Below are 72089 nucleotides of genomic sequence, written 5' to 3' on the forward strand. Positions count from 1 at the left end.
CTATTTTTGATATTTTAAACTCAATACATGCATTAGTTTCACATAGAGAACACTAAAAATATTACTTGTGGTTTTGATCCAAGTTTGATATTGTATATTGTTCTTGGACATGGTATCGAATAAGGTTTGACCAGAACATAACTCCTTCAATATAAATGAGCTAGATTTAAGCAATCTTGGATTTGTTAGAAAGCTTTGTTTTGATAGCTTCCAACAAGTCCAAGATTGCTTATATCTTATTTATATTGAAGGAGTTATGTACCGGTCAAACTAAATTTGGTGTGCGCGAATGCTGTCAAAATCACTCTGAATGAAAATATTTTTTTGGCATCAAAACAAATGAATATTTTACCACACTTTTGGTTTTTAGGGACAATGTTTTACCATATTAAGATTTATGAAATTTTTATATTTGACAAAAACCCTAGAATTAGAAAGTTGAAAATTGCACCTACCGTCGAAAATCCAGTTTTTGTTCTTGAACTGGGGGGTTGACTTTTTTTCCTTTTGAAATTTGATTTTTTAACTATTTTTATTGGATTCAAATAGGGGGTATTTGCTTATTTATGAATAATATCTTAAGTAAATGAAAAACAAATTCATTTACTTAAATGATATTAGACATAACTAAGTGTCTGTCCTGGTTTCTGGCATAAATACCTGTCTATCCTAGTTTCGAGCCAAGTTTCTCTAGTTTCGATGGGTATATGTGTCAAAACCACTAAAATATGGTCAAAATCACCGAAATATGGTCGAAACCAGCCAAAACCATCGAAACTCGGTTGAATCCCAGGAATTTATAAAATCCCCCTTCAACTCGTCTCGGAAACTTGGGAAACCAATTTAACTCGGTGGATTCGACAGGTTTCGCTCAAGTTTTTCTGCCATGCATGCATCTCAAATTTTCTGGTTGTAGTGTTTTGAAAGGGATTTTCGATCTTCAAATGGGCCTTCATTTCTCCAACCTCCACTGCAAGCCTGTAACCCCTCTTATAGATCAACATGGCAAGAGCTAGGATAGATTCATTGATTTTAGGGTTCATCTTCCCCAAATGGTTTAGGGTTTGATTTTCAATTTCAAACCCTAAACGATTTGGGAAAGATGAGGGCAATTTGGTCACTTTACTCTTTAATTTTTATGAGTTTTTGTCACAAGGGCATTTTGGTCATTAGATTCCCTGAAACTAACGTCTAACTTCCCAGACCAACGGACTGAACTAAAGTGTTACAACATTTTGAAAGTAGGGGGGCACGTGTAAATTAAAAAGTTGTATGGGTGTATTTGGACAACTGGACATTTTGAGGGGGGCATTTGATAAAAACCCTATATAAATAGTTCTAAACTCCTCGCGCCAAAATTATATTTTCAATGTTCTGCACCAAAAAAAATATTTTCAATGTTGAAATTATGGTTACGTGTTAGAGAATTGTTGGAGGAGACAACTGCACCTAAAAATGGGTTTAAAGCATGGAGCAAAAACTTGATCGAAACCTATGGTTTCAGTCGAGACAACTTGGTTTCGTGGCTACCCGAGATGAAACCTAAGGGGAATTTTAAAAATCCTTGGTTTTGCCCTTACTCGACAATTTTGACCATGTTTTGGCCAGGTTTCGATCGAAAACTGGTCGAACCTTATCTTCTTTAGGTTCTAAAATCACCTAACTAGACTGCATGCTGGCCTTCATTTGAATAAAAATTTAGAAAATAGTTACCTTGCAGAGTTAACTCTGGCTTCCACCACCGCGGTTTATCCAATAATCAAGCATTGCCGAAAGTATTTATTAGTTCATGATATTAAAAATTGAAAATCGGATTGGGGAATAGGGCAATTTGGATTGGAATCGTCTGACACTGATTCCGATTTCCACCAATCCTAATTGTTATTACCTGAATTGGAATCAAATAGTCCAAATTGGATCTGAATTGGTTGATTCATAGTCATTTTCTTTTTCTAATTCATCTTGAATCAAACCGATTCATTGGTCGATTCCTGATTCTTGTACCGATTCAATTCTCACCATTTTGGACTTCATAGCTATGCATCTCAGTTTAGCAGTTTGAACTTAAAAAATGTGAGTGAAAGGTCAGACTTAGACCTCGACTTTAGACGCTCGTGTAAGTGTATACGTCTGCAGATCTTTAGGATACCCATTGAAAGGATGATGATAGACAATGTTTACATTCTTAAAAGGCAAAAGAGGGGCATCTTAATGTTTTATTTTGATTCAATGTGTTATTCAGGGTTCAAGTACTTTATAATTATGTGAACTAATTATAATACCACTTTAGTGTATGTATCGTATCAGCGCGTACGTTAGTAAACTTGGATCAATAACCACAAGTACCATTTTCAGTGATTTTTTGGTGAATGTAATTCATGGATTGTGTTTAAAATGTGAAAAATAGGCAACCTGCAAAAAATCAGACCTAAAAAACCTTGTTTTGGAGTCGAAACCTTGGTTTCCCCATCAATGGGAAAAAATCCCTGGTTTCAACCAGGTTTCGACCGAAACCTACCAAAACTCGGTTTTGGCCGAGTCGAAACTCGAGTTTTTAAACTTTGGTTTAAAGTAAAGGTCACGCTGTATCACGGTATCGTCTGATGACTCTGATATGATATTTTTAAGGAGAACAATACGTCTGATCTACATATATATCGGGTCGTATCGGTTTCCCTCCAATCCAGAAGGATACGGTACACTTAAACCATGGCTCCCCAGCCCTAGATAGCTTCCACGTCATTAAATGCTGTCCCTCCCTACCTTTTCTACTTCCTTAAAAAAAAGCTCCCCATCGTTAGCAAGGGTAAAAAAAAAAAAAAATTTTAAATTGTTCCACTCCCTAATAAATAGGAACTCTCCACCGTCGACAAGGCTCAAATGTTTTTTTTTTTTTTTTTCTTTTGGGTAAATGGCAGATATGGTTCTTAACATTTTGATAAATTGTAGTTTAGGTACCTAATATTTAGGGGTGTCAATTTTGGACCAAAACTGGCCCGCTAGGAATCGGAACCGACCCACCCAATAGCTTATTGGTCCGGTTCTAGATTTACTGATAAGTTATTGGTCTGATTCCGAATCTACCAATTAGGAACCTGTAGAACCGGAATAAATTTACATCCTAACCTTAATTCTCTTAAGACTGAAGGTCATGAGAGCTAAGGTCGAGCCCTTTTATTTTTTTAGTTTTTCAATTTTGGCTAGTACCACTTGTCTCATTTACTATTTTACCAAAGATTTGGTCGTAAATTTTTAAGGTCTATTTAGGAATGCTAACTTAAGAATATACCTTAAAATAATCCTTACTTATGAGGGGTGGTGGTGTTCTTACTTAATTTTTTTTTTTGGTAGAAAACAAGGCTATTCATTCATACACGCCCAACGCCAAACAAAGGAAAAAAGAAATACATAAAACAGATAGAGAGCATGATGAGCACAAGGTATGGATACACAGTATCAAAAACCAAGGAGTGAAATTGACCCTGTCACACATGCTATTGACTGGGTCATCCAAGCTAGGTGGTGTTCCTACTTATTAATCAATACCAAACAAGAGGTAATATAGACTAGTTATATGTGATTTGAGACCAAAAAAAAAATAAAAAAGAATCATATCTCAAGTGAATGAAAAATAAATTATCTTGTTGGAAATCTAATTGTTTATCTTACGCAGGTCGTTGGGTTCTAAGTCAATCTATTCTTGCTTCTACTCCTGCATATTTGATGAACTATTTCCAGTTTCCTCAAAAAACCTGTCGTAATATTGATTTGATTTGTCTTATATTCTGGTTAGGAAACACAGGCAATAAGAAAATATCTACTCTCATTTCTTGAGATAGAATGTGTGTTCCTCAATCTAGTGGAGGATTGGGTTTTAGAAAGGCTGAAGTTCATTACAAGGCCTTACTAATGAAATTAGGATGGAGACTCTTGTCGGACCCTGATTCTCTTTGGGCTCGCATTCTCAGGGCCAAATATTTCCCCAAGTCTTCCTTTTTTGATCCTAAGGTTAGATTTAAAAGAGGATCCCGGATTTGGAACAGTATTTCTCATACTATTCTAAGACTGCAAGATATTGTGATCAAGAAGATCGGCAATGGAAATTCAACTTTTTTCTAGATGGACCCGTGGATTTCTACATCTCGAGGTTGTCTCTTTCCTTTTTTAAGTGATTTATCTAGGAGAGATGAAAAGGTTGGCAAGTTTGTTACTAGCTCTGGGTGGAATTACTCCTTGATTAATGAAGTACTTTCTTTACATCTGTCTTCTCATATTTACAGGATCAATTTGACTTCGACAAATGATAGCTGGTGGTGTACTTTGGCCAAAAATGGCAAATTTAGTACTAAACTAGCTGCAAAATCTTTAATTTCCTTTGATTCCAATCATAACTTTTTTCGATCCTCTTGGTGAAATTTTTTTTGGAAATTAAAGATTCATCCCAAGTTCAAAATTTTTTTCTGGCGAATGTTAAATGCAGGTCTTCCAATTAAGGCACTCATTTCCAAATGGCTTCAAATCGATTGTACTTGTGCTTTTTGTGGAAGTTGTGCTGAATCTTACTTGCACTTATTCTTTTCATGTGATTGGTCTGAACACATATGGGCAGCTGGACCATTGAGGATAAGAATAGAATGCTTGTCATATCAACTCATATCCATGTTCGGAAAATTTCTGCATTGAGACTTAACGTAATCATTACTTAGATAAGCTCTCTTTATGTTGGTTTTTTAAGGTGTTTATTATTAAGTGTTATTTTATTCAGGCTGCTAGAAACAAAGTGGTGATTGGGCTAGAAAAACCGGAGCCTATATGGGTTTTAAAACAAACTGAATCATGGATCAAGGATTTGGATATATTCCCACCCTCTATTGCATCCCAAGTTGTAAACTTAAGAACAGAAGATGAGATTTCTCTGTCTAACTTTATTTATCTGTCAAAATTCAATTATCCTATTTTAATTTGTGTTGGAATACAGGAACCAGGTGTAACATCTGCTGGATGGTCAGTTATCTTTTTGCTAGATGGTAGATTCACTTTGTCTACTGCAGGCTATATTAACACCTCAAGTGGCCTCGATTCGGTTTTGATAGACTCTAGAACAGGACTTGTTATATCAAGGAGTTTAGGATTGCAGAGTAAAAAAGTGTGGTGCTCCGACAGTCGGATTTCTAACCTTCTTCCATCTCCAATTTTGAATCCTTGGCTGTGGAATCTATTAAAAGACTTATTGTGCATAAACAATATAGGACCTATTATTTCCTATACCTTTAGAGGGGACCGTTTTTGTATGGCAATAGCTACTAACCTAGCTAAATCTGCCTTATCTTCCAAATCTCTATACATTCAATCAAAGGTTTAGTTTTAATATAATTTGCTTTTATCATCAAAAAAAATATTAGTGTCTAATTATAATATTACTAAATATATGTAGCATGTGTTAGAGAATTTTTTTAAAAATTTTGATTGGATTGCTTGGAATCGTTTAGGAACCGGAACTGGCCCACCCATTAGTTAATGATCCTAGATTCAAGTTTGGAACCGATTAGCATATTGGTCCGGTTCTGGTCCTGACCCCTTAGGACTAGAACTATTAAGGAACCAAACCGATAGCCCAGAACCGGACCAATTGACACCCCTACTAATATTTCACATATTGTGTTTGAGCAGGACATTGTGTTCGAAATATAGTATAAAATAAAAGGGTAAGAGATTGCTACCTAGTTGCCTAGCCATTGCACCTGGGTGGGGAATGAGAGCATACAAAGGGGCATTAACATGGATGGGAGTTTTTATTTCATAGGGGCGGGGTGATAATTTTGCACACTCTTGTGTTTCAATGCAAGATCCACACCACCAGGCAGCGCTGTTTTTCCCTAAAATAAAGTTTTAAAATGCTGTTGTTTATTTTTTTAAATTGGGCTTTGAATGTTTTCCTTCCCATAAGGTTTGAACTTTTGAAGGTTGTTTTTTAACAAGACACTTTTATTTGGGAACTTTATTAGAGTAGGGTTCCTTAAAGAGAGGTTCTCCTCTCTTTAGTCGGAGTCCGTCCGAGGTTGGTTTGGGATGCTTTTCCCATATTGGTCAGGTCAAGTCTTTAGAATATAAAATATGTACAAGAGATCGCTGTTTGATAGTGTAGCCTCTACATTAGTGTGAGGGCCAAGGAGAGTGCACGCAAGAGCAACAACACGATGGATTTTCTTATTTTATGAGGAGCTGGTCAATAATTACACATGCTCATGTGTCTAGACATAGGAGCCACTAGACCAAACAGTGTTCTTTTTCCCATAAAATATATTTTTGCTCTGGACACCAACAAAATTTATTTATGTTGGGGTCTGTCAGGGAATTTTAGCTTCTTTTATTCTCTATCCAGCATAGAGGATGGTCCAGCCGGTGTTGCCATTTAAAGTTCTTAACTACTATGAATTCCCATGTACCTCATACTTTCTAAGTCCAATACATAAATTCCTCAACATACTCTTCAAAGAAAAATCAAACTTTTAAGTTATTTTCTCTTTCCTCCCCCAACCTATGTGCAAATGGTACAAGGGGACCGTAACAAGAAATGTTGTAGGAATTGGGAGTAATGCTAGAGCATGGTTGAGTAGTGTTGGTGTGTGGTGTAGTGGCTGCAATGCAAACTTGCAAATCTTTGTTAATTATGATTAGTGAAAATTTGAACTTAGTAGGAATAAAAAGGTAAACAGCCATGTGATCTTAAATAATAATTTTTTTTAAAAAGAAAACTGAATTAGATATTTGCAAAGAAGGATAATAAGGTCTGATAGGTGTTTTCCTCTTTAGATTAAGGAACAGGGTTTTGGGAATCAGAATTGGCTATGGGATCAATCTCTGTCGATACTAATCTGGATAGGCTAGTATCAAATGGATTTATGCTTTTCATGGGGGTGGGCCGTCATTTCACCTCCCTCTATGTTTGGGGCATGGGCAATACTCCCCCATCGAGAACTTTCTTCCATAATATAATTATCCTTAAAAAAGAGCATAATAATGAAATAAGCAAAATTTATCTGAATCTGTGGGAGGCCAAAATGTTCAAAAAAGACGCACCTCATAATTATTAAATTTCTATATTTTTCATAGGTACCAATTACTAAAAATTCATAGTGAAGGGCATATTTTTTAAGAAAATATAAATGTCACAACTACTCAATGATGGTTGAATTTGTAGCAAGGTTACGCTGTCTTGCCCTGTGGCAAACTTAGATGAACATGAGTGAGCCCATGTAATGAGGACAAACTGTTACAAAGTTTGATCATAAACAGATCCCCACATAGATTCATGGAAATCAATTAACAAGAAATATAAATGACATACTTGTCAATGACGGCTGCAGTCGATCCACGTAGCTTTCTCCTTCCCAAAAGCCTTCCACAGCCTTTCACTTTTGCTCTCCTGTGAGTAGGAATAATAGAATAATCAAGTGACGGCTGTGGGGACCTTAGGGTTGAATATATAATATTCTCCCTGACCCTAATCGCACTCCCATAATGTGTAAGGTCAGTTATTACTCCTCACTTAACCTGGAGTGATATAAAACACCTTATGGGCCCAATAAAGCAAACCCACATTAATTAAGCCCAATAAACCCAACAATCTCCCACTTGGGCAAAATTAATACAGGTGTCTTTATTGGAATTGGCCAAAATCCCACTTTCACTCAAAATTACTTTGGTCTTATTAATGCCCACTTGTGTTGAACAACAGCAGAAGATATGCCTCAACATACGGCATACAACTTTCTGTCATCACGGCCACAGATGATCCATTAACTCGAACTGCCTTGAGTATATGTAACAACAAGGAAATCAAGAGCATAACAAGTGATCAGCACGTAAATGCTCATTTCCTTGTAGGTCCTCTACCTTGAAAATCCTCACAGGTAGTATACTTTGATATTAACTCATACTTGGGCTAAACCGCCATGAACTGGAGTTAACACCATACTTTGGCTTACCGCCCATGGCTTATCCGCCAATCTCAAAGCTTTGGCTAAATACCGCCTATGGCTAATTGCCATTTTGAAAACTTTGGCTAATACCGCCTATGGCTAACCGCCATTTTGTAAGACATGTCATATAAGAATAAGTAATCAACCATAACCAGTTGATGTATTAAGATGGCAAAAGAATACAAAAATCACTGGTTAAATAAAAGAGCTCAAATAATAACCAGGGAAAACAGACTCCCACTGAACAAGCATAAGAAAAACCAGACTCTTACTAAACAAGCATATCAAAAGACTCTGCTAGTCCCATACGAGTAACATGACCCCTGAACACTCCCACGGAAAGAGCTTTGGTGAGAGGATCAGCCACCATCTTCTCAGTAGGAATGTGAGCAACATCAACTTCTCCCTCAATCACTTTCTCCCTGACCAGAAGATACATTATTTCAATATGCTTTGAGCTGTTGGACTTCTTGTTGTTCTTTGAGAAAATGACTGCAAAGTTGTTGTCACACCAAAGCTGCAAAGGTTTGGAGATGGTGTCAACAACCCTCAGTTCTGTAATAAAATTTCTCAGCCATACTGCCTGCTTAGTCACCTCAAACAATGCCACAAACTCTGCCTGCATGGTGGATGAAGCAATAATAGTCTGTTTGACACTTTTCCATTAAATTGCACCTCCACCTATCAAGAAGACATATCCAGAGGTTGACATCATGTCATCAGTACAACCACTGAAATCTGAATCTGAGTAGCCGACCACCTCAAGTCTCTCATCTCTTCTGTAGACAAGCTTGAAATCTTTGGTCCTTAGTACGTACCGCATCACCTTCTTAGCAGCAGTCTAATGAGCCAAACCAGCATCAGACTAGAACCTACCAAGCACGCTAACAGCAAAGGCAATGTCAGGTCGAGTACACACATGTGCATACATCAAGCTTCCAACAGCTGAAGCATAAGGCTTGTCCTTCATAGAATCTCTCTCAAGGTTATTCTTCGGGCACTACTGCTTGTTCAACTTATCCCCTTTGCTGATGGGTGCATCATTCCCTGAACATTGGGACATGTTGAATCTCTTCAAAATTCTATCAATGTAAGCCCTTTGTGACAAACTAAGAAGACCTTGCTTTCTATCCCAACTTATCTCGATGCCAAGTACATAGGTGCTCTCACCCCATGTCCTTCATCTCAAAGTTACTGGACAGAAACAGCTTGGTTTCCTAAAATAAACCAAGATCATTGCTAGCAAGTAGGATGTCATCAACATAAAGTACCAAGAAAATGAACTTGCCCCTGGTAGCCTTCATGTAAATGCAATTGTCAATTGCATTCTCAACAAAACCGAAAGAGGTCACTATCTGATCGAACTTCAAGTACCACTGTCTTGAAGCCTGTTTCAGTCCATACAGTGATTTCTTCAGTTTGTAAACTTGATGCTCCTTCCCTTTCTCTTCGAAGCCTTCGGACTGATGCATATAAACCTGCTCAACCAGATCCCCATTCAGAAAACCCATCTTCACATCCATTTGATGTAGCTCAAGGTCAAAGTGTGCTACTATGACCATGATGATTCTGAATGAGTCTTTTGAAGATACAGGGGAAAAGGTCTCCTTGAAGTCAATCCCCTCTCTTTGGGTGAAGCCCTTTGCCACAAGTCTGGCCTTGTAGCGCTCTATGTTTCCCTGAGAATCAATCTTGGTCTTGAACACCCATTTTGAAGCAATGGCTTTGTAGCCCTATGGAATCTCCACCAATTCCTTAACACCATTATTATGCATAGATTTTAACTCTTCCTTCATAGCTTCCACCCATTTATTAGACTCCCTGTTATTCATTACCTGCAGAAAAGTAACAGGATCCTCCTCCTTATTGATATCGAACTCACACTCATTCAGATATGTGACATAATCTGAGTGAATGGTAGACTTATGAGTCCTGGTGGATCTCCTCAAAGGCTCAGGGTCCGCAGTAGTAACCGTGTCAGCTGGTATCGGGTCATCAATCTTAGGGAGTGGCACATCCACTACTGCAGTGGCAGGGACAACAGGATCTGTAGGCACATCCACATCAACATCCATGTGAGAATCATCGTCTTTAATCAATAACGGCCTGCTCGACTCCGGTGCCACACTGGATGTTCCAATCTGTCCTTCATCAAACCTTAAGTTTTGGGGTACAGAAAGATCTCCTTCTTACTCAAGAAACTTGGCATGGGTGGTTTCCACTATTCTATTCCCTGCACCTAGGCAATAGAATCTGTAGCCCTTAGACCTTTCTGGGTACCCAACAAAATAACAGCTCACAGTTTTTGGGTCCCAGACTTTCTGCTGCGGATTGAAGAGTCTGGCTTCAGCAGGGCAACCCCAGACTCGAAGATGTCTAAGGCTAGGCTTCTTACCTGTCCAGAGTTCATAGGGAGTCTTGCTTACTGACTTACTCGGCACTCTGTTGAGAATGTAGGCAGCAGTTTTGAGTGCTTCTCCCCATAAAAACTCTGGAAGGCTGGTGTTACTGACCATGGTTCACACCATGTCTTTCAGAGTACGATTCCTCCTCTCTGCTACACCATTTTTTTGTGGTGTGCCAGGCATGGAGTACTGTGGAGCTATCCCCTGTTCCTGTAGATACTTGGCGAAAGGTCCAAGTAGCTGTCCTATATCACCGGCTCTTCCATAATATTCACCACCCCTATCAGACCTGACCGATTTTATCTTTCTACTATGGAAGAGTTTCACTTCAGCCTTAAAGATCATGAAGGCGTTCAACGCATTTGCTTTCTCAGCTAGCAAGAAAATATAACTGTATTGAGGCCAGTCATCTATGAAAGTAATAAAGTAACGTCGGCCTCCAAGTGCTGGAGTGGGAAAAGGCCCGCATACATCTATGTGGATGAGATCTAGGGCCTCACTGTGATGAAATGCATCCTTCTTGGAAGAAGAAGTCATCTTCCCCTTTATACAGTCAGCACATATTTCCATGTCCTGGAAATCCTTCTCATCTAGTACCTTCTCCTTGATTAACCTATCCATTCTCTTTCTAGAGATATGGCCCAACCTTCAGTGCCAGAGTACAGGATATTTCTCATCCAGAAGTTGACGTTTAGTGCCAACGTTCATAACCCAAGAGGAGATATAGTTCAATCTATACAAACCATCAAAATAATAGCCAGAACCAACAACCACAAAATTCGAAAGTAGAGTGAAGGCAACTTTATTGAAAACAACAGAATATCCATCTGAAACTAGTCTAGAAACAGAAATCAAATTCTTCCTCATGGAGGGAATAAAAACTACATCCTTCAAATCAATAAAATGGTCTGTACTGTCTGAATTTAAACATAATCTAACAGTCCCTATGGCTTTCACTTCCCCTTCCGCTCCATTCCCGACGAACACTATCACCTCACTCTTGCTTGGTACCCTCCTGCTTGTGAACCCCTGCAAGGAATGAGTGACATGAATGGAGGATCCAGAATCTAACCACCAAGAATCTACCGATGCATCTATGAGGGAAGATTCATAACAGACTAAGGATGTATCCTTACCAGTGTTCTTTTTCTTTTCAAAATAGGTCTTCCTCTTGAAGCAGTCCTTCTTCATGTGCCCCTTCTTTTTGTACCAAAAATATTCAACACTGTTTGAATCTTTCTGCCCTGTGTTGTCTATGTTGGCCTGTTGCCCTTTATAACCCTGTCCAGTCTGGTAGGGTGCAATTCTACCTCTCTTGGAGAATCTCCTGTGATTCCTGTGAGGTCCCCCAGATGAGGACCCCTTGCCTTGTGTCAGATTGGCACTTTCAATCTTGTCCCTTTTCATTCTAGCCTCTTCCTGCCCAAGTATGGTGATCAACTCATCCATACCCCATTTATCCTTCAAGGCATTGTAGGTGCCATGAAGGTGCTTGTACTGCTCTGGGAGCGAATTGAGTGCAATGGTGACAAGGAAGTCATCATCAAAGTTTATTTCCAGCTCCCTAATCTTGTTTCCTAAAGCAACAAGTCCAAAAAGATATTCCCTGGTACTGCCATTTCTATCAAATTTGGTAGTGGTCAGCTTGCTCATCAAGTCGCCTGATTGAGCTTTCTTGGATGATTCAAATTTGACCCTAATAGCCTCCAAGTACTCAGTAGCAGTTGCCTTCATAGTGATGCTATCTTTCATTGTTTCTGGGATAGCATGGTTTATAACTTTTAGGCACTTCTTATTTGCAGTTTCCCACTTCTCAAGTTCAGTCTTCTCAGCCTGAGTACTGGCTGGGGTGAGATCTGTAGGCTTAGGCTCTCTCAGACAAAGATCTAGGTCGCTAAGGCAAAGATAGACCTCCAAATCTTTATTCCAACTCCTATAATTTTCACCAGAAAGCTTGGGAATGTCCAATAAACCTTGACCTAGAGACATCTGCCATAGGGATATCATACAATCAATTATCTATCATAGAAGAATAGAATATAAAATACCAAATATTTAAATACCACTAACTCATGTTGGTTATATTAATTAATGTACCAGCACATAACCGAGAGTGTCAACCGAATCTACATTTTCTAACCTTTGGGTTTTGAAATGTACTGATCCACTCGATACTTTGCATTACTGCGGGACAACACCAACCTATGAAAGAACTGTCACGTTTGAGTAAACAATTATTCCTAGGCTAGTCTCTCCCTATGTGTTTGTGTCTATTATTTTGGTCTTGGATGATGCTACCTTTGGGTGAGCGTCATCATTCTTTGTTGCTGTTAGAAAAACCTTAAGTTATCGGGCATTCTAATAAAATCAGATTTTACCACTTTGGTGGATTCCACCTGACCTTATTAGAGTACCCAATAACTCATGATGTGGCGATGGGATCTTGTTTATTAATTAAGACAATTCAATATATAAACTTTATGACACACATCAATTCTATAAAATTACAGTTGTTTATGCATCACATCATGACATAACATTGCATATGTTCATTTATGATCGACAGAGAATCAAGAATGCAGGAACACATGCTTTCAAGAATTGCATAACACATTAAAAGCTCACTGTGGGTCCCAGAAGTCACAGTTGAAGCAAGTGGGGCATACCAATGTGCAGCCCTCGAAAAAATAGATGTAGCGGAAAAAACCCCGACGTCAAAAGCCCTCCCACGCGCCCTCACGTGTGGTTTGAATCAGGAGTGTGATATCACACGCGGCCAGTCAAACCCTGTTCGAACCGGACCGGTCCAACCAATCGGGTCTCTTTTCGGGTCTGAACTTCGGGTCAATTGACCCGCCTAAAATGGGTATGTATCCGGGTTCGGATCATTCCATTTTGCCCGGGTCGGGCTTGCCCCATTCGAGTTGGACCCAGGTCTGCTCCACTTGGATCGGGTCTGACCTGACCCATCCGGAATAGTCTCGATGGGCCGGAAACCGTTCAAAAAAAAAAAAAAACATTTTAGTTTTCTTTGAAGAGACGGAGAAACGGTTTATAGATCCAGAATCGCCTCGACCTCCTCTTCCATTCCATGCAAATTTTTTTTGATTTCGGCGGCCGGACACCACTGACAGTGGCCGTACATGAACGATCCAAAACCCAAAATTTTCAAAAAAAAAACCTTGTTTCAATCATAACCTGAATTCCAGATCTATGTAGGTTGGCTCTGATGCCACTTGTTACAAAGTTTGATCATAAACAGATCCCCACATAGATTCATGGAAATCAATTAACAAGAAACATAAATGACCTGACCCATCCGGAATAGTCTCGATGGGCCGGAAACCATTCAAAAAAAAAAAAAAAAACATTTTATTTTTCTTTGAAGAGACGGCGAAACGGTTTACAGATCCAGAATCGCCTCGACCTCCTCTTCCATTCCATGCAAAAAATTTTTGATTTCGGTGGCCGGACACCACCGACAATGGCCGTACATGAACGATCCAAAACCCAAAATTTTAAAAAAAAAAACCTTGTTTCAATCATAACCTGAATTCCAGATCTATGTAGGTTGGTTCTGATGCCACTTGTTACAAAGTTTGATCATAAACAGATCTCCACATAGATTCATGGAAATCAATTAACAAGAAACATAAATGACATACCTATCAATGACGGCTGCAGTAGATCCACGTAGCTTTCTCCTTCCATAGCCTTTCACTTTTGCTCTCCCGTGAGTAGGAATAATAGAGTAATCAAGTGACGGCTGTGGGGACCTTAGGATTGAATATATAATATTCTCCCTGACCCTAATCACACTCCCATAATGTGTAAGGTTAGTTATACCCCTCACTTAACCTGGAGTGATATAAAACACCTTATGGGCCCAATAAAGCAAACCCACATTAATTAAGCCCAATAAACCCAACACAAACACCCATTTGACTGTATATCTAGATCGAGTAAATAAAATTACAAGAAAGCCTTCTAGTGTAACAAAACCCTAATGGCATTTCTCCATTTTCTATGACTAAACTCAATTTTGTTTTCCCATACCTCTTTAGGGAAAGAACCTGACTAGAGAGATAGGTGTGGGATTCCCATGCCCATTTTGCTAACGTGTGTGTCATGTGGTGAAGATTAACAAACTAGTCTTCATGATATATCAAGAGATACTATAATCCTATGGGAGAGGGTTGGGCATACCACTAGCATGCACCAACTACAATGCTGGACACAGGAAGACAAAAGGGTCTTTTCCAAAGGGGGAGGAGAGAGGATGACACATGATGGATAGCCTGCCCACATGCCTAGCCTTTTGAATTAAAATCCTCTGCAACTTCATCTTGTGCTGCCTTACAGTTCAGGCCTAAGAGCTTGACACGTGGAAGATGCTTCATCCAACGATGCAAGCATGAGTGACCCAAATTTTTTTTTCTTCTCGAGCTCAGAACCGTTGGATGTCACATCTTCCACGTGTCGAGCTCTCAAGCCTAAACTGCAAGGCACCGCAAGATTAAAGCACTGCAGAGGGTATTTTTCCCCAGCTTTTTCCCTAATCCTATTTTCTGAAGTTACAAAAAAAATATTAGTAATTTATACTTGGTCATAGTGTTTTTGCAAACTTCTATGGTAACTTCCAAGTTATACAATGTAGAAGTATCATTAACTTATGTGTGACATCTATAAAAATAGAGCAAGAAACCACTGCATGGTCATGTAGCACCTGTGCCAATGCGCCTTCACCAACGCAGGGGCAAATAAGAATGTGCGCAAGAGCATCAACATAGATGCTATTTTTTATTTCATGGGGGCAAGGCAGTAAAAATATAGGAAAAAGAAAGGTTGCGTAGCTTTTGTACCAGCATGGGGGTGGAGGGCAATGAGGGGATTCACAAGGGCATCGACCAGGGAGGGATTTTTTCATTTTATAGGGGTGAGGTGGTCATTTCAGGGGGTTATGTCTCGACAGTGACCAATTGGGGTAAAAGGCCCATGGAAATACCATAAACACCCCTTGTATTTGACGAGTCACCTGGTCATCGAAGGCGATCTTGCACACAGTCAACCCCTTTTTTTCAAGTATCACAAAGTTTTTTTTTTTTTTTTTGATGGTACAAAGTATATATTTTGTCACGTAGACAGATCACAGAATATGTCTATTCCTACCATTGGATAGAAAAGACATGGTCTAGATTAAAACACTGCCTTAAGTAGTATTTGAACTATATGATATCTATTCTTCCGAAAAAAAAAAACAAAAACGATATGATTATCTGTTGCACGAACTTTGGTTCTCCATTCCACTCTATTCAAAGCATGGTTTTAGTGCATGGTATCAGATCGGGCATCGGTCACCTTCAAAATCGATACGATACTAAAATGATATCGTTACGGATCGACCGTATCGGACAAGTTTATCATTGATTTTTTTTTTTTAACTATTTTACTCATTTTCCGTATTGTTTCACCAATATGGTATTGGCCAGGTTATTGTATCGCTAACCTTCAAAACCATGCAATATCAACCGTATCGGGCATTCTGATACTAGTAACTCAAACCATGATCCAAAGCAGTGTCAGCTGTTAATTCATAAGCAATCACTAGGAAAAATAATGCAGATAAGTCTAATAACATATGTAACCTCAAATTAATATAATGGAATAGAGATAGGGTATCTATATCGGTACCCACAAGTTGGTAATGAATGGCACTGCCAAGATAACATATAATCCTTGTGCTATTACATGTATTGCTAATGGTTGGGATCTAAAAGAGAAGGAAGAAAATTTCTGCAAATTTATGAAATAAGCAAAGTTATTGAGGGTAATAGAAAATATATATTAAATTGAACTGCTGCAGTTAAAATATATTTTTTTTTTGGTAGAACTGGTGCAACTAACATCATAATTATGTAAAGGGTAAGGAGTAAAGTTCTAAAAACAATTCAAAATAAGAAAAATGTAATTGGCATCCAAAAGACATGGAATGAAGTATTAAACAGAGCTTATTAGAGCAACAATCTAGAGAAAGAGGGCGGAACCTCTGTTATTTTATTAATAAAAGAAATATTTAATTACAACCTAAGAAGGGGGACATAAAAGCCTTACCTTCATCAGAAAATCTATACATACTGGAACAAAAAAAAAAACAAAAATGAAAAAAAATGAGCTAGGAATTAAACATTAATTATCGAATCAAAACTCATTGTTTTTGTTCATTTGAGTATTCGAGCCCATATGTTGACATGATGACCTAAATGAATGCGTATTTGACATGAAAGTGGTCCACCTTGCTTAGAATTCCATCCTCTTTGCAACCATGAAAAGAAATTGGACCACTTTACGTGTAACTTGGGAGATATGGCGCCCGATAGTCCAACATAGCATAAAATGACCTAAAACCTGTAAAACACAGAAAAATACCTGAGTAGTTCTGTTCAATGTGGCAAAATGCATGCTTTATGCCCTAAGATTTCACACATAAATGTGCTCATCAGATTCCCCCACACTTGAACTTTGCTTGTCCTCAAGTAAACAAAACAAAACCTATCATAAAATGCAAAAATCCTAACTCACTTTCGTAGGATTCACAGTTGCACTTAGCACGTGCAACAAGCCTTTAAACCCCTAGGTTACCCCTAGTGGACGAGTTTAGTCTCGTGGGTGTTTGCAGTGAATATACACCCAAAATTCAATTGTAAATCCATACCATGGCCAAGGAAAAGAGTACAGCCGCTTAAAATTGAAAACAATTTACTATGAGATTTTCAGATATTCCCCCACACTTGAACTTTATTATCCCACTCTGAGTTGCAAAATTGTCATACATCTCACTTAGGGCGGTTTGGGGTAAGGTGAGTCACACTGTTTTTACTTGAGATTAGAGCGAGTAGGTCATCTAGGCTACAAAAGATTTCAGCTGGGAACCTTGGTAGAACCTTTAAACACATGCACAATTTGAATTTCATTTTGATTTTACTTGCCATATTTTTCCAAGTATTGAACTCAAATGTCCCTCCACTACAATTGACTTGAATGACATGCAGGGCTTGCACCAAACACCCAAGTTACTAAGTAGTGTTGGAATAGATTCTCAGTGCGTATATCATTTGATTGTCACATTGTGGCTTTAGACATTGATGCAGTATGAGTTAAACTTTTAATTTATTTTATTTTTATTTTTTTCTTTTATTCTACTCCAATCCAAGTATTGAACTCAAATGTCCCTCCACTACAATTGGCTTGAATGACGTGCAGGGCTTGCACCAGACACCCAAGTTACTAAGTAGTGTTAGAATAGATTCTCAGTGCATATATCATTTGATTGTCACATTGTGGCTTTAGATATTGATGCAGTATGAGTTCAAACTTTTAATTTAATTTATTTTTATTTTTTTCTTTTATTCTACTCCAATCCAAGTATTGAACTCAAATGTCCCTCCACTACAATTGGCTTGAATGACATGCGAGGCTTGCACCAGACACCCAAGTTATTAAGTAGTGTTGGAATAGATTCTCAGTGCATATATCATTTGATTGTCACATTATGGCTTTAGACATTGATGCAGTATGAGATCAAACTTTTAATCTTTTATTCTATTCCAATCCAAGTTGAACTCAAATGTCCCTCCATTACAATTGGCTTGAATGACATGTAAGGCTTGCACCAGACACCCAAGTTACTAAGTAGTGTTGGAATAGATTCTCAATGCATATATCATTTGATTGTCACATTGTGGCTTTAGACATTGATGCTGTATGAGTTCAAACTCTTAATTTAATTTATTTTTATTTTTTTCTTTTATTCTACTCCAATCCAAGTATTGAACTCAAATGTCCCTACACTACAATTGGCTTGAATGACATGCAGGGCTTGCACCAGACACCTAAGTTACTAAGTAGTGTTGGAATAGATTCTCAGTGCATATATCATTTGATTGTCACATTGTGGCTTTAGACATTGATGCAGTATGAGTTCAAACTTTTAATTTATTTTATTTTTATTTTTTTCTTTTATTCTACTCCAATCCTTGCAATGTCTTGACCTCTTAAGCTTTCTAGGTGGCTCTGGTAGCGAGCTTTAGGCCAATTACTCTCAAATCAGGCGTCTTTAAGGAATTAGGTGTAAAACACCCCTCAGGCTTACTTACTCAAACCAAATAGGCTACAAGCCAAGACTGGATCAAAGAGCAAATATTGTTTTTTTGGCAATCAACTATATCATGCAAGTGTATCATGGTTCAACCTTAGCACCTAACCAAAACTCGTGTAAACAGGATTATTAACAAAATCGACTCTCAAGAGGAGCGTGTATACCATTTGCTCATGGGTCTGTCCGATAGCTATGCTGCCATCCGATCTCAAATACTCACCATAGACCCTTTGCCTGATGTCCATCGTGCATATTATCTCATCCTCCAGGAAGAACAACAGCGTGCCCTCACCCCTGCTCTTACCCTACCCGACACGGCTGCCATGGCTGCCAGCAAGGCTGTTCCAACCCATGCTCCTTGTGGCGATCCTCAGCTCTCACAGGGACGCCCCACACAACAATTCCATGGCCGCTCCAATCGCAACCGTCCTTACTGCGATCATTGTAATGTCTATGGCCATACCCATGAGAGGTGCTGGCCACTTCATGGTTACCCTCCGAGTCAACAACATCGATCCACCAAGTCACAAAGCTTGGACCACGCGATCGATAATCCTCGCCATGTCAATATCGCTGCTGCTACTGCTGTCCCTATACCAGGGCTGACCACGGTTCAATACCAGCAGCTCATCTCTCTTTTGGGTAGTGATTCATCTTCTATACCCACTCAACTTGCAGGTACACCGGCTGGTTTTACTGTTTCAGGTAAAGTTTCTCCGCCATGGTTATTCGATAGTGGTGCATCCGATCACATGACTTGTGATCTCCATGGCCTCATTAATCCCACCCCTCTTACTATATCCACTCCCATTTGGTTACCTAATGGGAACCTACTGCCAGCCACTCACAAAGGAAATAAATCACTTAATTCCTCCATTATTCTCCATGATGTTCTATATGTTCCATCCTTTAATTTCAATCTAATATCTATAAAAAAACTTCCTCGCACCCAGAATTGCTCACTCATTTTTTTTCCATCCTTTTGTGTTGTCCAGGACCTATCAACGATGAAGCCGATTGAGGTGGGAATGCTGCATGACGGCCTTTATCACTTCTATCCACCGGGTACATCTTCTATGTGCGCCTCCGTTTCACCTACTCCCAACTCGGTTCTTTGGCACCAATGCCTTGGGCATCTCTCCAACGACCGCCTCCGCCATTTGTCTTCCTTTTTACCTGGTGTTTCCTCATCTTCCCTACCCTCTTTATGTGATGTTTGTCATTTATCAAAACAGACACGGTTACCTTTTTCAATAAGTAATAATCGGAGCACACAACCCTTTTCTTTGATTCATTGCAATATTTGGGGGGGTCATCGCACTGCCTCAAACACTAGTTATTTTCTCACATTAGTGGATGTTTTTTCAAGGATTGTTTGGGTTTTTTTAATGCGCTACAAGCCTGAAACTTACTCCATTTTCATGTTGTTCTATGCCATGGTAAATACACAATTTAACGTTCACATCAAACAGATTCGTAGTGATAATGGTATGGAATTTTTTTCCAAGCCAATGCTTGAGTTTTGCTCCAAAAATGGCATTATCCAACAACATTCTTTTGTTGACACCCCGCAGAAAAATGGCATCGCGGAGCGTAAGCACCATCATCTCCTTGAGGTCACACGTGCTTTACGCTTCCAGGCGCACCTACCACTTCACTTTTGGGGGGATTGCATTTTAACTGCTGCTTACCTCATCAATCGCATACCCACGCCCAATCTCAATGGGAAAACACCACATGAGCTTCTTTTTGGAACCGTTCCAACTTATTCCCACCTTTGCACCTTTGGTTGCTTATGTTATGCCCACAACCATGCCCCTGGTCGCACCAAATTTGACCCTAGGGCTGTTCGTGGTATATTTCTCCGCTACCCCCATGCTCAAAAAGGGTACCGCATTTATGATCTTCAAAACAAAAATATTTTTGTATCCCGGAACGTCACATTCCACAAGGATGTTTTCCCATTTTCCACCATTCCTCCATCACCATCTCCCCATTTGGTTATACCGTTAACGGTTCCTGACGTTGAGGACACAATAATTCCACAAACCACCCCTACCCCCCACCCCACCTATCATTCCCACCCCTCCTGCCAATCCAGGTTCAAACCACTCCGTCCTCATTCGTCGTTCAACTCGTACACATACTCGACCCCGTCATCTCACGGACTTTGTGTGTAATTTGGCCTCACCTGCCTGTTCTCACTCTCAACCGCCGACATCTTCAAGTAAAATCCCCTACCCCATTCATTCAGTATTATCTTATTCCCAATTCTCTCCAACACATATTGCTTTTATAAGTGCCCTTCATTCAGAACAAGAACCTAGTACCTTCACTGAGGCCATGAAACATGCTCACTGGAGAAAAGCCATGGAGGTTGAAATTCAAGCCTTGGAATAGAATCACACATGGTCATTACAACCAATACCTATAGGCAAATCACCCATTGGATGCAAGTGGGTCTACAAAATTAAGCGAAATTCTGATGGCAGCATAGAGCGGTACAAGGCTTGCCTCGTGGCCAAGGGTTACACCCAACAAGAGGGCCTCGACTATACTGACACCTTTGCTCCAGTCGCTAAGCTCGTCACAGTTCATAGTCTTCTCGCCATTGCTGCTATGTGAGGTTGGCACTTACATCAGCTAGATGTCAATAACGCCTTTCTACACGGCGATCTCCATGAAGAAGTCTACATGCGCATTCCACGTGGCTTTTCCAAACAGGGGGAGACTCGTTATTGCAAACTTCAAAAATCACTTTATGGCCTTAAACAAGCCTCCAGGAATTGGTTTGTAACATTGACTCGGTCGCTTCTTGATGCTGCTTATCACCAATCCAAGGCTGACTACTCTCTATTTGTTAAAAATACCGGTACCACGTACACTGCCGTGCTAGTATATGTTGATGAGATCATTGTGGTGGGCGATGATCACATAATCATTCAGAGCCTCATCTCCTTCCTCAATCATCGGTTCAAGCTAAAGGATCTAGGCAAACTAAAGTTTTTTCTTGGCCTTGAGGTTGCGCGCAGCTCCAAGGGTATCTTCCTTAATCAATGAAAATACACTTTGGATATCCTATCAGAATCAAGTTTGCTAGCAGCTAAGCCCGTGACATTTTCTATGGAGCAGAACTCACGGCTTGACCCTGACACAGGAACACCCTTAGCTGATCCTGCTCAATATCGACGGCTCATTGGTCGATTGCTCTATCTCACCATCACACAGCCCGACATTACCTACTATGTCACCAATTTAAGTCAATTCATGCAACTCCCACACCAGTCACACATGGATGCTGCAACCCGTGTCCTTCGATATCTTAAATCTTCTCCAGGCACAGGGATTTTCTTTCCCGTGTCATCCGATCTATGCCTTACTGCATTTTGTGACTCTGATTGGGCTGCTTGCCCGACCACTAGGCGATCTATCACTAGCTACATCACTTTCCTTGGCGATAGTCCTATATCTTGGAAGTCAAAGAAATAAAGCACAGTTTCCCGCTCATCCGCCGAGACAGAATATCGTTCCATGGCCACAGCCACTTGTGAATTAATCTGGTTACGCACACTTCTTTAGGACTTTGGGGTCCACCAGTCCATTCTCATGCTACTTTATTGTGACAATCAAGCTGCTCTTCATATCGCTGCAAATCTGGTCTATCATGAGCGTACTAAACATATAGAGATTGACTGCCATATAGTCAAAGAACGTATCCAAGATGGATCTATCAGCACTTCCCACATTGCCTCTCATATGCAACTCGCGGACATATTGACTAAACCTCTTGGTGGAGCTACATTTCATAATCTTCTTTCCAAGATGGGCGTTCTTGACCTTCACGCTCCATCTTGAGGGGGAGTATTAGCGGTTCTACTGGAAGAGAACCGTTACAGCCAATATTGCCTTCCAATATTACCTTCCATTTATGTAGATTCCAATCCCATCTTCTCCTTGATTCTTGTATTCAATCCCTTGATTTTATCTTTCCATTTTTGTATAAATGAATCCCATAATCCAAGGATCATCTTGTATATATTTTACATTGGATAATGATAATAGACACTAAAATATTCAAACGGAATTTCCATTCTTACATATATCATGCCTTAATGATAGGTTGGCTACAGTCTTCCAATCAGAGAAGGATTTGTTCGGGGATGCGGATGAAGATGATGATACAGGTCAAGAAGTTGAAAGGGCTGCTGCCCCGGCAGTCGCCCCTAGCAGTGCTACTACGGATGGCGCCCAGATCCCGCCGCCCTTGAAGGGGGTAGGGAAGTTCTTTGCATGGCGAGAGATATCTAGATTCTAATGAGGTGGAGGATCACTCCAATAATCTAGGAAATCTTTCCCAGTTTGACAATCCAAATCACAACGCTTTAGGTCTTGGTGGGTTGAGCCGTGATATATTATGTGAAATGGGTTGCACTGGTTTGATACCAGGTCGTGGGCGCTCCTTATTCTGTGGTGGGTTCTCTAGAGGTGAGACTGTGGGTGGTCCAGGTGGAAGCAACCAGGCTCGCTCCTCTCGATCTACTGGCTATGCCACAATGGAAGTTCCTCTGGTAGAAGGGAATCTGGAGGTGGTGATCCCAGCGGGTGATACACAAATTGTAGAAACCTTAGTTGAGTCGTCCTTTAGCAATGGCAAGCTGGTGATTCATGCACCTGAACCACCCCATTTGTTGGAAGTCGCGGAGGTTGACAAGGGGGCAGTGGTAGCAGAGAAGGAGGATGCTCAGGTGCGCCATAAGCAACGCAAAAATAAGAAGTCCCAGGAGGGGGAAGCCAGTATTCGGCAGCGGTCAGACCTCTTAGCTTCTAAATCAACTAGTTGCCAATGAAGGTTCTGTTGCGTGTGAAAACCTCAGTCGCCCGGTTCACCCACAGATGAGCCTGTAAAAACTGAGTGAACGCAAGAGAGCCGGTGTGGCTCCGGCCAAGGACTCTCCAACGCTTAAGTCAGGTCTCAAGTGTAACAGCATAACAACTAGTAAAAAGTGAGATGAGCGTTTGAGCTCCATACCTGAGTATTTATAGGATGAGATGAGGTGGTTGGAGGAGTCCTTGTATGGTAAGAGTCCTTCCTTGGAAGGGCTCTTCCACGCGGAGCGGAGTGGAGAGTTATTTTTGGAGTCGGACTCTCGTTAAGGTAAGAGTCCTAATGGGAGTGCGATTCGGTATCACGCTGAGATTGTGGCTCGATTCTTATCTCGTGATTCTCGGGTGGTGCTGATGTGGCACCGTGATCACTAGTGGGGCATTATGGTAGCTTCTATGGAGGGCTCGGCCTCAGTGCTCGACCTCGGGTGGTCGCGGCCTCAATGCTCGACCTTGGATGGTCATGGCCTCGGTGCTCGGTGCTGGGCGGTCGTAGCCTCAATGCTCGGCCTTGCTTGGCCCTGACCTCAGTGCTCGGCATTGGCCTCGGCCTATATGGCATGGGAGTTTCCCCCGATCATGTGGGACTCAGCCGTGTCATGGCGCCCGATTTTGGGCCGACCTGTATGGGCTCAGCTCAGGGCTCGGCAGGCCTGAGCCTTGGCTGTGAAACTTGGCCATGTTGGGGAGATCACTTCCTTTCTCTGCACTTGGGGTAGCATCGCGCACCAAGTGCTAGGCCCGGTTCTTGGTGGGCTGAGTGCTCGGCCTCGACTCTTGGCCAGGCCAGAAATGAAGTGTCGCCTCCTTCCGGTTGAGCGGTTTGGCCTGGCCTTGGATGGCTCAGCTCAGTCCTGGGATTTGGTCTCAGCACACCCACGTGGTGACCTCTGGTTGGTTGGGAGATTTATGACTCATCACAGGGCCCCCACTCATCAAGGGTCGATTCGACCTTGATGAGTAGAACCTCTCCGTTTGCTGACGATTCTCCTCCGAGGTTGAGTCCGAGCTCTCTTTTTCTTTGGCGATTTGATACTATACGGACTGACAGTTGGGGGCGTCAGTACCACGTCACTCGGCGCCATTATGGCGCTCGGGAATTCAAATCGTCTTTTGATCTGGTTTGTTGGATTTTACAGAGTTCTTCTCGATCGTTGGATCTTGGCAACTCAGAGGTTATAAATAGGCGACTCTTCTTCTCTTATTCTTCACTATTTCAAATCTTGGAGTGCTCGGCTAGCTTAGAGTTCTTAGCTCATCAAGTGCTCAGCGCCTTCAGTCTTCTAGCTTGATTCGTGTTCGGTTTAGCTTTGAAGCTTCCTCAACTAGTAAGTCCTCTCTGCTCATTATGTCAATTGGTAGGGGTCACGAGGGTGAATTACTCGCCGGAGTGGGTGAGGATGTGGGTCCGAGCTGAGAGCTCATTACCCGTTCTCCCACCATAGACTTATTGGGCTAGACATCGGACAAGCCCACCACTTTGGAGTCCCACCAGCCCGATGCTGCCGAGGTTCCCCTAGCCCTGGAGTTCGACCATGAGGCCCAGCCAATTCCTGAAGATTGAGCCGAGAGCTCGGGTTCATCTTCAACAGACGACGATGAGTCCGACGAAGAACGATCTTCCAATGATGGGGTCGGCTCGACCGACTCCACCACTGACATTCCTGAGCAGAAAGAAGGAAGCGTCGGCATGGTGGAGAGTACGATCACCGAGGCCGACCTCCAACTCCTGAGGGCTACATATGCCATTTTCGAGGACATCCACCTCCGACCCCCTAGCCCCGGGGAGATGGCCTGCTTTATTCGGCCCACCGAGGTGGCCCTATACGAGATAGCATTTAGGTACGCTTTTAGGTTCCCAGTGCTCAGACTGGTGGACCCGATCTTAGACCACTTACACCTCTCCCTGGGTCAGCTAGCGCCGAACGAGTGGTTGCTGCTGTACTGCTTCCACGTCTTCTTCTGTGAGATGGGCCGAGCCTCGAGCGTGGCCCTCTTCTCTCAGCTCTACTACCCGAAGAAGTCCTCAGAGAAGGGGTGGTATTACTTCACCCATCGAACCAAGAAAGGTTCATCCCTAAGCAGTCACAAGTTCCTGGTCGGGGTGCCGACCTCCAATAAACACTGGAAGCCTCGGTTCTTCTTTGCTTCCATCCCTGACTGCCCCTTCCGAACCGAGTGGAAGGAGATACACCTGAACTGTGTCAATAAGGCATTGCCCCTGAATGAGAATGAGCTGACCTCGCTCTATCTGATTCGCCAGCATCCTCCCTTCGATGTCCAACAGCTCGTAAATGAGGAGTTCCTGCAGAGGTAGAATCTGACACTGGGTAGGGACTCCGAGCCGAGCTCGTTACTTTTATTTTTTCTTGTAACGTGCACTGACTTCTCTTTCTTTCTTTTTCTAGTGGTCGGCCACATCCCCCCAATGGACTCAGCTCGGCTCAAGGCTGAGCTTGCCGAGGATAGGAGGAGGAAGGCCGCCGAGAAGGAGGCGATGAAGGGCAAGGGCATGCTGCAGAACCCGATAAACACCGTGGTCGGCCTCGAGGCTCAAAAGAGTAAGGACCCCACGGGTTCACCGAGAAAAGGGAAGGGCCAAAGGGGCGAGAAGAGCCCACCGAGGGATGGGAAACGGCCAAAAATATCCATCAACCTCATGACTGAAAACCTCCCTGGGTCCCCTCGCCTTCAGATGTTGCTCGGTTGGTCTTGGGGAGGGCCTCGGCCAGTAATGTCCCGGTTTGGCCTAGCTTGTGTCTTTTCCCCGAGGACTCCACCCTGACCTCGGCCGCACATGCCAAGGAGTGGCTTGATGCGAGCTGACTTCCCGTGGACAAGGAGATACAAGAGGTTGTCCGATCCCGAGCTCCTTTCCACCCTGTTTCAGGATTTTAACATGGTAAGTTCCTGCCGATTCCTACTAGGTGACCCGACCTATTATTCTCGACTTTACTAGTGCTCGGACGTCCTTTTGTAGGGGTTTTCCAATGCGGTGGAGACCCTTCTCTGGTTCGAGTGGCTCCTGACCAAGAATTCTTCCCTTGAGGTCTAATGTGAGTAGGCTAACAAGAATGCTCATGAGGCTGTCTTGAAGCATCGCGAGGCCACGGAGAAGCTCAAAATTATCGAGCCTGAGGTCTAGAGCCTTAAAGATGTGGTGGCCAAGCACAAGAAGGAGGCCGAGGCCTTGAGGGGTCAGCTCAGCCAAGCCAGAGAGATGACTGAGGTTGATCTGAAATGTGCCCAGGCCGAGGCGGTGAGTGAATACCTCCTGTCTGATGATTATGCTGAGGTGTGCCATAGCGTGAAGAAACCTTCTTACACCAATGTCTATGATACGGGCCGGGCTGATCTACTGACCGAGCTCCGCATTACCTACCCTAACCTCAACCTCTCCCAATTCGACGACGATGCAGTCATTGTGGTGGAGGAGCTGGGAGATGAGGAAGGGGTTGAGGTTATGCAGACTCGGGCCTCCAAGGACCCCCATAGCCCCCCTGCCGAGCACACTACTAAGGTCACCATCGAGGATGTCTGCAAGGACTCCGCCGAGGAGATCGCTGTCTGAAAACTTTTGCTCTTTTTGCACCCGCTGTACTTGTCCCTGTGCTCGGGGTTTTTGTCAATAGTTTTTTTGTTTTTTTTAAATGTATTGAGCCGAAAGGCTTCTCTTTATACCGCACCGAGCTATCGGCTCTTAATGAATGAAATATCTTTTCTTCCAAATTTGTTTGTGTTTGTGCTCGATAATTCTCTTTTTGCTATCTTGTCAGCACTGCTCCCATATTCGAGTACCGCGGCTGAATGGTCAGTCTGGCTGCTTGGTCGAGGCCAAGGTGCACGACCAAGGCTGAGTTTTTGACCGAGGTAAATGCCTTGGCTAATCTTCTAGCACAAGTTATCAGTTCAGCTCGGCCGCTGTCTCCGACGTCGATGTTCGCCTGCTGACCCAAGCCGTTTAGTGAGCCGAGCTCCTTGCCTTGTGTAAATTTTTGTTTAATTCTAGCTTCTGTACAGCTCAGTCATTGTGTGAGTTTACTGGTCTTATGCCCTTGCTGCCGACCTATGAGGGTCGGTCTTAGACGTCAGCCAGTCTATAAGGACAGGTCTTATGACCTTGTTGCTGACCTATGAGGGTTGGTCTTTAACGTCGGCCAGTCTATGAGGACTGGTCTTATTACCTTGTTGCCAACCTATGAGGGTCAGTCTTAGACGTTGGCCAAGTCTATGAGGACTGGTCTTACGACTCGACTGTCAACCTATGAGGGTCGATCTTTAACGTCGGCTAAGTCTATGAGGACTGGTCTTACAACTTGGCTGCCGACCTATGAGGGTTGGTCTTTAACGTCGGCCAAGTCTATGAGGACTGGTCTTATGACTCAATGTGTTTTTCACTCGAAATAAACTATAGAATGGAGGAGAATTGTAATTTATTGACTTTCAAAAAGAACATCCGAGCTGAACTTTACAAAGCCGAGTACATTGGTGCTCGGGCTAAGCCGAGCTGAACAGAATTTATTGGAAAAATTTCTTTAAATTTTCCGAGTTCCAAGGCCTCGGTACCTTCTTGCCCCCCAGAGTCTGCAAGCGATACGTCCCTGGGCAAATTTACTTGGAGACTATATACGGCCCTTCCCAATTTGGCACTAACTTTCCTTACTGTCTTGGCTAGGATGCGCTGAGCTTTCTGAGGATAAGGTCTCCTTGGCAAAAATGTCGCTCCTTCACCCTTGAGTCGTAGTACTTTGCTGTCTTCTGTTGGTAAGTCGTGTTCTGAAGCAAGGCATCCACTCGGACTTCGACGAGAAAATCCAGATTGGCCCTAAGTCCATATTCATATGTTTTCTCATCGAAGTTGAGCACTCGATATGACGAGGCCTTGACCTCGACAGGGGTGAGGGCTTCAATGCCGTATGCTAGCCGAAATAGGCTTTCTCCCGTGGGTGTTCTTACTGTCGTCCGATAGGCCCATAGGATGCTCTAGAGCTCTTCCACCCACCTTCCTTTGGCTTCATCCAATCTTCTTTTAATCCCCGTAACTAGTGTTTAGTTTGACACTTTCACTTGTCCATTGGCTTGTGGATGAGCTACTGAGACCGGGCAAAAGTCAATGTAGAAGTGCTTGCAGAACTCCCAGAAGCTCGAATTATTGAATTGTGCACCGTTGTCTGTGATGAGCACCTTAGGTAGCCCGAACCGGTAGATAACTTTGTCCCAAAAGAACTTCTCCATGTTCTTCTCGGTGATGGTGGCCATGGGCTCGGCCTTGACCCACTTAGTGAAGTAATCGATCGCCACAACCACGTACTTGTAACCTCACAACGTCGGGGTGAAGTCTCCAAGAATATCCATCCCCCACATGGCGAAAGGGATCGGGCTCAGGATTGAGGTTAGCTTTGTCGCAGGTCGGCTAGGAACCGGTGTGAACAGTTGGTATTTCTCGCACGTCTTTACGTACTTCATGGCCTCTTTTTTCATTCTCGGCCAATATAAACCTTGCCAAAATATCTTGTATATCAATGCTCGGCCCCTCATGTGGCTCCCGCATATTCCTTCGTGTACTTTGGCCAAGGTGTATTCGACCCCTTTCGGTCCGAGGCACCGAAGGAGAGGAGCTGAGATAGCTCTCTTGTATAATATGCCATTGATCATTATGTACTTCGCGGCTTGGATCTTAACCTTCCTTGCTTCATCTCGACTCTCTGGGAGCTGATCGTTTTCCAAGTAGTTGATGATCGGGTCCATCCAAGTCGGCCCATCTTCTTCGATGTGTTTGACACTTTCTTCTTGTAAAGATGGCTTCTCAAGAATCTCTATGTACACTGATCGGCTCAGATTTGGGAGGTTGGCCGTGATAGGGAGCCAGCCATGGCATTTTCTTACCTCGGTACTTGGGTCATCTCGAAGTGCTCGAGCTCAAAAATCAGTGCTCGGGCTCGGCTCGGGTATGCCACCATTCTTTCATCATTGGCCTCGTACTCACCGTTGACTTGGTTGACCACAAGTTGGGAGTCGCTTCAAACTTTTAGTCGCTCAACGCCTATAGCCTTGCTCAGTCGGAGCCCGGCTAGGAGGGCTTCATACTTGGCCTCATTATTCGAGGCCGGGAACTTGAATCTTAGGGCATATTGAATGCAAAATCCCTCAGGGCTAACTAACATAAAGCCCGCCCCACACCAGACGAAATTGCTCGAACCGTCAACGTTCATGACCCATGAATGCTCGGCTTCGAGCTTGGCCTCAGCCTCCGCCACTAACTTGGCATCCCGTAACTCGGGGTCGGGTATTGTACATTCTACTATGAAGTCCGCCAAAGCTTGTCCCTTTATCGCTGTCCTCGGTTGGTAGCTTATGTCATATTCGCCCAGCTCTACTGCCCACGCGATCAACCGACCCGACACATCTGGCTTGTGTAATATCTTTTTGATAGGCTGGTCCGTCAACATGGCTATCGGATGAGCTTGGAAATAGGGCCTCAGCTTTCTTGTGGCCGTTACCAGGGCGAAGGCTACCTTCTCGAACTTAGAGTACCTTGTCTCGGTGTCAACGAGGACATGGCTGATGTAGTATATGGGTTTTTGTGCTCAGTCCTCCTCCCTGATCAGTACCGTGCTGACTACGACCGGGGTCACAGCGAGGTAAATTTGGAGCTCTTCTCTCGACTTGGGTCGGGAGAGGAGCGGTGGGTTCTCCAAGTATTTCTTCAGGTCTTCAAATGCTTGCTGACATTCATCCGTCCACTTGAAATCCTTCGGGCTTCGAATGTTCTTCAAGGTTTTGAAGAAGGGGAGACACCTGTCGCCCGATCTTGACATGAACCACGCTAATGCCGCGACTCTTCTATTTAGCATTTGTACTTTTCGGATCGTCCTTGGAGGGCTCATCTCCTGAATTGCTTTGATTTTTGTCGGGTTGGCCTTGATGCCTCGTATGGAAACCATGAAGCTGAGGAATTTTCCCGAAGTAACGCCGAAGGCGCATTTGGTGGGGTTCAGCTTCATTTGGTTTTTTCTCAACACGTCGAAGGCCTCCTCCAGGTCGGCCAAATGATGTTTGGCCTTCAAGCTCTTCACCAACATTTTGCCTGCGTAGACTTCCATGTTTCTATTGATTTGCACGCAAAATAAGTAATTCACCAACCGCTGGTACGTTGCTCCGACATTCTTCAACCCAAATGGCATGGCCTTGTAGTAAAAAATTTCTTGGTCGGTTTGGAAAGCCGTGTAAGACTCATCCTCTTCGTGCATTAGAATTTGATTATAGCCGGAGTACGCATCCATAAAGCTCATCATCTCATGCCTAGCAGTAGCGTCTATCAATAAGTCGATTCGTGGCAGCGGGTACTCATCCTTCGGGCATGCTTTGTTGAGGTCGGTATAGTCGACACACATCCTCCACTTCCCGTTCGGCTTGGGAACCATGACGACGTTCGCCAACCAAGTCAGAAATTTTTCTTCCCGGATGAACCCTGATCGTTGGAGCTTCTCCACTTCCTCTTTGATCATGGCTTATTGATCAAGGGCGTAGTTCCTTCTCTTCTATTAGATGGGCTTTCGGCTCGGATCCACATGGAGTTGATGCTCGGCTATATGCCTCGGTATGCCCAGCATGTCGACGACTGACTAGGCGAAGAGGTCGGCATTCGCCTTCCAGAAGTTTCAGAGCCAATGCCTTTGCTCTTTACTCGGCAATGATTTGAATTATACCGTCTTCATTGGATCTTCATCACTGAGGGAGAATGGGATGAGGTCTTCCACGGGCCTTCCTCGCCTTTCAGTGAGCTCATCCCGCTGGTCTTCAGGGAGATGCCCGACGCACATTGCCATTCCTCGAACATTCTCCTTGTTTTGCTTGACGAAGGTTATGTAGCACTCTCGGGCCTTCTTTTGATCACCTCGGACTTCCCCGATGCCATTCTCCGTGGGGAGCTTCATCTTCAAGTGTGCCAGCAAGATGATGGCTTGGAGGGCGGTCAGCGATGGGCGGCCAAGTATGGCATTGAAAGCCACCACCAACCATATCACCATGAATTTGACTTGGATTATTGCTTGACATGGAGCTTGCCCGAATGTGACCAATAGGTCAATCGACCCCTTGATTGTGGCGGTAGTCCCCGAGAATCCATGGAGTGAAATGCCTTTCGGCTTTAGCGCATCATCGCCGAAGCTGAATTGTCAGTAAGCGTTTAATGACATGAGGTCCACGAATGCGCCCGTGTCGATCAATACCCGATAAACGGGTCTTCATGCGATTTCCACCTACACAACCAAAGCATCGTCGTGAGGTAAACTTATACCTTCTAGGTCGACCTCAGTGAAGGAGATCGTCGCCTCAGACTTTGGCCTTTTGCTTGGGATTTCTGTGACTCCGACGAATCGCGCATTAGCTTTGGCCTTTCAAGTGGACTCTTGTCTGGGTCCTCTGAGGATTGTGTAAATAGGAGCTTCTTTCTCATTGCTCGGCCCAGATCCATCGTCCCTCTTCTCGGTTTAGACTTTGTCCTCATCCCACTTGACTCTTTGGCTCTCCGATCGTGGTTCAATTTTCTATTGGTCACGGTCTTCGGGCCTTCGACTTCGTCGGTCTTCTCAGCCCCTCTTAATGTACCGCTTTAGGTGTCCCGCGTTAATCAGCTCTTCAATTTCTCTCTTCAGCTGATAGCATTCCTCAATGTCGTGACCATTGTCTTTGTGGAATAGACAATACTTGTTGGGGTTCCAGGATGACCCAGCTTACATCGGCCGAGGTTGGCACATGTACCCGTCGTCTCAGATTTGCATCAAGATCTCCTTCCATGAGGAGTTCAAGGGAGTGTACTCTGGGCTCCAAGCTCGGTAGGACTTCTCAGCTCAGTAGTCAGTCTTGGTTCGCTTTTCATCCTTACGGTCGTCGGCCGCCCATCTCTTCTTCTCTGCCTTGCTTTCAGTCCTCTTTCGGACTTGGAGCACTTTCGCCATGTTGGCGAACTCATTGCACCTCTCCAAGAGCTCAACCATGTTCTTGGTCGGCTTTCGGGCCAAGTCTTTGATGAGGTCCATGTCCGTGAGTACGTTGCTCATCGCCTTATGGGCCATGGCCTCATCTAAATCCTTGACGTCTAAGGATTCTTTGTTGAAGCGGGAGACGAATGCGAGGATCGACTCGTCAGACCTCTGTTTCACATTGAGGAGGTTGACCATCGTCTTCTTATGCTTCATGCTACTTTGGAAGCATATCTCAAAGGCTCTGCAGAGTTGGGCATAGGTTATTATGGAGTTCGGCGGCAGCCCTGAGAACCAAGAGGTCGTTGTGCCCTTGAGGGATGAGGGGAAAGCCCGACAAGTGACAATTTTTGTTCCCCCGTACATGGTCATCATCGTATTGAAGTAGTTAATATGATCTGTTAGGTCGGTCGTCTCGTCATACCGGTAGAAGGGAGGTGGCTTGAACCCGGTCGGAAGAGGTGCAGTCATGATCTCGGGCGGATAAGGGTATCACCCGACCAGCGAGTAGGCATCTGGGGTTGCTTGTTTCTTCAATCCTTCGACCTGCTCGGCCAGCTCCTATAGCCTTCTTTCCATTTCAGACTCAGGAGCTCGACCGTTCTGAACCCTAGCTCGGTATTGGTCTTCTCCTTCCTCTGGTCAAGGTTGGTCGTTTCAGCCATCAACTCGGTGTAAGTTCTCTTGCTCAACTGGCCGAGGTCGACCATTTTGCTCCTCGGCTCGGGATCTTCTCTGGATCGGCTCGTGCTGTCATCCCGTCGAGGTCGACCATTGTGCTTAACTCGGTTGGCCTCACCCCCTCAGGCTCTTCTCTCCTCTTAGAAGTTTGATCCGTGGGGGCTTCTCTGCTGCTCCTCTCAGATGGGCGAAGTTTGGCGTCGGGGGCTGTACCGGGGTCTTTCTCCATTCGCCTGAATGCGCCCCCCATTGGGCTCCTCCCATGGTTCTCGGTGTCCTAATGGCCACCCATCATCGCCGAGGCAACCAGAGAACACCGACCTTCTTGCGGCCGAGGCCGTTGGTTCAATTTCTTATCTCGCCCTCGGGCTTTGACGATGCTCCTGCTCATCCTGCCGAGCGCTCCAATTGGGACGCGGAGGAGGTATCTTCTGAAGGGGCTGATGAGACGAGGCTGCCCAGCTCGGGTCGGCCCGTGCATTACCCTCGATGACTATTGGTGCCAAGGGGGTGCCACTGGCGGCTAGCCCAGCAATCCGCCCTGGGCCATCTGTCCCATAAATGTCCGCAACATCTCATTAGTGTGCAACAGTTGGAGCTGAAGGTCCATGACTTACCGATTGTTCACCGGGGCCTCAGGATCCAAGTTATCCGGCAGAGGTGGCAATGGCAACAGGTTCAGCCTATTCGGGTTAGGCTCAGTTCGGGGCTGACCCTCTACCGCCGCTATGTCCAGCACACTTCCTCCATTTCCACCCTCTGATGGAGGAATCAGATTGGCGGTGGTGCCCGCACTATGCTAACTTACTCCCCCGTGTGGGGGTCTTCTGGTTGCACCCTGCCGCGACGTCTCAGGAGGTAGCAAGTGTCTTGCCTGTCGGTCAGGTTGTGGCTCATCCCCACGGGAGGCTAAGTCTTATTACCCCGATCTTGTTTGCACCACCATTGTCTTCACTCCTTGGATTGGTAGAAACGATGATGAATAGTTAACATCGTTCCCACAGATGGCGCCAAATCTGTTGCATGTGAAAACCTCAGTCTCCCGGTTCACCCACGGATGAGCCTGCAAAAACTGAGTGAATGCAAGAGAGCCGGTGTGGCTCCGGCCAAGGACTCTCCGACGCTTAAGTCAGGTCTCCAGTACAACAGCGTAACAGCTAGTAAAAAGTGAGATGAGTGTTTGAGCTCCATACTTGAGTATTTATAGGATGAGATGAGGCGGTTGGAGGAATCCTTGTATGGTAAGAGTCCTTCCTTAGAAGGGCTCTTCCACGCGGAGCGGAGTGGAGAGTTATTTTCGGAGTCGGACTCTCGTTAAGGTAAGAATCCTAATGGGAGTGCGATTTGGTATCGCGCTGAGATTGTGGCTCGATTCTTATCCCATGATTCTTGGGTGGTGCTGACGTGGCACCGTGATCCTCGATGGGGCGTTATGGTAGCTTCTGTGGAGGGCTCAGCCTTAGTGCTAGGCCTCGGGCGGTAGCGGCCTCGGACGACCATGGCCTCAATGCTCGGCGCTGGGCAGCTGTGGCCTCAGTGCTCGGCCTATGTGGCATGGGAGTTTCCCCCGATTATGTGGGACTTGGTCAAGTCATGGCGACCGGTCTTGGGCCGACCTATAAGGGCTTGGCTCAGGGCTCGATAGGCCTGAGCCTCGGCCGTAAAACTTGGCCATGTTGGGGAGATCACTTCCTTGCTCTGCACTTGGTGTAGCATCGAGCACCGGGTGCTCGGCCCGGTTCTCGGTGGGCTGAGTGCTCGGTCTCGATGCTCTGCCAGGCCTGAAATGAAGTGTCGCCTCCTTTCGATTGAGCAGTTCAATCCGACCTTAGACGGCTCGGCTCGGTCCTGGGATTTGGTCTCAGCACACCACGTGGCGACCTCTGGTTGGTTGGGAGATTTATGACTCATCAGGTTCTATTTTAGAACATCAGAGGGATTAAGAAGAAGGCTGGTCGCCTGGCATTGCCTTCTCTCTTAATGAACCACAACCCAAATGTGGTTTACGTTGTGGAGCCGAAAGTGGAGTTGAGCAGATTTCCCTCTCTTTTCTTCAATAAATTAGGATACGCTACGGACTTGATCTCAAATTCTCGTTCGGATTCGATCCCTAATCTGTGGGTGGTTTGGAAGCTTAGCCTACACAAGCCTGTTGTTGTCTCTTCCTCGGACCAACAGATCTCCTTTTCAATTAATTGGAACAGCTTGTCGGCTTTTATGTCAGTGGTGCATGCAAGCTGCTTTAGAGCTATCCGCAGGAATTTATGGACGGAGCTGACGGCTATGAATGTGGTCATGGATCCCTGGCTGGTGGTAGGGGACTTTCAAGCTACCCTTTTGTCTAACGAGAAACAAGGCGTGGGTGTCTTTTCTATGGGCTCGGCCCTGGAATTTGGAGCCATGATTGACTCGTGCTCCCTTGTTGCAATTGACTCTAATGGAAATAAATTAACTTGGTCCAACAACCGAAAAAGGGGCAGGGTGGATGCCGTCTTGGACTGTAGCATGTGCAACGCCAAATGGTTGGAAGTCTTCCAGTCCTACAGTCAGAAGGTTCTTCAGAGGGTGGTGTCCAATCACTCACCGCTGCTCATTGATGAGCACATTTATGTGTGAAATCTTAGGGCATAAAGCATACATTTTACCACATCGGACAGAGTTACTCGGTGCTTTCTTGTGCTTTTCAGGGTTTAGGTGAATTATTGTGAAAATGGAGGAGATGATTCTAAGGAGATGTTTATAAGCTTTCTAGAGGTGTTAATAGTATGGATGCATAGCCCATCGAATCAACTTCGCAACGGTTCAAATGGCACTTGATTCCGAGTTGAAACGAAGAAGTTATGGCCGTTTCCGTAACGACACGCGAAAATGGTCTACAGGGGTTTATTTATAATTATTGACAGTCGGACAGGGACAAAGTGAAGCGAAAGTTTGAATTCCAGGGGCCTTAATGCAATTATCAGAAGTTACTTTACTGTACCCGAAAGATTCCATTTGGAAGGCTCTGGACAGTCCAACTTCAACTTGAGATATCTTGGGCTCCCCAACTCCGAATTGGACGAAATTTGGGTCTATTTAGGGTGATTTTTCACAAGGAACAGTATGGTGAGGCCTATATAAGCACCACATGCTCCACGTTTTCTGAAGGACAGAATGGGTATTTTATTTATTCTTGAAGGAATCCTAGTCATCACCCTTACTCTCTCTCTCCTCCAACTTCTCAAGGGCACTTCTGGAATTCTACTTGGGATAGATTTATATTTTCTCATCTATGGAAGGTTGAAAAATCAAAGATGCTTTGATTTTATTGCTTGGAGAAGATATCTACAAAGAAAAGGAAGCATTTGTTAGAATTGGAAGTTTACTTTTCTAGAAATAGAAGGTCTATGTAAACAATCTTCTCTTCTTCTTCTTTCTTTTTTTTTTTTTTTTTCCTTAGGATTCAAGGCATTGTAAAAGAAGAAAGAGAAGAGAATATTCTCTTTTCTTAAGGAATATTTCTCCTACACTTCCATCTTCTCTCTTCTCCTCTCTTCCACCTATAAATACCCCCTACCTCTCTTGTAAAAATTACTCATTCACTTAGTGAAATTTCTTCTCTTCTTCTCCTTCTAATTTGTGATTTTTGGCTTTTCTAAGTTCTAGTTTGCTTTTATGATTTTTAGTTAATGGTTATAGTAGATTTAGTTTATGCTTTGATTTCAATTTAAGTCTTCAATTGAGTTGTAATTTCTTAATTCTAGTTTAGGTTTTAAGCCTTCTAGTCTAAGTTCTTAAGTTGATGACAAGACTTGAAGATTTAGAAGAGGAGGCCATGGTAAGTTTATGCAAGTATTCAAGCTTTTCAATTTCATTCATGCAAGCACATCCAAGTTTTACTATCTAAACTCTCAATACATTCATGCAAGCACATCCAAGTTTTACTATCTAAACTCTCAATCTCATTCTCCATCTCCTCTATCTCTCTCTATCTTCTACTTCTTTCCCCTCTATTTCTTTTATTTTAATTTTATATGGTTGTGATTTATGGATGCATTTTTATTCCCTTATTTCTTTTTATGTGGTTAGTATGTGTGGCTGCATTTTTATTCCTTTCAATTCGCTTTAGTTTGATAGGTTAGATGCTCATGTGTTAGGACGCCGATTTAATCCCTTAATTTTGTTAGATGCTTATGAGTTAGGATGCATTGATTTTCGTTAGTTTAATTAGTTTAATTTAACACTTTAATTTGGTTCACTTTGCATTACTTTTAAGTTATTTAAATAGAGTGGCGTATATCTCCTCGTGTTCGACCCCTAGCTACGATTGACCCGTACGCTTGCGATTTTATTTTAACTCAAACAAGTTTTAGGCGCCGTTGCCGAGGAAATTATTGTCCATTTTATTTATCTGATTTTTAAGTAGTTCGAAGTGTTTTAGTTTATTATTTTATCTTCTTTTTTTTGAAAAAAAAAAATTCAGGTTTTGAAAACCTCTTCTTGTTTCTCTTCTGTTTCAAATAGTGTGCGCCCAATCTAAAGTCCTTCATATGCTTCAATCCTCCATCTTTTGGTGTCCCTCATAAGATTAAGTTACCTATGATGCTACATCTTGACTTGGTTTTGTGGATTAACATGTGACTTATCTTTGGAGGTGACCACTCTTGATAACAGGAAAGCGACATAGTGAGAGTGTTGAAAACATAAACGTATAGTAGACCTCCATTCTACATCAGAATCCATATTGGAGTCGTACATAGGTGGCTATAGAAGACTATACGGGTTCCCTAGCTATCAACCTATATGGCATCCTTACAGTTTTTGAACCATTGTTTCGCTTTTTGCGGGATAGAGATGCACTATCTACCTTGGGCTCCCTCTTGTTTCAATTTTTTTTTTTTTTAAGTGTTTTATTTTTCTTTAATTTTTCTAAAGGAGACCTCATATCTGTTTAGGTGGCTAAGGTGTGGACTCGTGATTCAAGTAATCGTCTTATTAGAAGATCACCTTTTCTACCACCTTTGACCATGGGTGACCAACAACCCAAGACTCTTAAGGATAGGTTTTACCCCCACTAGGACTGCATAGCCCTCATGCATTAGTTTGCCTGTTGTTACAGGGAATAACTATGAACTCAAGACTAACTTCATCAGCATGCTACCCCATTTCCGTGAGATGGCTAATGAGGATGCATATCTCTTCCTTAGGGAATTTGAGGAGGTCTGTGTTCTAATTAAGGTCCAGAATTTGATTGATGATGCAGTTAGGCTTAGGTTTATACCCTTTGCCCTGAAAGACCAGGCCAAGAAGTGGCTCTATGGACTGCTAACAAACTCCATTAATACATGGGATGAGTTCACCATTGTCTTTTTGAGAAAATTCTTCCCTCTTCACCAGACCAATAAGCTTAAAAGTGACATCCTCTAGTTCAGGTAGAAACCACATGAGTCATTTTCTAAATTCATGGAAAGATTCAAGGACCTCCTCTTAGAATGCCCTCACCATGGTTTTGACTTGTGGCAGCTATGTCAAATTACTTATAAGGGTATTGATTATCAGACCAAGCAACTTGTAGGGTCTATGTGTCCAGCAGGCTTTACTTCTTTTTCTAAAGAGAATGATGCATGGACATTCTTAACCAACTTGGCTGATAAGACTAGGGAATGGGAATCTTCCCAAGAGGCTGAAAGGACCACTAAGGGGCATCTCATTGAGGGTATGCCAGCCAAGGAGGCCAAACTTAACAGCCTCATAAAACGGTTGGAGTCCTTAGTTCTTAAAGAGTCTATAGCAGTTAATCCGGTCAACCAGGTCAACCATGTGTCAGTATGCAGTTGGTGCCTAACCCCTGGACACCTTTCTAAGGAATGCCCCAACACCTTGGTGGGCAATTCCAACACTGAGAATGTAAGTGCTCTCTACCAAAATAACCCATATAGCAATACTTACAATTCAGGATGGAGAAATCACCCCAATTTCTCATGGAATCAAGGGAACCATGCAGGCCCATCCAACTTTAACCATCAAGGCCAGTTTGGTGCCCAAAGGCCCAACTATACACCACAAAGCCAAGGAATGTCTCCTAACCCCTTTCCCCCTCGTCCTCATCCAGGACCTTCTATTAATTCTGCTAGGCCTCCTCTCCTTGCACCTTATTAGCAACCCGCAGGGTTTACCAATACAGGAGAGGCAACAAGACTGAATGAGATGGACAACAAGATAGCTCTTCTCATGACAAGCCACAATAACATGAAAAAACAACTCACCTAGCTTGTCACAATCCTGCATGAGAGGGAAACATGGAAGTTACCTAGCCAACCTGAGCCAAATCCTAGGCATCAGGTTCATATTCAGCAAGGTACCCAAGCTCCTCCAACCAATGTTGCACAAGGCCAACAACACCAAGGGCCCTCCAGACAGGTAAATATTTTTTATGCTTTAAGGAGTGGCCGTGAGTATCAACATGCTAGTGCACCTCAGTCTTTACCATCTCATACACCTGTTGACTCTCCCCCTTCTGAAGAGGCCATTAAAGTGCCTACTACTCTAGGTCCGTCTGATGAACCTAAAGATATACTAGATGATTTGGTTGAGGAAACCAAAGAGGATTCTGTTGAGGAAGTTAAAAAGACCAACCCTGAAAGAATTTATACCCCACCTGCCCCTTTCCCAAATAGGTTGGTTAGCAAGAAGTCTCCTTCTGTGGAGAAGATATTGGATGTGTTCAAACAGGTTCAGGTGAATATCCCCTTGTTGGATGCTATTGCCCAGATCCCCGCTTCTGCTAAAGTCCTCAAAAATTTATGTACCCAAAAGCGGACCACCAATGTGCCCAAAAGGGCATTCTTGGCTGCTAACATTAGTTCTCTAATCTCACAGCCAGTAGCAGCCAAGCATAAGGATCCTGGAAACCCCACCATCTCTTGCACTATAGGCCATACCACTATTGATCATGCCTTATTGGACCTTGGTGTAAGTGTGAACCTCTTACCCTTTCATGTCTACCAACAATTGGGATTGGGAGAACTGAAACCGACCAAAATTACTCTTCAACTTGTAGATCGATCGGTTAAAGTTCCTAAGGGAATGATTGAGGATGTCCTATTGAAGGTTGGGGAATTTATTTTTCCTATGGATTTTATTGTTTTAGATACCCAACCCACTGCCAACTTCAAGGACCAAATCCCAATCATATTGGGTAGACCATTCCTAGCTATCAGTAATGCTTTAATCAATTGCAGGAATGGCCTCATGAAATTATCTTTTGGCAATACTTTTGTTGACTTCAATGTGTTTAGGTTGGGCAAGCAGCCTGATATGGATGATGAGGTGCATATGTTTTAAGGATTTTTCGATGATATTGATACGTTCTTTGAGATTGATTTGATTCAGGCTTTCAAGAATGTATGCAGGAATTGGAGGGTGCTGATGATACCCCCTTATCTGAGATCTGGAGCATCAAACCACCTTTGGAGCCCCTTGGACCCCTATCCACTTCCATTCCCAAATCCTCTATTATTGAGCCCCCCACATTAGAGTTGAAGGCATTGTCCTCCAACCTCAAGTATGCCTTCTTAGGACATGATCATACTCTTCTTGTTATTATTGCTTCTAATTTGACTTCTATTTAGGAAGAAGAGTTGATTAAGCTTCTAAAGGACCATAAGGAAGCCATAGGTTGGACCATGTCTGACATCAAAGGTATTAGCCCCTCCATTGTTCAACATCATATACATCTGATAGAGAGTTCCAAACCTTCTAGGGAACCCCAAAGGAGGGCTAATCCTGTGATGAAAGAGGCAATCAAGAAAGAGATCCTAAAATGCTTGGATCATGGCATCATTTATCCTATTTCTGATAGCCAGTGGGTGAGTCCTATGCAGGTTATGCCTAAGAAAGGAGGAGTCACTGTAGTTGAGAATGCCAATAATGAGTTGATTCCAACCCGTATCCAAACGGGATGGAGAGTGTGCATTGACTATAGAAAATTGAATGCGGCAACTTGGAAGGACCACTTTCCCTTGTCTTTTATTGATCAGATGTTAGAGAGACTAGCTGACCATGAATATTATTGTTTTCTTGATGGTTATGCAGGCCATAACCAAATCCCTATTGCTCTAGAGGACCAACACAAAACCACTTTCACATGCCCTTATAGAACCTTTGCTTATCGGCGTATGCCTTTTGGGCTTTGTAATGCCCCTGCTACATTCCAAAGGTGCATGATGAGTATCTTTTATGATATGGTAGAACACTTCCTAGAGGTGTTTATGGATGATTTCTCTATTCACGGCTCTACCTTTTCTTATTGCTTGCATCATCTCTCTTTGGTTCTTAAAAGATGCATAGAAAATAACTTGGTCCTGAATTGGGAGAAGTGCCACTTCATGGTGAAGTAATGCATAGTTCTTGATCACATAGTGTCCAAAGAAGGGATAAAGGTTGATAGATCTAAGGTGGACCTTATAGCCAATTTACCACCACCCAAGAGTGTGAAGGACATTAGATCTTTTCTTGGCCATATAGATTTTTATAGAAGATTCATCAAGGATTTTAGCCAGATAGCTAGACCTCTCACCTCTCTTTTCGCAAAGGACTATCCATTTGATTTCTCTTCTGAGTGTCATGATAATTTTGAGCAATTGAAAAGAGCGTTGACTTCAGCCCCCATTATTTAAGCTTCAATTTGGACAGTTTCATTTGAGTTTATGTGTGATGCCTCTGATTTTGCTATAGGGGCAATTCTTGGGCAAAGAATCAACAAATTGCCACATGTGATTTATTATGCAAGTAGGACTCTTAATGCTGCATAGCTTAATTATACCACAACTGAGAAAGAATTTTTAGCTGTTGTGTTTGCTTTAGAGAAGTTTAGGCCCTACTTGGTTGGATCACATGTGATTGTTTATACTGACCATGTAGCTATCAAATATCTTATGCAGAAGAAAGATGCCAAGGCTCGCCTCATTAGGTGGGTCATTTTGTTACAAGAATTTGATCTTGAAATTAGGGATAAGAAAGGATGTGAAAATTTGGTTGCAGACCATCTATCCCGGCTACCTAATTCTTTGACTGTCGACTCTCCAGTCAAGGAGAACTTTCCTGATGAGTATCTGATGGCAGTGTCTAGTGAACCTTGGTTTGCTGACATTGTTAATTATCTGGTTACGGGTGTGACACCTGCACATTGGCCACCCAAGATAAGAATCGTTTCTTTTCACAGGTCAAATATTTCTTTTGGGATGATCCTTATCTTTTTAAGACTTATCCGGATCAGGTAATCCGGAGATGTGTCCCTGATCATGAGCAACAATCTGTCTTATCTTTTTGCCATGATCAGGCTTGTGGAGGCCATTTTGGACCTAATAAGACTGCGACCAAGGTTTTACAGTGTGGATTTTATTGGCCTAGTCTGTTTAAAGATGCTTTTACTTATTGCAAGGCATGTTCTTCATGCCAATCCTTAGGGCGTCTTACTAAGAGAAATATGATGCCCCTCAACCCAATTCTGGTGGTTGAGGTGTTTGATGTATGGGGTATTGATTTCATGGGGCCTTTTCCTAACTCTTTTGGTAACCTGTACATATTACTTGCTGTGGACTATGTGTCCAAATAGATTGAGGCAGTTGCTTATAAGACCAATGACCACAAGGTGGTTGTGAAATTTTTGAAGGAGAACATCTTCTCCCGTTTTGGTACTCCCCGGGCTATCATTAGTGATCGGGGCAAGCATTTTTGTAATCTGCCTTTTGAGGCCCTCATGAGAAAGTATGGTGTCGTCCATAAGTTGGCCACACCCTACCATCCCCAGACCAGTGGCCAGGTTGAGGTTTCAAATAGGTAGATCAAGCAAATTCTTGAGAAAACCATCAATCCAAACCGCAAGGATTGGTCTAACCGGTTGGTAGATATGTTGTGGGCCCATAGGACAACCTTCAAGACCGATCTTGATCAATCTCCGTACCGTCTGGTGTATGGAAAGGCATGTCACTTACTTGTAGAGATTGAGCACAAGGCTTTTTGGGCTATCAATTAAGAAGCTTAACTTTGACCTACCCACTGCAGGTGCCCATAGGAAACTCCAACTATCTGAGTTGGAAGAGCTTAGGAATGAGGCATATGAGAATGCCTGGATTTACAAGGAAAAAACCAAGGCTTTCCATGATAGGCACATTTTGAGAAAATCTTTTGAGGTAGGCCAAAAAGTTTTGTTGTACAATTCTCGTTTGCATATCTTTCCAGGTAAGCAGCGTTCTAGATGGGATGGCCCCTATATTGTTCAAAAAGCTTATCCTCATGGGGTTGTTGAAGTCCTCAATCCAAGTCCAGGAGCTACTTTCAAGGTCAATGGCCAAAGATTGAAGCCGTACATAGAGATGCCTACTCCAGTTGAAGAAGAGGTCATGGATCTCCATGAACCTCTTTACCTTGACCCCTGATATCCTAGTATGTATCCCCTCCCTTGTCCTTATTGTTTCTTTTCTGCATGCATTGAGGACACTGCATGAATTAAGTGTGGGAGGTGTGTTGGACTTTAATTGTGAATTTTATGAATTTTGATTGTGGCAATAGTTTTTGGTTATGTGCATAAGTCTCTTCGATTTGCAAAGCGAGAGTGAGAGGGAATTAGGTGCCCTAGCATGCAAAATAATAAAAAAATCCCTTTTCAAGGATGGTAGTTGGTTTGTATCTGGTGATGGGGGTTGAGTTTGAAAATATGAGTACTACTTCATGTGATGGTTAGATTCTTCTATGTGTTTATGGATCCCTTTGATCTTTTGGCTAGTAGTTGAGACCAATTTGTTTGTAGCAAGGCGTGAAAGTGAAAGTGAATGAAAAAAAAAAAAAAAAAGAAGAGAGAAACAAAAAGAAAAGTGGAATTCCTTGGGACTAGATAGGGCACTGTGCCTCATGAAGCAGGGTGACTTGATCGAATTTCCTTGGAAGGAAACTTTAAGAAAAAAATAAAAAAACTCTTGCATCAATGTCTCAATGTCTTATGGATACATGCAAAAAGCAAAGCTACCAAGTATTTGGGTATCTGGTGTATGCTCCATCATGTCATTCAGAGAACGGTAGTAGAGTAGAAAAAGAGTTTGTTGTTGAGAAAAAAAAAAAAAAAAGCTTTTGCCTTAATGCCTGGAAAAGAAAGTATGGTCAAAAATACTCAATGCCTAAGTCTTTGGTTCCATCAGTACTATGAGTGGTTTACTTGAAGGTGAATAGTATTCAGAAAATATGAGGAGATCCCTTGACCTTGATGCATGCTTGTTACTTGAATTGATGTGGGGTGATAAAATTCAAGTGTGGGGGAACCTTTGGCTCCTTAATCTTTAGTTGAGTATTTCTTTGAGATTGTGTGCCCTGTCTTACTTATGCCATGTGAAAAATTTACATCATTCTTTTTTATTTATTGAATTTTTTGTGTATATTCACTGCAAACACCCACGAGACACAACTCGTCCACTAGGGGTAACCTAGGGGTTGAAAGGCTTGTTACACATGCTAAGTGCAACCGTGATTCCTACGAAAGTGAGTTAGGATTTTTTTTTACATTCTAAGTTAATTTATCTTTTGCTTTACTTGAGGACAAGTAACGTTCAAGTGTGGGGGAATCTGATGAGCACATTTATGTGTGAAATCTTAGGGCATAAAACATACATTTTACCACATTGGACAGAGTTACTCGGTGCTTTCTTGTGCTTTTCAGGGTTTAGGTGAATTATTGTGAAAATAGAGGAGATGATGCTAAGGATATGTTTATAAGTTTTCTAGAGGTGTTAATAGTATGGATGCATAGCCCATCGAGTCAGCTTCGCAACGGTTCAAACGGCACTTGATTCCAAGTTGAAACGAAGAAGTTATGGCCGTTTTCGTAACGATGCTCGAAAATGATCTGCAGGGGATTATTTATAATTATTGATAGTCGGACGGGGACAAAGTGAAGCGAAAGTTCGGATTCCTGGGGCCTTAACTCAATTATCAGAAGTTATTTTACTGTACCCGAAAGATTCCATTTGGAAGGCTCTGGACAGTCCAACTTCAACTTGAGATATCTTGGGCTCCCCAACTCCGAATTGGACGAAATTTGGGTCTATTTTGGGTGATTTTTTGCAAGGAACACTATGGTGAGGCCTATATAAGCACCCCATGCTCCACGTTTTCTGAAGGACAGAATAGATATTTTATTTATTCTTTAACGAATCCTAGTCATCACCCTTACTCTCTCTCTCCTCCAACTTCTCAAGGGCACTTCTGGAATTCTACTTGGGATAGATTTATATTTTCTCATCTATGGAAGGTTGAAAAATCAAAGATGCTTTGATTTTATTGTTTGGAGAAGATATCTACAAAGAAAAGGAAGCACTTGTTAGAATTGGAAGTTTACTTTTCTAGAATTAAAAGGTCTATGTAAACAATCTTCTCTTCTTCTTCTTTCTTTTTTTTTTTTTATTTTTTCTTAGGATTCAAGGCATTGTAAAAGGAGAAAGAGAAGAGAATATTCTCTTTTCTTAGGGAATATTTCTCCTACACTTCCATCTTCTCTCTTCTCCTCTCTTCCACCTATAAATACCCCCTACCTCTCTTGTAAAAATTGCTCATTCACTTAGTGAAATTTCTTCTCTTCTTCTCCTTCTAATTTGTGATTTTTGGCTTTTCTAAGTTCTAGTTTGCTTTTATGATTTTTAGTTAATGGTTATAATAGGTTTAGTTTATGCTTTGATTTCAATTTAATTCTTCAATTGGGTTGTAATTTCTTAATTCTAGTTTAGGTTTTAAGCCCTCTAGTCTAAGTTCTTAAGTTGATGACAAGACTTGAAAATTTAGAAGAGGAGGCCATGGTAAGTTTATGCAAGTATTCAAGCTTTTCAATTACAGTCATGCAAGCACATCCAAGTTTTACTATCTAAACTCTCAATCTCATTCTCCATCTCCTCTATCTCTCTCTATCTTCTTCTTCTTCCCCCTCTATTTCTTTTATTTTAATTTTATATGGTTGTGGTTTATGGATGCATTTTTATTCCCTTATTTCTTTTTATGTGATTAGTATGTGTGGCTGTATTTTTATTCCTTTCAATTTGCTTTAGTTTGATAGGGTAGATGCTCATGTGTTAGGACGCCGATTTAATCCCTTAATTTTGTTAGATGCTTATGAGTTAGGATGCATTGATTTTCATTAGTTTAATTAGTTTAATTTAACACTTTAATTTGGTTCACTTTGCATTACTTTTGAGTTAGTTAAATAGAGTGGTGTATATCTCCTCGTGTTCAACCCGTAGCTACGATTGACCCGTACGCTTGCGATTTTATTTTAACTCAAACACTCATCTCATCCGAGCCTTTGGGTAAGCCAAAAAATGCCCCTTCAGATTCCACAAATTCTGGGTGGACAGCCTGCATTTCTTAGAGGTGGTCAGACACTCTTGGACTCAATAGATCAAAGGTTCCCCCATGTTTATCTTAAGCCAGAAGCTTAAACGTCTAAAACCGGTCTTACGGTCTTGGGCCCGTGGGGAGTTCCCTAACTTTGTCGATGCCCTTAAGGAAGCTAGGGTGGCCTTGGAGGACGCTTAGGAGACTATGGAGACTATCGAGGTGAATGATTCTTTGTTTGGGTTGGAGGCCGATTCTAAGACTGCCTACCTTAATGCCTTAAAGAATAGTGAGAAACTGTGGTACAAAAAATCGAGAATCAAATCGCTGAGAGAGGGTGACCACAATTCAAAATTCTTTCACCTTTCTACCTTGATAAGGAGAGCAAAGTGTCAGATTTGTGGCCTTAAGAATGATGCAGGGGCGTGGGTGTCTGACCCAGGTGAGGTGGCAAACCTTATTTATGATTTTTATGAGAAGTTCCATAGGGCGGTTCCTCTTGACAATCACTTGGAACTGCTGGATGTGATCCCCTCTTCGATTGGAAACATGGACCAGTTGATGTTGGATGCCATTCCTGATCTGGGGGAGATTAAGGCTGCAGTGTGGGACCTAGACCTGGATAGCTCGCCAGGTCCGAATGGTTTCCAAGGGGTATTCTTCAGGCATTGTTGGGAGATTATTGAGACTGATGTTTGGCGTGCCATCATAAACTTCTTCAGAGAAGGTATTATTCCAAAAGGCGTAAACAACTGCTTTATTTCTTTGATTCCTAAGATGGAGGGGACAGTGTCCTTGGATAAATTCTGCCCAATCTGCATGGGGAACTCTACCTGCAAAATTATCTCAAAGATTTGGCAAATATGCTAGGGGGTCTGCTGCCTCGCCTTATCTCTGAGGAACAGGGCACTTTTCAGAAAGGAAAAGTAATCTTCTCCAATATCTGTTTGGCTTCGGAGTTAGCTAATCTGATGCACAAGTCTGTGAGGGGTGGTGGCATTGGTTTGAAGTTGGACATCTTAAAGGCATATGATTCCCTCTCTTGGGATTTCTTCTTCAATGTCTTGAGGAAATTTGTGGCTGCATCAACTTCTTTCCTCTACGTGCATCTTGGTCTTGGTGAATGGTGGGCCTGTTGGGTTCTTTGGAGTAGAAAGGGGCTTGCGATAAGGAGATCCTTTATCTCCTCTTCTCTTTATCTTGGCTGAAGGGGTGCTGTGTAGAGACCTAAGACGTTTGGTGAACATGCAGCAGATCCTCCCCCTAAGGGGCCCTAGGGGTGTGAAAGCCCCTAAGCATCTCTTATTTGTTGACGATGTTTTTATTTTCTGTAATGGTTCTCTCAGGTATGTCCATGTGTTGAAGGAGTTTTTGGTGAAATACCAATGTTTCACAGGCCAAAGAATCAACCTTGACAAAAGCAAACTCTTCTGTGGAGCTATCATCCCTTCGAGAAAGCGGAGGATCTCGGACGTGCTAAATATCCCTCTTTGCTCCCTCCCAACGAAATACCTGGGTGTTGACATCTTTAAAGGGAGGGTTACTATTGCAATGGTCCTTCCGTTGGTGGATAAATTCAAAAGTAGACTTTCTGGGTGGAAGGGTAAACTCCTATCCCTCGCAGATAGAGTGGAACTTGTGAAATCGGTCATGCTTAGCATCTCGGTGCACAACTTTTTGGTATATTGGTGGCCGTCTTCCCTGGTTTCTCTCATGGAGAAGTGGATCAGAAACTTCATCTGGGCCGGTGACATTGAATCGAGGAAACTTGTTGTGGCTAAGTGGGATTTGCTGTGTAGACCAAAATCAGAAGGTGGTTTGGGCATCAGGAAACTGCGTGATGTGAGCTCAGCCCTTCTTTGCAAATTGGAGTGGTCCAACAAGCACGATAATAGTATGGTCAACAAGTTTTTGAGAGCCCGCTATATGGATGGAAATGGGTCCCTTAAAACCCCCTCTTCTCCCTCTTCTCCCTCTTCTATTTGGCCTGGGATCAACAAGGTTTGGTCTGTGGTGCAGCGCAATGAAAGATGGATCATCGGCGATGGGTCCTCGATTAAGTTTTGGAAAGACTACTGGTTTGGGAACACCTCCATTCCCATGGCATCCAGCCTTCTAGAGGACTGGTTTCATGATAAAAAGGCAAAATTCTCTGATATCATTAAGGACGCCTCTTGGTCTCTTCCTTAGGTGCATGCCTAGGTCCTTAAGAAGATCTTTGAGTAGAGTGCCCCTCCCTCACCTTGCTTTAGCAAATCAGTGTTGTTGGGGTCCTTCCCTCTTTGGTATGTTCTCTTCTCGATCGGCTTGGGAATGCATCCGCAAAAGGAACCCCAAGGTCCCTTGGGGCAAGGTGTTTTAGAACAAGGACCTGCTCCCTCATCACTCTTGTTTTGCTTGGAGATTGGTGCTTGGAAAAATCCCAACGGATGAGTCCTTGTGCTTGAAAGGTCTTCATATAGTCTCCAAGTGTGTGCTATGTCAACGTGAGTTTGAATCCCTCTCCCACTTGTTCTTGGAATGTGATTTCTCTCTATCCCTATGGAAGAAGTTCATGGATATCTTTGGGGCGCATTGGCCAAATGTGCTATCTGATGAGGAGTTAATTGCTTGGTGGAACTTGAAAGCTAAAGCGGTTCCTATGCCAAACGCTTGGTTCATGGGGGTTGTGCTGATTCCCTTCTTAATTTAGGGGAGCATAATAACAGGAAGTTTGATGCAAGGGTGAGGCCGTTGGTTGCTTCCTTCGTTGCTCTGCTAGATCTGTTTAAGGATGTTTCAATCTCCTTCAAACACCCAGTTTCTAATTCACAGGATCTGGTTTATGCTCGTAAGCTTCATTCCCTTAATCCCTAAGCCAGCTCAAGTGATTCGGGAAGTGTGGTGGTGTAGACCACCCCTTGGCTAGGTTAAGTTGAATTCTGACGGGTGCTCCCTTGGAAACCCAGGTAGGGCTGGGCCTGGAGGTATTCTGCGTGATGACCATGCTGTCCCTATTGTGGCTTTCGGTGTTTATTTGGGTGTTTCCTCTAATTTTCTGGCAGAGTTTAGGGCCATCCTTCATGGTATCCTGCTTGCTAAGGAGAAGGGTGTTCATCGGTTGTGGATTGAGTGCGACTCCGCAACAGCAGTCCTAAAGGCAATCCAAGCCCGGCTTATTCCCTAGGAGGTGCGGCAGCTTTGGCTTTCTCTCCTTGCATTTTTGAACTCTATTCAATGGAAGATCACTCATTGCTTCAGGGAAGAAAACCCTGTGGCGGATTTGTTGGCCAAGCTCTCGGCTAAGGGTGCTTGTTCTTTTGTTTGGAATTCGGATTTCGTGGTCCCTATGAATGTTTGGATGTTTGATGATGCTTTAGGGCATCAGAGATTTAGATTTGGTTAGCCTATTTGTGCGCGATTGGCGTGGGCTGTGTGGGGTATCTTAGCCCCTTCTTTGTGCTTGTATTAGTCTGAGAATGCTTGGACTTTAAACCATGTAATCTTTTTCCTTTTAATTATATTCATTTTCTGATCTTTGGCAAAAAAAAAAAAAAGATAGCTTAGAGGTGATATTCTTTTCCTCAAGAACCAGAAGAAATGTTGGAGATATCTTGCTAAAGGGAGTGCTAGATTGAACTAAAATCTTGAGTGCATTGGAGGATACCACTATTAACATGTCCAAAGTTTTATGGTTCCAAGTTGACAGATAATTCTTGTCATTCTTTAAAATTTGAGAAAGGTTGTACAAAGGCAAGGAAATTGGATTGTCTAACTAGTTCTAAGCCTCTCTAGCAACTCTAAGAAAGTCAAGGTGGGAAGTCTACATGCTGAAGAACTTAAAAGGTTTGGGGCCAAAAGATGAGTATGGTTGAATTTGGAGAGTGCAAGGGCTATGGTCAGATAGGCTTTGATTTGCAAAGTGCGCTTCACAAGGTGCCTATTGTACTACATGGATAGATGGTATGTCCATTCCGACTCTTGGACAGAGAGGACATTGTCTAGATTAGGCAATGTCAAATTTCATAGTCTAATTCAATCAAATACACCCTTTATGTATTGGCACACATAATGTGCATATCCATGCATGTGTACCACTCTAGACATTACTATGCACTCTCCCAACTCTGAGTGGAAAAAAACAAGTGAGATTTAAAAAAAATTCATAAAAATAGATGGCTCAGATTTATCTTGTGATTTTTGGAATCATCACCTTCCATCGTTACATAGATAACTACCCTTGAAAAAAAAAAACTTGGTTTTGTTAATGTTCAAGGTATAATAACTTGGATGGACATGGGATTGGCCTCCATCAATTTTGATTTGAAATGGATCGGCATCGACTAGGAATCAGTTGGAGTTGGTCGAAACCCTAGAAAATAGAATTGAAAAGAAAAGACAAAGATATTTACAAATTTGTGATTTTTTTAGAGTTGCTTATTCAAAAGTCTTGTAAATTTTGCTACTAGAGATACGTTTCATTAATTTTCTAGATTTTTTTTAATAAATAATTTATTAAGAGGGAAGAAAAATAAAGGGGAGGGAGGTGGAAATACAAAAGGGAGACAAACCCAAAGCACAAAGGCTAATTATCCTCTCCAATTCCTAAAGTGTGGCAATGCGGCAGTACCAGCTAGGTGGATATGTAGACACCTAGAAGCTGCCGCATCCAACGATCCGATCTCATGGGCCACTGGATGCAGCAACTGCTAAGTGTCGACATCTCCACCTAGCACTGCCGCACTGCCACACTTTACGGAATTGGAGAGGATAATAATCCCCAAGAAGCCCCTACGAAAACAAATACAAACTAGAGTGATCTCTCAAACAACATCAAAGCAAACAAAAGCCAAGGAAATGGACTGGAAGGAACACACAAGAACAATAGACACCACGACAAACTTCAACAAATGCTAGAAGTTCGAGAATGTCAAGAGGAGGAAGCTGCACTAGAAGGTCCCAGGATGATACAATGTGCCTATTCCTGCTAGTATGTCCTCCATTATTTATTTTAATTCCATTACTTCTAATCGAACTATGGTTTTGTTTCCAGTAAATTCGGCATCGACGATGTGAATTGAAGATGCCACAAAATGAATTGAATCAAAGAGTGGGTTCCACCAGTGCCTTGGTAATCCAAGGACTTTTCAAAAAGAAATGCAAAGATTGCAATGCCAAGAACAAAAAAAATAAGTAATCAAATTAATTTTCTCTCCAGATACATCTTTGGTAAAATGAAGGATTGCAGAGATCTTCAATTTGACTTGGAAGGATGCATCACTGCATCTGATAGTACTATTGGAGAGTAACCCCAACAGGTTCTTTTAAGGCAAAGAGCAGAAAACCATTTACAATTACACTACTCCTAAAAAGAAAGATAAAAGATAAAAGTAAAGACTTGTTGTGTTGATTTGTTGGGTCCTTTCCTTTGTTTTGAATTTTTCCTTTTATAGGCATCCTCAGGTGGTTTATGTAGTTACCAGGTAGTTTCATAACTACCCACTTCTTTGAGAGGTAGCTTCACAACTACCCACTTCTTTGAGAAGTAGTTTCACAACTACCCACTTCTTTGAGAGCTTGTTGTAACCACCTTGCTGACTGTTCGTCGGTCACTGACAGTTTATCGATCATTGACCATTTTCTGACCGACTGACCGTTTTCGGTCATTGACCATTTTTCTGATCGTTTTCGATCATTGACCATTTTTCTGATCGTTTTCGGACATTGACCATTTTTTACCATTTTTTGTCTGACTACTTCTGACTATTTTCAATCAGTGACTGTTTTCCAGTCACTTACTAACAAGTCAGTCTTGACATAAATAGATTTCGGTCTATTTGTTTATTGACCTAAATAGACCGAGAATAGGGTGTAAACAATGCCCCTTGCAACCATTGTGGACAATGCTATAAAGTCCATATGTGGTTGCATAAGACTCTGTCCCTATATGCTCGGTATCCTTTTGATGATTCCGGCTTCAAACAACATCACCATTCATTCACGTACTATCACCATTGCGGGATACGCCGCTAATTGAAGCACCTGCATTGCCCCTGGTTAGTGATGAGTTCCTTCAAAAGATTCTCCACATTTTCCCCTTGCTTCAGGTAAAATTAAAATAAAGTTGCCCCTGGTCATTTCTAGACTACATATCAAGATGACATGTGTCCCATTAATACATATTATAAAAATTAAGGTCAACTATGGTTTCAAATAAAACCATTGTGGTTTATCTCCACCACATATCAAGGTGACATGTGTCCCATTATGTCATAATGGAAAGCTATCCTTAAAATTACCACACGGTTGGTTTCAAGATTCAAACAACCATAGCGGTATATCATTTATCTCTTGTGCACACATGTCGCAACCATGTAAACCATCAAATTAGGAATGATGAAGGAATGTTCCCTTATCTTCAACCTTTCACGTACTAGCAGAGAATGAAAACGGCTGAAATCGAGAGTAAACTTTTACTGCCAACTGTTGTTGTGACTGTTACCGGCAAGGATGGTACATAAGACGTGCCCCCTGCCGATGGATTCCAGCTTCATGGTGCTCATTTACAATGGGATTTGCCCCCAACTGAGCACCTTTAAGTGCTTGATTCAGGATTGGATCCCCTTCATCGGCAATTCTTCTTCTTGGCAATAAGATTCAATTCTGGCTAGTGTCCCACCAGGCGTGCCAAAATGTTTCCACTAAATTCGGCATCGACGATGTGAATTGAAGATGCCACAAAATGAATTGAATCAAAGAGTGGGTTCCACCAGTGCCTTGGTAATCCAAGGACTTATCAAAAAGAAATGCAAAGATTGCAATGCCAAGAACAAGAAAAATAAGTAATCAAATTAATTCTCTCCAGATACATCTTTGGTAAAATGAAGGACTGCAGAGATCTTCAATTTGACTTGGAAGGATGCATCACTGCTTCTGATAATACTATATTTGGAGAGTAACCCCAACAGGTTCTTTTAAGGAAAAGAACAGAAAACCATTTACAATTACACTACTCCTAAAAAGAAAGATAAAAGATAAAAGTAAAGACTTATTGTGTTGATTTGTTGGATCCTTTCCTTTGTTTTGAATTTTTCCTTTTATAGGCATCCTCATGTGGTTTCTGTAGTTACCAGGTAGTTTCATAACTACCCATGCCACTTCTTTGAGAGGTAGTTTCACAACTGGCCACTTCTTTGAGAGCTTGTTGTAACCACCTTGCTGACCGTTTGCCAGTCACTGACTGTTCGTCAGTCACTGACGTTTATCAATCATTGACCATTTTTTGATCGATTGACCGTTTTCAGTTATTGACCGTTTCTGACCGACTGACCGTTTTCGATCATTGACCTTTTTTCTGATTGTTTTCGGTCATTGACCATTTTTTACCGTTTTCGGTCTAACTGCTTCTGACTATTTTCAATCACTGATCATCTTTCAGTCACTTACTAACAAGTCAATCTTGACATAAATACATTTCGGTCTATTTGTCTATTAACCGAAATAGACCGAAAGTAGGGTGTAAACAGGTTCTGATTTTTCAGGTAAGTTAGAGACTCATAGATATATCTTTGGAATGATTAATGTTTTGGTGTTAAAAATGTTAAATATCTCTCTCAATATTGGAACAAACAAGTTTATGCATTACAATAGGGGTGCAAGTTTGGCCATGTCGGCCCGCCCCGAGTCCTAACAGGGCCTGGGCTAAGATGCTCTGGCCTTGAGGCTGAGTCAGGGCTGGAAGTTTCTAGCCTTGAATCGGGCCAGGTCAGGCTAGGGTTCGACCCAACCGGCGCTATCTTCTTCTTCTTCGTCTTCTTCTTTTTCTTCTTCTTCTTCTTTCTTTCTTTCTTTCTTTCTTCTTCTTCTTCTTCCCAGCCTAGCCTAGCCCCCCTTCCGCAGGCCAATCAAGGTCAGCCCGGCCCAGCCTTGAAGGCGGGTTAGGGTTGGGTTTTTCAGGCCATGAGTCAAGGCCGAGTCAGGCCTAGGCCCAACTAAAGAGACTTAAGAACTCAGGCCCTGTTGCAGCCCTACATTACAACATAATATTTTTCAGTTCTTTTCCCTCTGGACATTTTATCATTCTCAGAAGTTTCAACAGCTTAGCTCCTTACTTTATTTGTCCTATTCTTCTTCTTCTTCTTTCTATTTTTTTCCTTTTTTCTTAGGATTCAAGGCATTGTAAAAGAGGAAGGAGAAGAGAATATTATCTTTTCTTAGGAAATATTTCTCCTACACTTCCCTCTTCTCTCTTCTCTTCTCTTCCCCCTATAAATATCCCTTGCCCTTTGGGTTGTAAGAAGTTAGTCTTTTAGTTCAGTTTTTAGTTAGTTTCTAGTTCAATTTTAATTCAGTTTTTAGTGTAATTTTTAGTTCTTTCAATTAGTAAAATTTATTTTCTTCTTCTCCTTCTAAGTTGTGATTTTTGGCTTTTCTAAGTTCTACTTTGCTTTTTGATTTTCATTTAATGGTTGTAATAGGTTTAGTTTATGCTTTAATTTTAATTTAAGTCTTCACTTGGGTTGTAGTTTTTTAATTCTAGTTTAGGTTTTAAGCCTTCTAGTCTAAGTTCTCAAGTTGATGACAAGACTTGAAGATTTAGAAGAGAAGGCCAAGGTAAATTTATGAAGTATTCAAGCTTTTCAGTTACATTCATGCAAGCACATCCAGGTTTTACAATCTAAACTCTCAGTCTCATTCTCCCTCTCCTCTATCTCTCTCTATCTTCTTCTTCTTCTCCCTCTATTCTTTTATTTTTTTTATATGGTTGTGGTATGTGGATGCACTTTTATTCCCTTATTTCTTTTTATGTGATTATGAAGTGTGGCTGCGTTTTTGTTATTCCTTCCAATTTACGTTAGTTTGGTAGGTTAGATGCTCATGTGTTAGGACGTCAACTTAATCCCTTAATTTTGTTAGATGCTTATGAGTTAGGGATGCATTAATTTTCATTAGTTTCATTAGTTTAATTTAACATTTTAATTTGGTTCACTTTGCATTACTTTTAAGTTAGTTAAATAGAGTGGCGTATATTTTCTCGTGTTCGACCCGTAGCTACGATTGACCCGTACGTTATGCGGTATAATTTTTAAACTCAAACAAGTTTTGGCGCCGTTCTTTGGGGAGAGTATTGACCACTTTATTTTTTTATTTTTAAGTAATTCAAGTGCTTTAGTTTCTTCTCTTTTTCCTCTTTCTTTTAAAAAATAAAAGTTTTTGAAAACCTCTTCTTGTTTCTCTTCTGTTTCAAATAGTGTGTGCCTAATCTAAAGTCCTTCATATGCCCAAACCCAGCCAATCTTGGTGCCCCCTTGATTCGTTGGGTGGTTTGGATTGGCATGTGACTTATCTTTGGAGGTGACCACTCTTGATAACAAGAAAGCAACATAGTGAGAGTTTGGAAACATAAACGATAGTAGTCCTCCACCCTACATGGAATTCATTTGGAGTCGCCCGTAGGTGGCTCGTGAAGACTATACGGGTTCCCCTTGTGTCAACCTATATGGCAACCTTATAACTTTGGAACCATTGTTTCGATTTCGAGGGATAGATGCACTATCTACCTTGGGCTCCCTCTTGTTTTTAGTATTTTTTTCTAGTCTTTTATTTTTCTTTAAACATTTTTTTATGGGAGACCTCAATTTGAGATAGGTGGTTAATTTAGAATAATGGGAGATACACTTCCATATAAGACTTTGGGAAAGATGGACCTATGCTAAGGCAACCATGATTTTGGAGGAAATGTTTAAGCAGATTAGGGAAGCCAAAAGTAGTGAGATAGAGAACAATTTTGCACCACCCCACTACAATTTTGCTCCCCAACCCAACTATGGGCTTTGGAAATTTTGATTGGTCACTTCCCAGGACAATCCATGTTATGGAAGGATGCCCTAATCTTTATGGGGGTAGCTATGGTGATGAGAATGTGAATCCTCAATTTCAATACAATTCTTTTGGCACTTACAATCGGGGTGGAGTGATCATCCCGATTTTTGTGGGATCAATGGAATAACCAAGCTGGACCACCCAATTTCCAATATCATGGTCGTTTGGTCCTCCAATGCCAACAACCCCCCCATCAATCTTAATGGGCCACCTCTCCTTGAACCATATCACCAACCCCTTGAGTTTGTAACATGGGTGAGGAGGCCGATCTGAATGAGCTTGAGAAATACATAGACCTTCTCACAACAAGCCAAAATACCATGGAGAAGCAACTCTCTCAAGCGATAACTATGGTACAAGAGGAGGAAACGGGTACATTACCTAGTCACCTGAACGCCCCATCCCAGTTTAATGATATTGAAAGTCCACCACCCGGTTTGAGGTTAATGAGAGTCATTCCCAACAAGCTGCTTTTCATGATGATTTATTTGTTGAGATTGAGTCTCCTCAAGATATTAGTGAAGCGAGGTTTGATGAGCTACCTGGGAAGTCCACCTTTTGCCCCGAAATTTCGATTTTAGTGAGCCTAGTGAATTTATTGATTTAGAATCAGATTTTCATGATAACATAGAAAGCAGAAATTCGATCTCCCCTCTCTCTTTGGAAACTTAGATAATTGTCATTTTGAGAATCCATTGTCTCACATGTTGATTTGTTCAAACCTCCTATTGATTTTATTGAGGAGGACAATGTTAGTCATAATGCCTTTCAAGATATTTCCATGATCCTTATTTAGCAAAGTTATGCAAGAGCGGATAGTTGTATTGCTAGGATTGATTTGAGTAAACCTCCAATTTTTATGATTATTTAGATGAGGTTATTCATAATCCTTTTATGCTTATTGTGATCCGTTTTTGATTGGTTTTTCAAAGAATGATAGGTGTTCTACATTGCAAATGGGAGAGAAGGAAGGATTTATGGCACGAGTTTTAGTGCCTTCATTTTCACTGTACCATGAGGACAGTTTTTCTATTGGATATTTCTTTCAGTTGTGCTTCCACTTTTATATTATTTCTCGTTTTACTAAAATTCATGATCGGAGTGTTTTACGGAGTGCGAAGCTGTTTCTCCATTTACCCCCGCCATGGATTGAGATTTACATTATTCTTGCTCCTAGTACTTTTGTGCCAGGAGCTCATCCTCTTCATGATCCTCTTTGTTGATTATGTCTGTTAAGCCCCCTTCATCCTCCCTCCCTTGTCCCTTCACCCCTCCCCCCCCCCCCCCCCCCCCCCCCCCCCGCCCCCCCCCCCCCCCCCCCCCCCCCCCCCCCCCCCCCCCCCCCCCCCCCCCCTATGAATTAAGTGTGGGGGATGTTGGGCTTAATTGGTGAATTTTGATTTGGCAATAGTTTGGTTTTGTGCATATGTCTCTTTGATGCAAAACGAGAGAGAGGGAATTATTTTTATTTTTTTTTTTTGTTAATAGTAGGTGAGGATAGATATCTACCAAAAGTAGTCCACACATCAAATAGAGAAAGATTAAGGGTGTCAATTTAGAACCAAAATTGAATCGAACTGAACCAAAAAAATAGTTTCAGTTTTGGTTTCAAAATCAAGAATCTTTTTATTTTTTTGTGTGTTCGTTTCAATTTCAAGACTGAAACCTTGGGTTTGAGTTGAATTGAATAAATTCTATTTTTTTTAATGTTTTAATCAATGTGGATGGTAAATTATATTCCTCTTTAATATTTGTAAAAAAAAATGGTGAATCATGGCTCTAACAAATAAAGCGTTTTGTTTTGTTTTTTTGTTTTTTTTGTTGGTGAAGATGTAAAAAGTTTACCCAAACGCCTAAAATAGGGTCCAAATCGGATTAAAACCCAAATAGTAAATCGAATAAAAACCAAACTCAAATCGAACCGTTTCAGTTCTGGGTTGGAAAATAGAGTCCTATTTGATTTCGGTTCGGTTTCAAATTGAACGGAAAAACTAAAGTCGAACCAAATGACCAATTGGCCAAAAATCTGGGTGTTTTATTGGGACATGTAAAATGAGTAATTTGTTGAGAGTGGGATTTGAACCCACGCCCTTTCGGACCAGAACCTTAATCTGGCGCCTTAGACCAACTCGGCCATCTCAACAGTTGTCCTTGTTTAGATCAATTTATATCTTGATGAATTTTTTTAATGGAAAGTAAAAGAAAGAAATTTTCACCAATAGTTAAAGTATATATAGAAAAAGAGGATTCTCCTTCTTAAATAAGTTTAAAGAAAGGGAAATTTACGTTTACCATCCTATGGTTTCAAACAATTACGTTTATTACCCTTGAAATTTTATCTATTTCATAAATCTCCCCTGTATTTTGAAATATTCTTACAAACGTCCTACCGTTAGATTAGAACAGTTAATCTAAATGCCCATAATACCCTTAATAAAGGTTCTATCCCATATTTACCCCCATTTGGGATGAACCACCATCTTCTAAAAAGTTTTAAAAAAAAAACAAAATAGAGTGAAAACGAAAACCTCCATCGCCATTCCCATTGCTGAACAACCGACCTCTCCATCGCCATTCCCATCTCTGAACAACCAACGCCGCCATCACCATTCTTGATGAACCTAAATTCACACCAACCAATCAGAGATTGCCATGTGGCACGACCCAGAAGAGTGGGCCAAGACAAAGTCAGTGAAGCACCATTCACCAACACCCATGAGCGCGGCCACCCTTGGGCGCCAACCCCCTTGGGCCCGGATCCCTTCTCCGAACACGTCATCCCCGGGCACGGCTTCCCCGAACACATCATCCCCGGGCAAGTCTCCCTCGAACACGGCAGTCATCACCGCCATCAACAAGGCACAGATCGCATCACCAAAGACTCTAAGCCACCGCCTATCGAGTCACGTAGTCTGAACAGACTCATGCACCAGAAACCCCATCTACCCCGTAGATGAGGTCTATCCACCAAGGACGCCAAGTCTATCAGTACACTACTTCTAACAGGAAGACGACTACCAGGTCTACCGTGACACCACGTCTCACAGGAAGACAACCTATCAAGGATAAGCCCTGCTACTCAGGGACTCTATCACCTACGGCAAACACTCTACATCAACTGGGACTCTTCACACCGCCATACACTACTATAAAAGGCAAGGTACACAACCCCATTAGGGGACATCTTAACTCATATTGAATACTACTATTCATCTATTTGCTCAAAGAGATCTAACTTAGGCATCGGAGAGTCCTAAGCCGGAACCACACCGGTTCTCCTTTGTCACCCCAGGGTCTTTTGCAGGTTACGGCACTCGAAGGACCACTGAGCGATTTCTAGACGCAACAGATTGGCGCCGTCTGTGGGAACGACGCTAGCCATTACCTTTACTAGCTTGTTTCCATCACTGATCAACCATGGCACATAGGAAGATCGCTCCCTCCACCAACAATGCCCCGAGGGAGGGGAACGGATCACCTCCTCCTGAGAGCTCACGTCACAGAGCCACAGATCGTGTCTCTCAAGAGAGGGAGGTCCCAGAGAACCAATAGGTTGAGGAAGCCAACCTCAACCCTGGAGCCGCTGCTAAAGACGTAGTGGAAGTAGTACCGAATCCCAATGCACCGGCCACTGTGGGTCAAATCAATGACCTACAGCGTCAGATCCTCCGTGATCAGCAACTGTTTGAGTTAAAATAATACCGCAAGCGTACGGGTCAATCGTAGCTACGGGTCGAACACGAGGAGATATACGCCACTCTATTTAATTAACTTAAAAGCAATGCAAAGTGAACCAAATTAAAGTGTTAAATTAAACTAATTAAACTAATAAAAATTAATGCATCCTAACTCATAAGCATCTAACAAAATTAAGGAATTAAATTGGCGTCCTAACACATGAGCATCTAACCTATCAAACTAAAGCGAATTGAAAGGAATAACAAAAACGCAACCACACTTCATAATCACATAAAAAGAAATAAGGGAATAAAAGTGCATCCACATACCACAACCATATACAAAAAATAAAAGAAATAGAGGGAGAAGAAGAAGAAGATAGAGAGAGATAGAGGAAAGGGAGAATGAGATTAAGGGTTTAGAGAATGAGATACCTTGATGTGCTTGAATACTTGAATAAACTCACCATGGCTTCCTCTTCTAAATCTCCATGTCTTGTCATCAACATAGGAACTTAGACTAGGAAGCTTTAAACTAAAACTATTACAACCATTAAACTAGACTTATGAAATCAAAACTAAGAACTTGAAATCAAAACTAAGAACTTAAGCCAAAAATAGGAAAAGAAGAGAAAATTCACTAAGTGAATGAAATAAAAATTACACTAAAAAATTGAATTAAAATTGAACTAGAAACTAACTAAAAGCTGAACTAAAAAACTAACTTGTTACAACCCAAAGGGCAAGGGGTATTTATAGGGGGAAGAGAGGAGAAGAGAGAAGAGGGAAGTGTAGGAGAAATATTCCCTAAGAAAAGAGAATATTCTTTTCTCCTTCCTCTTTTACAATGCCTTGAATCCTAAGAAAAAAGAAAAAAAATAGAAAGAAGAAGAAGAGAAGATTGTTTACATAGACCGTCTATTTCTAGAAAAGTAAACTTCCAATTCTAACAAGTGCTTCCTTTTCTTTGTAGATATCTTCTCCAAGCAATAAAATCAAAGCATCTTTGACTTTTCAACTTTTCATAGGTGAGAGAATATCTTTCAAAATAAATCTATCCCAAGTAGAATTCTAGAAGTGCCCTTGAGAAGTTGGTGGAGAGAGAGAGTAAGGGTGATGACTAGGATTCCTTCAAGAATAAATAAAATACCCATTCTGTCCTTCAGAAAACGTGGAGCATGGGGTGCTTATATAGGCCTCACCATTGTGTCCCTTGTGAATAATCACCCAAAATATACCTAAATTTCGTCCAATTTGGAGTTGGGGAGCCCAAGATATCTCAAGTTGAAATTGGACTGTCCAGAGCCCTCCAAATGGAATCTTTCGGGTACAAGAAATATAACTTCTGGTTATTTCATTAAGGCCCCTGGAATCCGAACTTTTGCTTCACTTTGTCCCCGGCCGACTGTCAATAATTACAAATAAACCCCTATAGACCATTTTCGCTCTTCGTTACGGAAACGGTCGTAACTTCTTCGTTTCAACTCGGAATCAAGTGCCGTTTGAACCATTAAGAAGCTGACTCGATCGGCTACTCATCCATGCCATTAACACCTCTAAATAGCTTAAAAACATTTTCTTAGCATCATCTCCTCCATTTTCATAAGAATTCACCTAAAACCTGAAAAGCACAAGAAAGCACCGAGTAACTCTGTCCAATGTGGTAAAATGTATGCTTTATGCCCTAGGATTTCACACATAAATGCGCTCATCAGCAACCATTCTGAGACTACTTGAGGCAACGTGCAATATCTCACCATCACAGGGTGGATCCTCGATAGGAGACAAGCCCTAGGAGGTCACCTCTTGGGGGAGATAGGTCGGGAAGGCGTACCAGACAACAGGGAGAACCCTCTCAACCTCTGAGAAGAATAGAGGACCTTCCAATGCGATCGGACCGAGGAAGACCACCATCGCACCGATCCACGGTACCCAATCCTAAAGGGTCCGTACGGAGGTCGGTGTTCGATGGACGACTTGGTAGAAGGCATGCATCAGAACTAAGCCGGACTTACCGTGAAGAGAGCCCATCGTGCTCACGACAAGGTTTGTCCCGACGTGACCCCTCCCATCTCACCAACAGTCAATACGGGAGGGGACCTCCAGGAGGGGATGAGAACGGGATCGGTACGAGTGACCCCCCAGACGTGAAACGCGAGACGAAGAACTAGACCAGAGACTCCGGGAGCTGGATGAAAAATTGGAAGGGTTGAAGAAGCAAACCAAGGGTGAGACACACTCGGTACCTGGATAACACCCCTTTTTAGAACAGATCATGTCCGCTGCACTACCGACCAGATTTTGGTTACCCACCTTTGAACTCTACAGTGGAACCACCGACCCTAATGACCATATCAACTACTTCAATGGCATGATGACACTATATGGTGGATCGGACGTGGTATCCTGTCGGGCATTCCCTACATCCCTCAAGGGTGTAGCGACCTCATGGTTTTCCAGACTACGACCCAGGTCGATAGGGTCGTTTGCAAAGCTATGCGAGCAGTTCATAACCCATTTCCAGAGCAGCGTCAAGCAGAAGAAGACTACAGTCAACCTGCTGAACGTGATCCAAAACTCTGGGGAATCCCTCAAGGAGTACATCAGCAGGTTCACCAAGGAATCCTTGGAGGTTCGAGACCTAGACGATCAAACCCAGCATGCAGCCTTGCCTGGAGGTATTAGGGACCTTGAACTGATCAAAGACTTGGCGCTCCATGAGACTAGGACCATGAAGGAACTCCTAGAGTGATGCAACCAATTCGCCAATATGGCAGAGATAGTGCAAGCATGGAAGAAGGCAATTGAAGGCAAGGCCCAAGACAACAAGAGGTCAGCACCAGATGACCGTATAGATAATAAAAGGTCGAGGACTGAGCGTCAACAGGAGAAAGGCGATCGACCATTTGGAAGAAGTGATCGTCGAGCAGAGAGAACCGAGAGGGCAAGCAGCCAAGAGTTCACACCCCTCAACACCACCAGGTCACAGATCCTCATGCAGATACAAGATCGTGACCTAATCAAATGGCCACGACCCATGCTGGCAGGACCTGAGAAGTGTAACCCTAACAAGTACTGCCTCTTCCACAAGGACAACAGGCATGGCACAGAGGAATGCTATCAACTGAAGAGAGAGATAGAAAATCTTGTAAGAGTAGGAAGTTTGAACAGGTACATAAAAGGAAGGCGCGACAATCGTTCAGGTTAAGGTGACTGAGGTCGTGATCAAGAAAGGGAAGAACCAAGAAGGCAAGAAAGGAGAGCAGATCGAGATAGAGAAAGAGGCCACACTAACGAGAGAAGAGATGCAGCAGAGCCAAGTGGCACCAAGGGAGCCCCTATCCTCACCATACTTGGAGGACCTGGGCAAGATTCAACCAGAAAAGCCAAAGCCCATGCTAGGTTCATGGGAGTAATGGAGAAGCCAAGCAAAATAGCAAAGACCGAGATGGTGATCTCCTTCTCGGATGCAAACTTGGAACGCGTAAGCTTTCCACATGAGGACGCCCTGGTAGTACAGGTGGAGGTAGCCAATCGACCAGTGCACAGGGTGTTGATTGACACAGGGGCATCCGTGGACGTACTCTCATTAGAAGCGTACCGCCAATTTGGGTTTGGAGATGATCAACTTAAGCCAGAGCCCACCTACCTCCATGGATTCTCGAGCGCAACAGCCTCCATGAGAGGCACTATAGAGCTACCCGTCACCTTCGGAGAACACCCTCGCCAGGTGACCATCATGGTGGTCAGGTCTGTGGTGTCATTCAATAGCCTCCTAGGGCGACCATCCCTGACGGCCCTCAAAGGCATCGTATCTCCAATCCACCTGAAGATGAAGTTCTCCACCGACAATGGTGTGGGAGAAGTTCGAGGTGATCAAAAGAAGGCCCGAGAATGCTATGCCACCTTTGTGAAAAAGAACAATGGCAACACACGAGGGATGGCACTATACATAGAGAACCTGGTTAGTGACTAGAGAAACGAGCTGACAGAGAAGAGAGGAAGACCGGTGGAGGACCTCACCCCCTGGCCACTCAACAAAGATGACCCTTCCAAGGTCGTACAGATGGGCTCACTACTGAGCAACAAGCAGAAAGAAGAACTGGGACACCTCCTGCAGACAAACATGGATGTCTTCGTATGGTCGACTGCAGACATGCCAGGCATACCTAGATCCATAGCAAAGCACAGACAACATGTAGACCCAACCAGGAAGCTCGTCCAGCAGAAGAGAAGAAATTTTACCCTCGACCGACAGGCAGCCATCAAAGAAGAGGTCAAGAAATTGAGTCGAGCAGGGTTCATCAGAGAAGAAAAGTTCCCTACCTGGCACGCAAACATGGTCATGGTACCCAAGCCTAACGGGAAGTAGAGGATGTGCGTCGACTACACTGACTTGAACAAGGCATGTCCCAAGGATGAGTACCCACTACCCAGGATCGATCTGCTGATCGACGCTGCTGCAGGACATGAGATGCTAAGTTTCATGGACACCTACTCCGGCTACAACCAGATCCTCATGCATGAGGATGGCGAGTCTTATACTGCCTTCCGAAAGGACAAGGAGAATTACTGCTACCATGTCATACCGTTAAGACTGAAGAATGCAGGGGCCACCTACCAGAGGATGGTCAATAAGATGTTCGAGGAATAGATTGGGTGCAACAGGGAGGTGTACGTGGATGACATGCTCGTGAAAAGCGTCCAAGCTCATCCACACCTCGCCGACCTGGAAGAGGTATTCACCGTACTGAAAAGGAACCAGATGAAACTCAACCCTGCGAAGTGTGCTTTCGGAGTAACGTCCAAAAAATTCCTAGGTTTCATGGTCTCAGTACGAGGAATAGAAGCCAACCCCTCCAAGATCAAGGCCATCCAGGAGATGGCACCCCCGCGGACAGTCGGGGAAGTACAAAGGTTGAATGGAAGGATCGCCGCCCTATCAAAGATCGTGTCACGGTCCGAAGACAAGAGTCTGCCATTCTTCAAGACGTTGAAGAACCTCCAAAGTCCTAAAGACTTTGTATGGACGGAGGAATGCCAGAAGGCGTTTGAAGAGTTGAAGCTGTACCTAGAGAACCCACCATTGCTTGGGCGCCCCGAGCCCAATGAAGAATTGCAAGTCTACCTGGCAGCGACACCCATCGTAGTGAGTGCAGTACTACTAAAAGAAGAGGATAAAATGCAAAGGCACATCTACTATGTAAGCCATGTTCTAATTGATGCAGAGACTAGGTACACAAGAATAGAGAAGGTCATATATCCACTGGTGATTACGGCAAGGAAGCTCAAACCATATTTCCAGGCCCATACCATCACGGTCCTCACCAACTTACCATTAAAGAAAGTGTTGCACAAGCCAGACGTCTCCGGATGATTGATCGCCTGGGCGGTCGAGTTGAGTGAGCATGACATCAAATTCCACCCCAGGACAGCCATCAAAGGCCAAGCTCTGGCGGACTTCATCACTGAGTGCACCCTACCAAAGACAAAGATAGAAGAACAGGAATCGGAGGAGCAGGATCGAGGGTCATGGGAGATGTACGTGGATGGTTCAAGCAATGCCACGAGAAGTGGGGCTGGTTTCACGCTTACCAGCCCTGAAGGATTCCGAATACAGTATGCTCTCCGATTCACCTTCCCAGCATCTAACAATGAAGCAGAGTACGAAGCAGTATTGGCTGGACTCCGAGTGCCAAAAGACACTCAAGTCACACACCTATCCATCCGGAGTGACTCCCAGCTTGTAGTGAACTAGGTGAACGGAGAATATGAGGCGAAGGATGAGCGCATGGCATCATACCTAGCACGTGCTCTGGAATTGATCGGGCAGTTCGTGAAGTTTCAAATGGTTCGAGTACCCAGGATTGAGAATGTCACTGAATATGCACTATCTAGGCTAGCCAACGATGAACTCAAGAACCTAGCCAGTGCAGTGTACGTAGAAATGTTTCATGAACCAACGTATCAAGAGAAGCTGGTCAACAAGATCGAGAAGGGCCTAGCTGGATGGACCTTATACTCAACTACCTACAGAACGATGTCTTACCAGAAGATAAGGTCAAGGCAAGAAAGATAAGGATGAGAGCTGCGAAGTACACCATCCTGGATGGAGTACTATACAAAAGGGGGACCACAGCACCACTGCTTCGGTGCCTAGGACCCAAAGGAGCATAATATGCCCTGGAAGAGGTACATGAAGGCATCTGTAAAAGCCACATGGGAGGAAGAGCCCTAGCCTACAAGATCCTCCATCAGGGACTCTACTGGCCAAGAATGCAAGAGGAAGCCATCTAATATGTCAAAGCTTGCGAGCAATGTCAATTGTTCGCCCCAGTACCCCATCTACCCGCCGCCAAGCTGACATCAATCATCAACCCCATTCCCTTTGCCATGTGGGGGGTGGATATCCTGGGGGACTTCACAGCAGCATCAGGAAACCGCAAATACTTGGTGGTCACCATAGACTACTTCACCAAATGGGTAGAAGCCAAGCCACTACCCAAGATCACAGAGAATGAGATGGAGAAGTTCGTCCGTGACGACATCATCTACAGGTTTGGGGTACCAAAAATCATAGTCTCAGACAATGGGAAGCAGTTCAACAACCCCAAGTTCAGAACTTTCTGTCAGAGTTACTACATTGACTATTGGCCAGTCTCGGTAGCATACCCATAGGCCAATGGTCAGGTGGAGGTGACAAACCGTACCCTACTGGATGGAATAAAAAAAGACTAGAAAGAGCCAAAGGGAAGTGGGTAGAAGAATTGCCAAGCATATTGTGGGCATACCGTACCACAGTAAAGACACCCACAGGAGAAAGTCCATTCCGCCTGGCGTATGGCACAGAAGCACTGGCACCAGTAGAGGTCCTCGTAATGTCTCACAGAGTACTACACTTCAATGAAAGAACATACATAGATGGACTATGGGAAAACCTGGAGTTCTTGGATGAGGTGTGTGAGAAAGCATTGCTCAGAAACATGGCCGATCAGCAGCGAACAGCCAAATACTAGAATGTCAGGGTACGTGAAAGGTTGTTCCATCAGGGAGACCTAGTCCTAAGAAGGGCAAGTGCATCACAGCCAAGAAAAGAAGGAAAGCTATCGGCAAACTGGGAAGGACCCTATATAGTTTCCAAGCAGATACGTCCAGGGACCTACCGCTTGAAAACTCCTGGGGGCAAGAAGGTAGACCGTACCTGGAACTCAGAACACCTGAAGAGGTATTACCAGTAGAAGCAATACCAGGAGAAGCAATAGCAGTAGAAGCGACAGCAACAGTAGCAGTCAAGTAGCAGCAGTAGTGGTAGTAATTTGTAGTAGTAGCAGTAGCAGTAGCAGTAGATGGCATCGCTATTTCAAGTACAGTTTGAAAATTTTCATTCAAAATAAGGAGGTGTTTCAGAAATACGTGTCTTCTTCTACCACTTAATCATTGTCACTACATCAAGGCTTTACGCCACACGGAGGCTCTACGCCTAAGGCTTGATGCCACTCCGAGGCTTCACGCCTAAGGCTTTATGCCACTCTAAGGCTTCATGCCTAAGGCTTTACGCCACTTCGAGGCTTCACGCCTAAGGCTTTATGCCACTCTGAGGCTTCATGCCTAAGGCAGTACGCCACCATCGAGGCTTTATGCCTAAGGCTTTACGTCACACTGAGGCTTTACGCTTAAGGCTTTACGCCACCACCAAGGCTTTATGCCTAAGGCAGCATGCCACCACCGAGGCTTTATGCCCAAGGTAGTACGCCACACCAAGGCTCCACGCCTAAGGTTATGCCACCCCCGAGGCGTTACGCCACCAAGGTTCATGGACCACCGAAACAGGACACCCCTATGGACTGCCAATCACATAAGACTATGCAGATCAATATCAAAAGTAACAAGGATAGAATCATATCAACATCGAAAGAAATGGTCAAGTGTATCTGAAAGACAAAAGCAAGCACCACAATCCAAAAGTAAACATCATCATCCAAAAAGTCATCATCCAAAAGCGTAATTCCCAAAAAGTCATCATCCAAGAAAGAACATCTATAAAATCAAGGAGCATCTAGTGGAGGACCAGCCTCTAATCCAGAAGGCGAGATCAAATCAGCATTAGCAGAAGGTAAACCTCTGGGGCGACCACATCCACCTCTACCACCACCGACCCTCCTCCGGGGAGACATGAGCCACCGCACCCATCCCCGATAGCAACAGGGAAACCTCTGGGAACCCCGAGAAATCATAGCCAGGGGTCCTCTCTAAGATGCCAACCGCCAAGTCCCTCATACCACCATCATATATCTCCTGGTTAAACTGGACAGCTTGTATGCCGCCACGGCTTGCTCCCCGACCTCAGACAACTCTGCCTCATGCCTCTGCCTCAACATGTGGAGCTCCTCCTCTAACTCCAGAACTCGGGAAGAACTCTGAGTAGCGGCAGCAGTGGCCGCCTCAAGCCCCTCCACCGCCTTCTGCTCACATTCTATAATGCACGCCATATCTGGTGATCACAGTGAGCATGACTCTCCAGTCGGAGCACCGCCTCAGTAGCACGGTGCTGAACCTACAATCAATGAAATAGGCAATAAACATCCCAAGTACAAAAGAAATGATAGCATGGAAGGAATGAGGAGAACAACTCACAGAAGCCATGTCATAATAAAGAATCTGAGCGAGCAGGGCGTCACCGATCTGGCGAAGGGCTGAACGCTCCATGGGAAGCCTACCCTGGTCTAACCACTCCCGGCTCACACCCTGGAAGGCCAAAGTAGCTCCCTCCAGAAGATCCCAAGCCAACACTAAAGGCAAAGAAGTCAGCAGATCGGCGGCAGAACCAGTAGGAGCAAAGGCCACCCCTTTCCCCTTAGCAGAGGGTGAAACAACGGGCCTAGGAGTGGAAACAGGAGGAGATGTCTCGGGAAGAATAACGCGGGGTCTAGTCCTCATCGAGCTGGGGGCAGTAGGACCCCCCTTCCTCTTGGTCCTGACAATCGTAGACGGAGAAGAAAAAGCCGGGGGTACAGCACCCGAAGAACCACCCCCAGAAGCAGTAGCCAGAGTGCCCCTCCTTTGCAGGTTGGAGAGGAAAGTACCAAGGTCCGGCCTGATATCCACTATACAACAACCAACAACACAGAGCAGGTCAGGCCAGGAGTGCATATAAAGACAATATGTGAACAAACACCCAAGGAATCAAATATCTTACCAAGACTCAACTTCCAAAGGCACAAGAAGGCCTTAGAATCCAATAGGCAGATGTCGAACGGGTCGCATCCCTGACACCGCTGAAGAGAGTCTCGCTCAAAATCGCTCAACTCAAGAAGGTGGTTCACCCTCTTGATATCAACAACCCCCCAAGTGGACCGCAAGACACATCGAGGGACCATGGCAAAAAAGAAGTGATCCCTCCAATACTTCACCAAGTCCGTGATCCCCACTAGAGGATCAAGCGCGGCAAGTGACCCCCTGGGAAGACGACGGGCGAAGTGGTAACCCCCCTTCCCCCTTCTTTAACACATAAAAGTAAGAGAACAATGGAACAGTCGCAACACACCCCAATTGGGCGAAGAACACATAGAAGCCCAAGATAACCCGCCAGGAGTTGCGCAACACCTGCCCAGAAGTAAGACACCAGTGCTCTAGTACCAACCCCACGAAGCGGGGGATAGGGAAAAGAAGGCCATGAACAAAAAAGATGCGATACAAGCAAATCTCATCTTCTCCATGGGAGTGGGCACGGTCATCCGATCGGGGACACGAAGCACAACCTTAGAAGGAATGTGGAACTCCAGACGAAGAGACGCCAAGTCCGCAGAAGACAAGATGCTGGCAATATGAGCCAACTTACTCCTACAGTCACCAATAGAAGTGGAAGCTCAAGAGGCTCGACGACCTCTACTAGGAGCAGAACCCCCAGAGACCTCTTCCCCATCACTAGCAATAGGGGAAGGTAGGGGAGAAGAAGTACCAGGGGAGGACGACCCCACTGAAGACTCCTCAACAGATCCAACCTCGACCGAGGCTGGATCAGAATCATCAGATGAAGACATGAAAAGACAATGAGGTGAACTGATCACTTACTCAAAGAGGCGATCTCCCAGAACCAAGCAACCAGGAAGAAGAAGACCCACCTGCAACCAACAATGCAAGGTCAATCAAAAAAAAATAAACACAATGAATGTAAATGCTACATTGAAAAGCAAGAAAGGAAGAACAGTACTCACCAAGGCCGTCGACCGAAGCTGGGGTAGGCATGGATCGCCTATGGGCGCAGATCGCCACTGGCGCGGACCACCAAGCCGATAGGCACGGATCGCCACGGGCGCTGATCACCAAGGGCGCGGACCACCCAGTCATAGGCGTAAATCGCCAAGGGCGCGGATCACCATGGGCACGGATCACTAAGGGCGCGGATCACCTATGGGCACGGATCACTGTGCTAGAGCGGATCGCTATAGGGCACCGATCGAGGCAACAGGCACCAGGCGCTGATCGTCATAGGCGCGGATCGCCAAGGGCGTTGACCACCCAGTCATGGGCACAAATCGCCTACAGGAGCGGATCGCCACTGGCCCTGATCGCCAAGGGCGCAGACCACCCAATCACGGGCGCGAATCGCCTACAAGCGTGGAAAGCCACAGGCACGGATCGCCAAGGGCGCTGACCACCCAGCCACGGGCGCGAATCGCCTACGCGCATAGATAGCTATGCTGGTGCGGATCACTACAGGGAGCCGATCGAGGCAACAGGCGCCAGGTGCAGATCGCCAAGGGCGCGGACCACTCAACCACGAGCGTGGATCGCCTACTGGCACGGATCACCGCAGGATGCCTTTTCGAGGCCACGGGCACCAAGCGCGGACCGCCACTAGATGCTAGTTGAAGTTTAAAAGAGTACGAGCCGCGGGTCAAAACCCAAACAAAGAAGCCACAGCAAGGCACCGAGCCAAGGCAAGCAAAGGGTATATGGCACAATAAGCAAAGGCCCAAGGCACTAAACCAAGCAAAGCACCAAGGGCAAGACAAGTGCCTAAGAGCTAAGCAAAATGCCCCTCCATGTGACAAATGATCAAACACTTGGGGGGCATGGTCATGGGACACAAAAGCCAAAGATCAAGCCAAAAGGTGAAAGAAGAAAAAGTAAGGGAAGAGAAAAAGTTAGAAAGAGAGAGAGAAGATGGAAAGCAAAAAGTAAAAAGTGAAATGAAGACAAAAGACATATATATCTACAAAAAAGAGTGGGAAAAGACAAAAAAGATGAGGATGGGGGGTTTTGAACCCCCAACGTCCAGATCATCAGATAAATAGCATGGACACCCTTAGCAAGAACATTATTCATAAGCACACCCTTAGAGAAGAAATTATTCGTAGGGAACCCCCTGATTGGTACAAGTATGTAAAGGATACTCTCTTGAGCACTCTGTTCCAAGAGAGTGGGGGGCAAATGATGAACCTAAATTCACACCAACCAATTAGAGATCGCCATGTGGCACGACCCAGAAGAGTGGGCCAAGATAAAGTCAGTGAAGTACTATTCATCAACACCCATGAGCACGCCCACCCTTGGGCGCCAACCCCCTTGGGGGCGTGGACCTCCCTGGGCGCCAACCCCCTTGGGGCGCGGACCTGGGCGCCAACCCCCTTGGGCGCGGATCCCTTCTCCGAACACGTCATCCCCAGGCACGGCTTCACCAAACACGTCATCCCTGGGCAAGTCTCCCTCGGACACGGAAGTCATCACCGCCATCAACAAGGCACAGATCGCATCACCAAAGACTCTAAGCCACCGCCTATCGAGTCACGTAGTCTGAACGAACTCATGCACCAGAAACCCCATCTACTAGGTAGATGAGGTCTATCCACCACGTATGCCAAGTCTATCAGGACACTACTTCTTACAGGAAGACGACTACCAGGTCTACCGTGACACCACGTCTTACGGGAAGACAACCTATCAAGGATAAGCCCTGCTACTCAGGGACTCTATCACCTACGGCAAACACTCTACATCAACTGGGACTCTCCACACCGCCATACACTACTATAAAAGGCAAGGTACACAACCCCATTAGGGGACATCTTAACTCATATTGAATACTACTATTCATCTGTTTGCTC

At 43.5% G+C, this 72089-nt stretch overlaps 2 protein-coding genes and 2 non-coding genes across 4 annotated transcripts; 1 reads left to right on the plus strand and 3 right to left on the minus strand.

Annotated features, from left to right (window-relative positions):
* Positions 1–32278: 32278 nt before the first annotated feature.
* On the minus strand, positions 32279–32881 carry LOC122645005. The gene has a single exon (XM_043838360.1). The coding sequence runs from the start codon at positions 32879–32881 to the stop codon at positions 32279–32281; it is 603 nt and encodes a 200-aa protein (XP_043694295.1).
* Positions 32882–38473: 5592 nt separating this feature from the next.
* On the minus strand, positions 38474–38580 carry LOC122646958. Its single transcript, XR_006330758.1, has one exon. It is a non-coding gene; the product is annotated as a small nucleolar RNA R71 (small nucleolar RNA).
* Positions 38581–46651: 8071 nt separating this feature from the next.
* On the plus strand, positions 46652–48634 carry LOC122645006. Its single transcript, XM_043838361.1, has 3 exons — positions 46652–47171; positions 47315–47570; positions 47791–48634. Exons 1-3 carry the CDS (start codon positions 46652–46654, stop codon positions 48632–48634), a joined length of 1620 nt encoding a protein of 539 aa, XP_043694296.1.
* A 9733-nt stretch (positions 48635–58367) lies between these two features.
* On the minus strand, positions 58368–58448 carry TRNAL-AAG. The gene has a single exon. It is a non-coding gene; the product is annotated as a tRNA-Leu (tRNA).
* Positions 58449–72089: the final 13641 nt, after the last annotated feature.

The sequence above is a fragment of the Telopea speciosissima genome, chromosome 11 (assembly GCF_018873765.1).
Source record: "Telopea speciosissima isolate NSW1024214 ecotype Mountain lineage chromosome 11, Tspe_v1, whole genome shotgun sequence".
Taxonomy (NCBI): Eukaryota; Viridiplantae; Streptophyta; class Magnoliopsida; order Proteales; family Proteaceae; genus Telopea; species Telopea speciosissima.

Excerpts from the sequence above, each read along its gene's own strand:
- LOC122645005 (XM_043838360.1), bottom strand. The coding sequence starts at position 32,881 with ATGACTGCACCTCTTCCGACCGGGTTCAAGCCACCTCCCTTCTACCGG.
- LOC122645006 (XM_043838361.1), top strand. The coding sequence starts at position 46,652 with ATGGAGACTATCGAGGTGAATGATTCTTTGTTTGGGTTGGAGGCCGAT. Across the intron at positions 47,172-47,314 it reads CATAAACTTCTTCAGAGAAG|GGGGTCTGCTGCCTCGCCTT; the intron begins GTATTATTCCAA and ends CAAATATGCTAG. Across the intron at positions 47,571-47,790 it reads CATCTTGGTCTTGGTGAATG|GTATGTCCATGTGTTGAAGG; the intron begins GTGGGCCTGTTG and ends TGGTTCTCTCAG.